Source organism: Cryptomeria japonica, chromosome 9 (genome assembly GCF_030272615.1).
Source record: "Cryptomeria japonica chromosome 9, Sugi_1.0, whole genome shotgun sequence".
Lineage (NCBI taxonomy): Eukaryota > Viridiplantae > Streptophyta > Pinopsida > Cupressales > Cupressaceae > Cryptomeria > Cryptomeria japonica.
In genome coordinates this window covers 572,514,563-572,586,651 of record NC_081413.1, presented here as the reverse complement: position 1 = coordinate 572,586,651, position 72,089 = coordinate 572,514,563, and the positions used below count along the sequence as shown (strand labels likewise).

The 72,089-nt window shown below is 35.9% G+C and overlaps 2 protein-coding genes and 1 pseudogene across 2 annotated transcripts; all 3 read right to left on the bottom strand.

Annotated features, from left to right (window-relative positions):
- Window positions 1-13,400: 13,400 nt before the first annotated feature.
- Window positions 13,401-47,267, bottom strand: LOC131062881 (plasma membrane ATPase 3). The gene is made up of 21 exons (XM_057996619.2): window positions 46,666-47,267; window positions 46,473-46,592; window positions 46,078-46,176; window positions 45,074-45,211; window positions 44,765-44,899; window positions 44,437-44,616; window positions 43,879-44,085; window positions 43,561-43,680; window positions 43,357-43,476; window positions 43,126-43,248; window positions 42,923-43,027; window positions 42,676-42,820; window positions 42,377-42,541; window positions 41,981-42,219; window positions 41,825-41,857; window positions 16,256-16,337; window positions 16,011-16,171; window positions 15,582-15,767; window positions 15,289-15,471; window positions 14,174-14,352; window positions 13,401-14,005 (listed from the first exon to the last, which is right to left on the bottom strand). Exons 1-21 carry the CDS (start codon window positions 46,717-46,719, stop codon window positions 13,909-13,911), a joined length of 2,871 nt encoding a protein of 956 aa, XP_057852602.2. The 5' UTR covers window positions 46,720-47,267; the 3' UTR covers window positions 13,401-13,908.
- Window positions 47,268-63,382: 16,115 nt separating this feature from the next.
- On the bottom strand, window positions 63,383-64,938 carry LOC131858517 (uncharacterized). The gene is made up of 4 exons (XM_059211771.1): window positions 64,740-64,938; window positions 64,484-64,612; window positions 64,177-64,377; window positions 63,383-63,750 (listed from the first exon to the last, which is right to left on the bottom strand). Exons 1-4 carry the CDS (start codon window positions 64,936-64,938, stop codon window positions 63,383-63,385), a joined length of 897 nt encoding a protein of 298 aa, XP_059067754.1.
- A 5,820-nt stretch (window positions 64,939-70,758) lies between these two features.
- LOC131062853 (cytochrome f-like) lies at window positions 70,759-71,740 on the bottom strand (annotated as a pseudogene).
- Window positions 71,741-72,089: the final 349 nt, after the last annotated feature.

The window sequence follows — 72,089 nt, the reverse complement described above, 5'->3', positions numbered from 1 at the left end:
ACCCCCAAAAGGTTTTTTGCTGCTGCAAACAAAATGTAAAAATGTTTTTCTTATTTGGTGTGCAAAAGGTGTAAGTTTGATGCAAAAAAAAGTCTCCAACAAAATAATGGTTACCAAAGTATGCATGATATAGTGTTTAAAAAAAATAACTCAAAAAATAAGCAAATCAACACCCAAACTTTGTAAGGGCTCTAGTACCATGTTAGATTTCCAAGATCGATTGACCAAATACCAACACCAATAAAGCCATGAATGTTAAAAAATCTCATGTTCTACCTAAAATGTTAATGAAAACATATAATATATAATATAATAGATAACAAAATAAGCATGACTATCATATAAAATGAGGGTGTCTAAAAGTACAATGAGATCCTTGCATATATAGGCAAGGCAGAGAGGTAGGAAGGTAGGTCTAAACAATTGACTACCCCTCCAAATGTGCAACACATCTAAACTCAAGTGACGAGTGTTTAAGCAAGTCTTAAGTGTACATGAACTAGGTGTCTCAAGAGGTGACTAATTGTGCCTTGGCCACATTAAGTGGGAAAAAAAGAAAAAGGTTTCTAAGTGGAGACTTAACTAGTGTGAATAGGAATCTCCTAGGTAGGCTAAAAACTAGATAGATAGATAGTGTCACTATTTACACAAACAATAGTCATCTTCCTTGTTTTAGATTATCTTTTGTTGTCTTAGGTGTTCCAATTTTCTTATGTGAAAAATTAGGATTTCCACAATTAGATGTATGAAAACCACTAATTTTTACTTGGGTTGACCATTGCATTCAAAAGAGGGAGAATCCAATAGATTCGGTCAAAACTTAGCAAAGATTAAGACTGCATATTAATTGGATTGATTTAGGGGGTCTCCCTTTTTGTGAATTGAAATGTTGAATTAAGTTAAAATGCTGAAAAATGAAGGTAAAACTGAGAAAATAGCAAGCTATAGATGCGATATTTTCGCACGCACCTAAATTTGAGCAAAATATGTAGATTTGGATCTGATCCTCGAAAAAGCTCCAAAAATGTCGAGACTGGTGTGCCCATTGCACCTGTTTCCTGCACACAGAAAAGCACTCTTCAGGAAAAATGTGTTGGGATTAGGGGCTTGCCTTACCTGTCAAACCCTGCTTTTGGAATTAACTATGAAATTAAGATAAAGATAATTGAAATTGTTGTAATGGAAGGTTCTCTTTTTGAGGGAGATGTTGAAAATCAAGTGATATACCTCCTTGTGAAGTTTTGTTTGTCTCCACATGGAATTAGGGCTTGATGAAGTCTTCAACAAAATAGGATGGATGATGTCTACTTCAATGCTTGAATCTTGACTTTATAAATGCTTCAAAGCTTGAAGGAAGATTGATTAATTCTCAATTCCTCTTGAATTCTTGAATGCTTGATCTCATGTGTGTTTGATTTTGTGTGTGTGTATCAAAATGAGAGGGGAAAACCTCCTTCTATACTCGCCCATCGGATAAATTGCTAATTTCTCGACATGAGTCAATACGAAGAGGGAAATCCCACTCAATTTTGAAATAGGACCAAGGGGTCAAATGGGGCCCAATTTAGGGGGGGCCAGGGCATGGCGCCTTGGTCCTACCCCTTTTTAGGGCTAGGATAAGGTACCAAAAGCATGGGAAAAGTAAAAAATAATGCAATTATTAAGGAGTATGAGCATAATCATGTCCCAATTAGGCCAAGGGGCACAAACGCTAAGGTGGCGACCCAATGTGGTCAAAATTGTCCAAGTGCGCAATTTTAGGGCGCTAGAGTCTCAAACTAAAGTATAGAGAATTGAGTATTCTATCTTTTTTCTAAATTTTTTTGTTTCAAAATAATATTTGTTAAAAACTCTTTTTAAATTATTTTATAATTTAATTTTTTTTTTTTGTTATCCACTACTAGTGCAATGATTTAGAATATCATATTTGTTGCTATGTTGTCATGATTAATTGGTCCTCTATCATAGTAGATGTAAATCCCTTTGATCTAACATATGGAATATTGTGTCCGATTACTAATGGATTTCTAGGAATCTATTTAAAAAGCATGATTTTTTTATTGAAATAAAAAATATTACAAGGAATAGCTAAAAAAAAATCCACAACATACACAAGAGTTAAGACAAAAAAGTGACAATCCCTTAGTCAATCCAAAATTACCACCAAAACCCAAGTTTACAAGCATACATAATTATTGTAAAAGTTGTTTAGAAATAGTAGATCATTTCACAACGACCCACTTAATAATAGGACGACTACACAAATCATGAATGAAAGATTGCATTCACACAAAATCTTATAGAGTAGTGACTTGAACAGAAGCGGAGCAACGAGAGCAAAATGTTGTAGCAAGTATTTATCTAAATGAATGAGAAGATTTAACCATGTCATCCAATCACAAGTCCAAATTCTTTCATGTATGCATGAACTGAAATAGTTGGAGTTGCTATAAGAGCAAATCATGAACCAATCAACAAAACAAAAAAGACAACTTTGGATCGTTTAGGGAAACACAAAATACCTATGGGAGAGATTCATGGGGAGAATGGTGGCAACATGTCCTTCCACAGGTTCTTAGAGATTACAGTAAGGTCTTCAAAGTTTTGGAGCTGAAACAGAGATTATGTCCAGTGTGATTGCAAGCTCAAAATTGTGGTCTATGGAGTGGTAGTGGACCATATGGAGACTCAATTTGAAGCTCATAACTCAAGCATATAGGGAAGACTTTGTACTTGGACTTAACTAGTGATTAGCTAACATGGTTGAAGTTGCTCACTCCTTCATATATGTAATTGGTACAACAATTTTCTCTTGTTGCTCTAGTTTTCTTCAAGTCACTACACTATAGGATTTTATGTGAATGCAATCTTCCATTCATGATCTGTGTAGTCATCCTGTTATTAAGTGGGTTGTTGTGAAATGATCTACTATTTCTAAATAGATTTTACAATAAAATTGTACACTTGTAAACTTGGGTTTTGATGGTAATTTTGGGTTGACTTATATCATTCTAAAATTATAAGCTTTTAAAGGAAACAACAACTTACATTTAAGTCATCTAGGCAATAAGGAGTTGCATCTTGTTTGCATTAATTATATAATTTTGACTTTATTTCCCAAGCAAGAATGCACTAGTCCTAAATAATAACTAATCAAATTCTAAAACAAGGAATATTTTACATATGTAAATTATATTATCAAAAAATTATGAATTATATTACAAGAAATAAAGAATTATTATAAAAAGGTATCAAAAATTATTTATTGAAAAACATTTGTTTATTGTAAATTTATAGTTTGTTTAAATATATTTAACAAAATAACAAAGATAAGCATGAAAATGTATCAGTTGTACCAGTAATAGGATTATTTCATGTCATTGAGGTTTAGCCTATCTTCATTGTGTGTTTTATCATTTTTATTCTAAACTATTTGAAGGAAAATCCCTCCCAAGCCTTCTAGAATTTAAAGAGTAGAGGAGTTTATTCCTATCGACAATCAAACATAAAGCAAGAACCAAAAAAAGTCATATAATAAAATTCAAACCTTTCTTATATGTCCAATCACCATCTTCAATTGAGCTAAGATGAAATAATAAAACAATTTTCTCGCCAAAGCCTTTTGTTGCACACAAAAGTGTGGATGTGATCAACATAATTGAAGTGAAATTTTGATTTGGTTGCTCCTTAGTTGGATAACGCGACTTTGTATTTGGGAGTCTTATGAAAATTGTTCATATGATGTGTTATTTATAGTTCGAGAGGAGGGTTGATCAAGGGTTAAAGATTGATTTATGATGTCAATGAATAAGGTTGGTTGAGAGAATTGGATCCATAAGAGGCCTTTAAATGGCACCTTGGGATTAGTGCACAAAAGGAGCTCCATGATCCAATGGATTTGGGTGGTGGAGATCTTAAGTAAAAGATGGATGGTGAGGATAAAAAAGGACCATTTGGGAAGTCCAAAAAAAATTGTAGACAAGTGGGGTTAGTATTTTCTAGATGGAATGAGATATTTTTTCAAAGAATTTGGAAGCACGAGGCCATATACATCCATGACATATGTAAATTTAATCGTGGCTTACTTGATTAAGAATGTACAAGTGGATATATTAGTTAACTAATTAATTTTAGTCAACTAATGGCTTGAGGTGGAAATGAGAGAATTAAATAAATGTTTTATACTTATTGTTTAGAAGATAAGGATATGAAGGGTGAATGTGTTAGGATAATGGTATCTCAACCTTGCAATTACATAAGGTTACTATTTATAGTAATTTTTTCATTTAAGCACGGATTGGTTTGAAATTTTCTCCAAAGATATGGATTAGCTAAATAAGCATGCCAATAAATTTTTGTTGCAAGATCATGTTTGGATTTGAAGATATTAAAGTTTTCGTTTTTGAAAGTTGTGAATGAAAGCTTCAAAGTTAATTTTGAAAGCCTCAGAGGCTTTGAATAGGCTTAAACGTGGTTGTAACTAGCACAATGGGTTATATCTTGATAGAACACTTCATCAGCTTTCTAACGCTTCAAACAGTTTATCAATTGAACACCCAAATCAAAAGTCATGGCCTCTAGACTTGTTGGGTCTCCTAAAATGGGAAATATAAAAACATGTTGGACACATAAATCAACTATAAAAGGGAGTTACACATGTTGGTGTGTGTTTTGACACATCATAGAGCATCTTGGATTGGAGATAAGTTGGGCACAACTTTTTGGATGGTTTTAGCTCATGGTTTTGTAATACCATTTGACGATTTAATGTATTGTATATCTTATATATTAGGTGTCTGAGATGGAGGTTGTGTGTAATAGAGTCTTATAGGTGGAGTTACTTATGGAGTTCTAGTTGGTGATACTCCTGTGAGAGGCTTGCTCTGCAAGTATATATATTATACTTTGTTGTTGAATTTTGAATAATATATTGGGCGGCTTTTGGAATGTGGGGTTTTTCTCCCATAAGGGTTTTCCCCACGTAAATAATTATGTTAAGTTATGAATGCTATTTGTGTTATTTCTATATAATTTATGTAACTATTGTAAAGACCCGAAAAGGTTTTGCATTACCCTCTTCTCAAGATTAATGTAGGAAATTGTTTTGTGGCCTTAACTTCCTTGTAGAATGTAATTAAATAAACATTGAATTTATTTAATTAAGGAAAAACTATAGGGGAAAATGTTTAGATGATAAATTAATTAAATAAATAGCTGAAATTTATTTGACTAATTTTATGAATTGGGTGGTGTTAGGAGGCAGATGATTATAGATGTCTACAATACCTATTATTATCAATTGGCCAAAATACCTTATGATTTAATTATAAGGATCACTTGATGTTAACCTAAATTGTATCTCAGAGGTTAAGTTTTTAATGTGTGTTTGTTATAATCATAAGAAACAATTTGGAGCACTAACATAACCACTGGATGAATGCAAACTTAATACTATATGTACAAAAGGAATTATTCAAAACAAACTTCAAATGCAAGTTTAATAGTAATTACTATGTTGCCATGGGACATTGCATTAATATAAAAATATTTGAAATTCTAAATAATAAACTACTTGATCAAGAAATAAGTGTCTACTTGCCTACCTTTAATAACATATTATAGATAGATCAATGTATTAACCATTGTTAAAATAGTGGAGATCTTATCGACTAGCTATATTTGTAGTTGATTGGGATTTTATTTGCTAACCTTTATAACAACAATAAAAAACTAATCCTCCTTTTCAAGGACCCTTACTTGAGTTATATTGATTAATTTTGTAGCAACACATGATGAGACTTGAATTTAAGAGTTCGTAAAGGATAATAAATATGTTGGTAACAAGATTATTCTATCTATGTCTAGTATCATATCACTTTCGTGATGCCTATCATGTTGTAACTACATCCCTCCATGTATATATATGTCTTTAATTTCTTAATCCTCATATGAAATGATAATGAATTATTTATTCTAAAAATATTCCCCTTACTAGAACATCCAAAAATAAAATTAAAATTAAAACCTTCCCCAAAAAAATCGTTTTTCCCTAATTTTTCACACCTTCAAATCGATTCATGTTCTTAAATAAAGAATCACTTAAATCCAACCATGGCAATATACCTTTCCCGCTAAAACTACAAATGATTTGTATCATTTATTTATAGTGTAGTGCATATGTTATTATTACATGTTAGCATATGTTTTGATCCACAACTATTACTCAATCATTGTAGTAAATACTCCTATTTTCCATATTCAACTCATATAGCACTTATAAATATAAGTAATATCATTAATATCGTTGTAATTTTATGCATGTCAACAATGAAGCTAATATCAGTTTGATTAAAATATAAAACCATCATAGTTTAAATTATTCAATCTTTTCAATAGCATATTCATTAGATACAGATCCATTTTGTGTACTAAAATCAATAGTAGTATAGTAACATAGATTTTTCTTTAATCATTTATATTGTTTTCTATGTTATTCTTAACTATCTAATTCTTTATTATTGTTATAGTTTCTCACGATATATTAAACTATTTGACATTAATCTATTTTATAATTTTTTCATTGATTAGATTTTACAAATCCATTGATTTTATAATTATTATATTTGTAATGTGTTTGTTCTCTAATAAGGTAATATGTATTTATTCATTTTTATTACCCTTTGGACTTTAAATTCTATGATTTTAGCCCTCTCTTATCTTTCAATTGACTTTGAGTTTTGTATACTCCCTTCCCCCTCCTTCCCCCTACATGCCCCTCCTTTTTAGTGTGTCTTGGTCTACAGCATACCATTTCTCCTTCTCCTTATGCACTCTTTCGTCCTAATGATGGATCACGGAGTGTGATTCAAAACGTTGATGCAAAAACTCTCTCACAATCAAAACCCAAAACAACAAATTATCAAGATAATGGATTGTGGAAATCTAATGTCATTGATAATGAAGAATTTTATAACCTTTTGATAGGTTAAAAACTTGACATTTTAGAATCTCTAAAATGAAATTTAGATCATGTGAACTAACTCTCACCTAAGTAGATAATAATAAAAAGCAAAAATCTTGTGTGCCTGAAAATACTAGTTGTGATTATGAGACTCATGACAATGTCCATGGCCACATTGTCGGAGTCGTGGAGAGGGTTATGGTCTAGTTTCTAATGGATTTAGTGTGATTTTCTATACCAACATGGCTAAGATGGGCATCCTCTCTCCTCACCCTCCTTTGCTTTTCAAAGTTCAACCCATGTCATCTACTCAAACCCTCAAGTGGTGGTTTGTTGATAGGAAGTGTTGGATAATGAAAAATGTATGTTCATCAAGGATTGATTAGAAGGTTTAACAAGTTGTGGCCTTACCATTTGGATTTGCATTGGTGGGTAATTGTGTCATGGAGGCCTCTTGATGAGGGCTCTATCAAGCTATTTCCTTGTCCTAGGTATTTTTTTATTGCGAACTTTCAATATTTTGAAAACAAAGAGGCAATGTCGAAGGGCGGGCCTTGGATGTAGCATAAACATTCACCCTATCTTAAGTTGTGGTTTCCCTCTTTCAACCCTCACAAAAAATTGTTAAATAGTATGCATGTTTGGGTCAAAATTCCTAATCCCTTTCCAATTATGGGAAGACTCGTGATTTGAGGGTATTGGGTAAACTATTAGCCAATTTCAAAGTGTAGATTATATTAAAACTACCAACATTAGCCACTATACCTTTGTTTGTCTTCTAATGACATTGACACCTTCAAGGCTCTTCTTACGGATATTGTCCTTATGGTGGAGGATAGGTTATGGACATATTTGATGGATTATGAGGGTATCTCATTTCATTGGACATGATTGCTTCACTACTAGACCTCTTACCTCTAATTGTTCTCATACTCATTGTAGGAATGCTAAAAAAGAATGTGGTAGCGAAACATCCTACCTAAACATTTGATATTTTTTTATGAGGATGTTGAGCCTTCTACTCCATTAGTGGTGGATCTTGATGAGACCCATGTGGTTCCCTTGATGGTGGACCCCCTTGGGGCTGGTGCATTTGTTTTATCCTCAATTCAAGAGCACTCTTCTAATCAAGTTCAGTCAATTTATCCTCTCGATAAATTGTGGGGAAGGGCCTTGATCATTCTCTACATAGAAATTTAATGCAAATCTATACATCTTCAATCAAACTTTCTTCCTCATAAAGAAAGATGACTGAAGTGGCAAAATCAATAGAGGAGTCCCCTTTTCTTTCTCCCTGACCTAATGACTTTGACAATAGTGTATCTTGGATGATCGTCCAAAGAGCGAAGACAGGTTTTCTTAAATGAATTTTGAATTTGCAACCTCAAGTTAAGGGTGTGCAAATTGCTAGGATGGGGTTAGGTGCCATGTAGGATGTGGACCTTTGGTTATATTATTATGACAATGTGTCTGGACTTGCATTATGTCGTATATGCATTGACTTTGTCATTGTTGGCTACTATTGTAGCATTTTGATCTTTTTTTCTATGTTTTAAAATGGCCCAGGATCATTGTTTCTATTTTTAATTAATCAAAAACATTGTTTATAATCTAATCATGATCTTGTGCAAAACCTAAATTATTTTATTCAATATAGATTTGATTAGTATAACTCAAACAAGATAATCATAAACCTAAAAATATATTAATAATTCATTGATCTCACTATCTACGAGTATTTGATTTTAGATGTCATTATTTGATTTGAAATCGTATCTACCTTATACATAATTATTATCTTTGTTGTTAGTATACTTTTGAGGTTCCTTTAGACATCTTATGATTTTTATTTTTAGATAGCTAAGCATATCCTTCGATACATCAAATGTGTGTTTTAGTTCATAATTGATTTTCAATCAAGCAATGTTCTTTTAGGATTTTGTGATATTGATTATTAAAGGTATCTTGATGGTCGAAAGGGCACATTTGATTACAATTCTCTTCGGTTTGGGCCTCTTTGTTGGAAGATGAAGAAGAAAGCTTCTACCTCATTACCTAGTACTTAAGCTAAATGACATAGTGCAAAGGGGGTTCAACATGTAATCTAATGTAGCTTCAAAATTTCTTTATTGAATTGGTTTTGTAATGTTAACTATTTTTCCTCAAGTTATTTAAGTATTAGCAATAGATTTAATAGATTAAATATTAGGGAGTTCATCCCATAGTGAGATGGTAAAGATGTGGCATTGTTGATGTTGCCACCAAGGTTTAAACCCTCATTGGGCCATTGTGATTGTAGGCTTGTGCCTTTTCTAATCTAGTATGCTTGCGGGTTTAAACATTAATGTTGATATTGTTTGCATTCATGTCAATTGAGTTATCAAGTATTCATGTGTGTGGTTCATTCCCTCGCTCTGATGGTGTGATCACAGACTCTATGCCCCTACTGGTCTACTATGCTCACAAGTTTGGAAGGTTCTATGCATTCATGCCGAGGATGAGGCTCCCCGATTGTGGCCTCACCTTGTGTAGACCAAGCTAAAAAATTTGCTTTCACAAATAAAAAAATAGATTGAATATTAGAATTAAGATAATTTACAAGATGTAATGTTGTTATTCAAATAGATATGAATAACCGATGTAAATATACATGTGATAATTTAGTAAGAATTCCATAGTACATAATTAAAATATTAAATTGAGTAACTCATCCATATAATTTAATCAAATTAACATCAAAATCATATATACAATATTCCTAATACCTTTCAACATCAATGGTTGTAAATGCTTATTTGAAGCATAATTCTTGGAAAGCCACTCACCCTAAGAAGATTTTAGCGATATTACTCTTGCTATGACACATTATGGATGACTTGTGTAAAGGCAATCTATGCCTAATCATGCAAAGCCCTAGCTAGGACAATCTCAAGTGTACTTTGTATATTGAGTTGGACACATTTTGTATGCCCCTTTTCCATTGTCCATAGCCCCACAAACCACCTTCTTCCTCAAATGATCTTCATATCCTTTCCAAATCTTACATAAATGATTGATATAAGCCTAAATGATGGTTTTCAAACCATCACACCCTTTCACATAAAGGCTATATTATTATTTACTTTTCAATCTCCTTTTAATTATTTCATAACTTTCCTTTCTATAATGATAGTTTGAGTTCTATATAGATGACTCATGATCTAATTCACCATTAATTGGAAAATAGATTTTCATGTGTTGAAAAATTATTTTAGGATGGTTACATGGATTTTTGGCATGTTTTGTATTTTGAACAACTTGCTAACATATTCTCAAAGGATTCTCATAAGGATATTTTCTTCATGATTCATGAAAAAATTTGACTTTAAGAGCTCTCTCGAGGAAACTAAGGTAATATCAATTAATCAATGACCAACCTCAAAGGGGGGTGTAAAAGTGCATAATTTTGTCTTGAGTCTTCTCCCGTTGGAGACTTAACTATATATATGTGACACCCAACCAATAAAACATCTAAAGTCTCTTGTTCCTATGTACGTTAATTGCTTATAGTGGTTTATTTCGATGCTTTATTTATATTGTATCTATTATTTCTATATTACTCTTGGTAATTTCCAAACTTGAAGCTCAAATTTCAAATTTTAAATATATTTTGGAAAGATTAGGCCCCAAAAGAGCCTGGACAAGTTCAAATTCACCCAAAGAACCTAGACAATGTCCTATTTCCAAATCCCAAAAGCTTTAAACTAAATCCACTAAAGTGTCATAATGGAGAATGCCAACTACCCCTATCATCTTTTTTAACTAGCTTCATAACAAAGGTGTTAAAATCTCCTTTCAAATAAAATAGATATCATTATTTATATTCTTAATCACTAAAAATTTTAGTGGCTAATATTCACCAATTGGCTATTTTTTGAAAATTGGAAATCAAAATTTGGCTATAAATTCAGCTTTTAAGGTGACTCAAATCGCCACATTTTTGCAAATTTTTATTTTAGTTTCATTTAAATTGCCAAACAATTTATTTTATTAATTATTTTAACTCAAAGATTCGCCACAATATTCGATACATGATTGGATCAAATTCACCAACATTATATAATTTATTGTAGGAATATAAATTAGTTCGCCAATAATATATCATAATTATTAGTTACTTTAGTGTTATGTAAACAATCTTTAGTAGCTACCATTGATTTAAAATATAATGTAGTAACCTTCATTGTATTCCATGAGGTAAATTGTACCTACAAGTTGTAATGCTTGTGGGAGTTAAAATTTATTTTGAATTGTTGACCTTGATGAAAATCAATGGTCTAAAAGCAATTTTTGACCTCACGAGTGTTACAAATTGTTTGTACATTTTATCTAACAAAATACAAAGAGGGCTATTAGATTATTTTAAATTAATGGTATAGAAACTAAATATAATAGAGTCTACCCTTTAAATTCATTAATGATTTCCACCATCAGGGCTCTACTTTTCTATAAAAACTATTTTTTTAAATGAAAGGATTTGGAATAGTAATTAATACCTACTTTTATTATTTGCCAATATTTTTTACCAAAAAAAATTGATATATGAAAATTCACCAATAAAATTAATATTTTTCATTTAAAAACAAAAAGATTGGCCAATAAAAATTATTATTTTATTTTTAAAAAATTAAATATTCGCCAAGATTTTATACAATTTTTTGAGAGGGGGTTTCTTAAAGTTTTCACTATTCCTAATCCTTTATGAACATTATCATCATCTACTTAACTCCTATCAAATACTATCATGTTGAGGAAGCTACTGCTATGGAGATAAAAGCACACCTAGAGAAACTATGAGGATTCCTCCTTGTATCCATCCCTCCCAAATAACTAAATCCATTGCAACTGACTGTTTCTCCAAACTATGTTCGGTTTCAAACTATAATTTTAGTTTCTTGGCTTTAAGAGATTTATTTTATTTTGAAACCAATTGGCCAAAGGGAATTTTCACGGAGTCTCATATTACCCAATCTCCAAAATCACTTGTATCTAACAAGAATTCACCTATTTAAGTAATCTAGAGACTTAAGTATAGTTCTCTTAGTGTAGTGGTCTACCCCTTCTTATTTGATGTTGCTTCCTCAATGTCCCCACTCAATCTGCTTCGTATACAAAGGATCCTTTGACACCAATGATGGATCTTCAATGTATTGTTTTTCTCTACGTTCACTTAACCTCCCCCTCTTGTGTCAATCAACTTTCTTGAGCCGAATTCAATTGTGTTTTGCATTTAACACTAATCTTTGTTGCTTTTTCCATCCTTCCAGTAAATTATATGTTCTTAAATTTCCCCAGCTTCGAATATATAACATTATTTACTGCAATGTTCCCTGTATGGGAAACTAGAATTCTATAGGTCAAGTACGGTCTAGAGTAGTTAGCTTAAGCAAAGCGGATTTTGGCTATACCTTAGTTTACCCAGACAAACTTCAAACAGAAATGGTTCCAAGGCCTGTTTAGTGAGGCAGCTGCAAATTTAATATCCTACATTTTGGTGAAGTGGGTGGTAGCCAAGTGCTAATCTTTGCTTAGGGTGGAGGCCAAACTTAACATCATTCATGAGGCAGATATCAGTCTTTGTTTAAGGTAGGAGCATAGAGGTGCACTACTAATGTAGTTCCTGATATTGTAGATGTAGCTTATAGATGAAACTCAAAACCCCAAAAATAGTAGTTCATCAATATTCTTTAGAATTATTAAGATCAAAATCCAAGGAGAAGATCAATCTCTTTCTCAACTTCAACTAATCAATCAAAAAGATTATTGATCTGCTTAAATCCATTGGCTCAATTTTACAAGGGAAATGCACGCTGTAATTTAGTATAACAGAAAATAATGCCTGAATAAACAAGTCACAGATATACCTAGAAATAGTAACAGCCATGAACTTCAGAAGTTATAGACACAAAGCATTACATTAGCAAATGGTGTTGATGGACAAGTAGGAACATGAATGAGATAAATGATATCAAATATTTCTAGTCAACTCGAAGGGCAATTTAAGATTCCAGAAGAAAGTGGTAAATACATCAAGTCAAGAGTCTCAATACATAATAGACTTTTGATAACATTCCTCCAGATTTTAAACCAAACCAGCTCTGTTTTAAGAAGCTGATGAGAGTCCATCTACGTATCCCTAATAAAGGAAATAAAATGAAGTAAATCATTTGTTATATAAAATGCAATATTAATGATCCCCTTTAAATTCCTTCCTTTTGAGTATTTAAATCAAGGAATAATATAAAAGAAATGTACACCAGACAGAGACGTACCTGAAGAAGCATAAGTGTATCAAATGTTTTCGAATGAACGGATGTCACAAGTAATATTACTCTCAAATTGAACTGCACAAACTCTCATGTGCAGCAAAGTTGAAATAAAAATAGGATAAAAATTTAGGTGAGGTGGGATATTTCCCTTTGAATAAGAAGATCAATAAATTTTGGGACCAAGGCCAAAGTTACAGAGAGAGGACTATTGAAAACATCACAAGTTCACAACAATACCTGAGCTGTGAACGAGGACATACATAACACCTTAGACCAAAATTTTCAAGGTAAATCGAGATAAAGAACTTGAATTTCCTTGAACCAACTTTGTTTCAATAAAACAGCTATAACCACACTAAAAACCAACAATACTAGAAGTCTGATTTTCTACATCTACAAAACCTATCTGAATTTTGAAAGTCTGACAGTTCAGTCAAATGGTGCTATTCAATGTCTCTAGAAATGGTAAAACCTTAGGGTCTTTTGCCAACGGTTAAATTAACAGCCTTTCAACTCTTAACAAGAAACATCACTAACTAGTGTATAACACCAATATTTTAATCACATTACAATAAGTGTTGAAAGATAGAATTGTGTCTGAATCGCCATAGCAAGCTGATAGTAAGAAGATACATCAATTCAAACAGTATATGCCTGCTGAATTGTATCTATATCCAAGCCCTTAAGCCTCACAACGGATTCTACATGTCCTTTCAAAGTATGTAGCTCTCTCAGCCTGCAAGAGATTATGCAAATAAGTGAAGCAGGATTCAATCCATTCTTGAAAACAAATGCTATCTAAAAAAGTAAATTTTAAAATACTGAAAAACCTAGCAGATTCTAAATCATCAAACATGAACTCTGGTGAAAATATTTGGAACACAATAAAGAAGTTGAGAGAAACCTTGCAATCTCGGCACGTCTTTTAGCCTCCTCAGCCATTTGATTAAGATCAGTAAAGTTGCTTCTCTCACTGAACATTTTTGTATCTGGAGGATGCAAACCATGCAATGTCCTCTGAGCATGTGCCCATTTAAGCTCTCGTGCCTCTTTACCAAAGTCCTTTTGCCTCGTAAATGCAGTCTGAAATAAACAAGAGACTGGTATATTAACTCACTTTGCTTCCATGAAAATATTTTTATCCTACTCTTGATATCAACAGAAAACTAAGTTACCGGTTCCGGTTCGGGTTCGGGCACCGGTTCGGGTTCGAAGAACCCGGTACGTCGGTACAGCAAAATTTTGAAAAGGGGTTTGGGTTCGTTTGGGTTCGTTAGTACAAAAACATGTAAATTATATATATATGCAACCTATAAGCATGAATTAAGATTAGCATGTCACATAGCATCATATAAACAACAAAACCAACATAAACTTGTAATCATAGCATCATGATCATACCATAACAGCATCATATACATCAAGTTTAATATCAAAATGATAAAATATTCAAGTATCATTGTTTCAACTTTCAACAATTTAAAGTTTGATCATTAAATGGATTCTCTAATGGGGGCAGCGCCCCCACCGCCAACACCAAATCACAACCTTCAAACCCACACGGAACTCCATGGCGTGCATCAATTTTTTGCTTTTTTAAGACGTCTAATTTTCTGATTTTTTAGGTTATAACTTTCACTTTTTACAAGGCGGAATTGAAAAAAAAATTAAATTTGCATTGTTTTTTGACTTTATGGGCCGCCCAGCCGCCCAGGTTCGACTGGGTCCGCCCAGGTTCGACTGGGTCCGCCCAGGTTCGACTGGGTTCGACCCACTCTGGGTTTTTCGAACCCAGGTCGAACCGGACCCGTACCACAGACCCGGTCGAACCCGGACCCGTGCCAGGGGGGCCCAGAGGCGAACCCGGTAACCTAGACAGAAAATTATCCATCTAACAGATATTCACATCAAATCCAACATTTTTTCAGACTAGCATTTCTCTTATTTATCATATAATATTTCCAACCAGATGCATCAAATCAAGAGCAATTTTGAGTAATCATGGATTTGATGGCATACCCTTTGTTCAATAACAAGATCCCAGGCCTTCCCACTCAATGCGTATCGTATAAAGAATTTTATGATATCAAGGGGAAAGTAAAAGATTATATTGTAAAGCCACACAACACCAGCCCAACCCCAGCCCATGCCTTTTATTGCAGCAAATCCCCAGTTTGCATAAACTGCAATTATGGTTGCAATCTGTAAAAACCATTGCATGACAAAAATATTAGATTACCAGATTACCTACAACTGGGCAACAATCCTTCAGTCTGAGTAAATCACAAAAAATAAATGATTAGAAGGAATACCAATTGAGCAACACAAAATGCAAATACAAGCAAGAGACCAGGCCGCTCTACAAAAGACCAGCTTCGAGAACGAGTCACAAATATAAGCGCCTGACTGATTGTACTAACTTGCAGGTAAACTGCTGCACTCAGTTTTTTTGTGTCTTCTTGATCTTTTTTATGAAGACTTTCAACACCAAATGTTCGCTGCAAAATGACAAAAATTTAATGCTCTCAGCTTTTAGGTAACAGTGTCATCACTAATGATCTCAGTGAATAAGAGGGAAAAATAAAAAATCCTTCATTGAAATCTCAAAAATTTTATCAAGATATTAGTATGCAAGTAAATTTGTCATGGAAAACCATTAGTATTAGCTATGAAACAAATTTTTGAAAGTACATGTTACCAACCCTCTTAAGAAAACCCAATAATAAAAGTAACTCCTATACCGGAAAGAAATCTGTCTTGTAAGCAGCCCAGAAAAATATTACGGTCATCAATGCAAGGTAACTGCCAATGATAACCCCAGTTGCAAAAATCTCTGAAAGCTTCCAGCTGTCTGGTAGAGGTGATGGTTTAACCCTATCTTTGGAAATAGTCATTATAGTACCTGCAAATTAGCTTAATTCATTACCCATTTAAAAACAAAAAAACACACTGTATATGTACAAGAAGATTCGGCCCAAATACTTACCATCATTCAATATAGCAATTACAAGTACCATAAATGGCGGGAAGTCAAACCTCCAGATTAAAGCCAAAAGCATAAAGCCCAACTGCACACACATTCATCGAGGTAACAAAAACATCAGTGCATGTATTAAGACTTAAGTATCTCCAAAGTCAACCTTATCATATGACCATCACCATTATGTATTAACAGAAAAACACAAGCTGAAACAAAAATTATAGTATCAGACAGATTTTTTATAATTACCAAAATGCCAAGACCATGCAATTTTTCTACAACTGAAATAGTATGGTGGCATGTAACAAAAGTATGCATAACATCTTAGTTATTTAACTAGTACTAAAACTGCCTGTTATACAAGCATAAAACAAAAACTACGGTTAATCGGGCTTTATCTGATTTTCACAATTCTGAAAATACAAATACAAATAATTTGTTGATGACAAACAGATCAGTTCTTTTTTAGACTTCCTAAGTATTGCCCAAAATATTATTTTAGCCAGTTGTAGACCTGACCAAATGGAACCAATTAACCTGGTCCTGATGTACCTTTGACAGAAAATATTATCCTCTTCCCCCCACTTAAATTACAGCGATGAATGTTCTGTGCCCACTTTAGTTGAAAAGGCTAAACACTCCTACTCATTGCCCTTAGCCAAGTAATTTTTTACCATTGAACATGGCAAAAGAAATTGTCCCTCCAGGTATCTTCTCTTTGAAAACAAGCGTCTTTTGGGAAACAAGCTTCCCTAGCCTTTCCTTCCCTGAAGAATTCTACTTTTGTTCGTTAGTTTCATACAATGAGCATGAGATACCTAGTAGTAGCCTTCTCTTGCTAGTATGTTCTGCTTTTGTTTGTCAAATGCCCACGATAAGCAAAAGGTATCTATTCAACAGGTCTAACAAAAGTAATTTATGAGAGCCAGTTTTCACTACAAACTGTAAATATGGGATTTAAATAAACTCAAACCAAGGCTTATAATGTAAAAATCCACCTGCTAATAAGTTGCTGTCTAGAGGATAAAAAATCAAAATGGAAGTAATTATCTCCATTTTGAGCAATTGACTTTGGAGGAAAAAGGAACGATATTCTATCTTTGAGGAAACCAAACAACAGAAGATTAACTATTGGAAAGAAAAAGAAAACAAAACTCTAGTATTAGCATATTACTGTATTAGTGATCCATCCCTAATGACATGCCAGCCAGCAAAATGGATGCAATCCAAGAAGTCTGTTTTTTGGACCCATACATCTAACATGATGGCTTCATGCATAAACATGTGATACCGATAACATTGTGAAATTTTCCATGAAACTGAGTTTATGTTCTTTGTCATTAACATTTCAAAATTTTAAACCTAGAATAGGCTTACAACTTGAACGTATACCCAATAATAAAAGGAACTCAAACAACCAAATATCTTCATTGTAAATGAAACTAAATATTTATCAATCATTAAGTATATAATTGATTAGCAATTTGCAATTATTGAAGGGACCAAGTTGATCTCATATAAGGATTCCCTCAAAATCATCTATTCGTTGCTATCATTTATAAGCTCCATTTCCACAAAATCTCAATGCATCAGACAAGAAACCCAACAAGGAAAAGTTTTAGAAAAAGAACGGAAAAAAGGAGAAAAGCTTTTAATAATCCATCATTGATTGTAAATTGCATTCCATTACACAACTCATATGCTACACTATTTGATCAGGAGGAGAGCAGAAAATAGATGGAAGATTTGCATTAGGAAAATGGAAAAATAAATAAGGGTAACCCCAATACTGATAATTGAGAACCTATGTTCCATGGTGTTTCAGGGATGGGGATAACGGTCATTCATCATGTTGATTTATTTTTTAAAATATTAGAAAATTTGTTTTACTCTCAGGGTTGGAGGGATGTCTTGGAATTCCAGAGTCATCCAGGGGATGGCCAAATGTCCCAGCAGTGTTCCAGGGTTTTTCAATGGTGTCCAAGGTTGTTTCAGAAAATTTGTGCAAACTGGGGACAGCCAAGGGACATCCCCTGCCATCCCAAAGTCCCAGAAACAGCTGCAACTGCAAGTACCAGGGGGACATGTCCCCATCACGATGTAACATAGTTGTGTACAGAATGATATAACCAAAAGTTCGAATTGTAACTAGCAAATTCCTAATTGAAAAAACTATAGCTGCTGACCCACTACAAAAGAATTGTGGATACAGATAGAGAAAAACTGGAAAGAAATGTAGAAATAAGATTCCTAGCAAAAGGCTTCATCCTAGCAATGCTTGAGAATTCAAAGGATAGAGATACAGCTTCAATAGAAGGCATTGATTTATGAAGAGCTAGGAATTATATTGAGAGTCCATCAATGCAAAATTTGATTTAGGTAAGAAAATAATGACAAACTCACTCAGAGTTCGGTATTTAGATTACCATCAGAATTGTGGGAATCACTCAATTTTTGCAAAGTTGCCTAATTGGAACATATACTGAACAATTCTAGGTACGAAATGTCTAATAATTGGGTCCTAGTTTGAATCCCCTAAGGAATCACCCAGGGTTTGAATTTCACCAGTTGAATCTGGGCAACTCCAACAACAATGTGGTAATTCCAGAGTAAATCGCAAGTGTTTTGAACTGCAAAAACAATTTTCTAAGGGTTTTTGCTCAACTTATTTGCCCCATAATGTTGTAAATCCAAGAGCATTGCACAAAACATTGACGCTGTCATGCCCCCCCTGCAGCAAACACACATTGGCAATAACCTGAATGAAATTAACAGAAGGATAGAAGGACATCAGGTGTAGCATCCTAAAATTGCACCCCTTGCAATTTTGACCACATTTCGGGCCCTCACCTTGCCAGTCTCATCCCCATGCTTGACCGGGACCCGTTTATGCCTCCCCTATGCAACTAAACTTCATTTTTTTATCTCACAACCTGCATAACCCCTTGTCCCTGGCCTAAATTAGGGCAGGACTCCTCCCTAATCAGGACCTATTCTAGCCCCTAGGCCCTATCTCAAATATGAGCAGAAATTACTTCCCCATGTCGGCATATGTCGGAAAATTAAACAATTGACGACAGGCAAGTATATAAGGAAATTTACTCTCTCATTTGAGCATATATAGCATGACAAAGTGGAGAAGACACAAAGACTACATTCAAGCATTCAAGCATTCCTCAAGGCTGCATATTCTTCATCTATCCATTGGAGCAACATTACATCATTCATTTGCAAGCATGTGTGTGTTAGGGTTTTGTCAAGTTCATGCCATTTCATACAACATATGTGATTACATCTAAGAAGCAAAGCATCATCATCATCTATTGCAGATCTGAAGGTATACCTTTACATCATTTATTTCAAGCATTTGCAGTATTTCTTTCAAGGTTGATTCCAAACCAGGGTTTGACTTAGGCAAACCCCTATTCCCAACCCCTTTTCTTCTTCTTTCGATGTGCAAGAAGCGGGTGGGCAGCTGTACTTCTAGAATTAAGCTTTATTTGCAGAGACGAAAAAACCCTTTTCGATGCACGGAAAGTTTGAATGACCAATAGGAGGGCGACCTAGTCCGGACACACGGTCCCTGCAACTTTTGGTAGATTTCGCAGAGCAACTCCGAATCATCTCAAACTTCTCAGATCCAGGTGCACGACGAAATCCCGAATCTATAGCTCACTGTTTCCACTTACTTTGTCTTCAATTTTAGCACTTTACTTATTCAACTTACCAAAGAAGGTCAAACGCATTCCAAACACAATCAATCTACTTAGTATTCAGTCCTTGTGTCATTTAGGATTGGATCTAGTGAATGCATCCCCTCTTTTGAATGTAAAGTCCTCCAAGTGAAAATCAGCTTAGTGATTTCCCCCTTCCATGTGGTGAATTTGCTAAGCCCGAATTTTCCACTTTACACGAGGGCATTTGATTCAGCAGCTAAAACACAACCGTGTAAAGGATGGGACCACGGATTAATCACTAAGCATTAAGAAAGAAGAAAACATATGTTTCTGATTTAGTTTCTCAAACAATTTGTTAAGATAACAAATTAGTTAAGCGCAGCGATTGAGAACAAAGAGAGGACACCACCTTTCAAGGGAAATGTTTAAACCAAATGTAACAACTAATAAATCTAATTATTTTGTTGTAAGGCCCCAAATTTAATAACAAATCTTTCGAGCCCTTTTATTTAATTAGATTAGACAAGTTTTGGTTGGTTGTGTCGGCCCGTTTGTAACCCTTTGGGAAGTTTCCCGGAGCCCATACATATGGCCATGTTAGTCATTGTTGTAGGTATGCGAATTTTTGGTATCTTTTCTTTATTGTGCGAATTCCTGTTGGAGTTATGTTATCCGCCATTTTGGAGGTGAAAGACCCTCCCTATTTGGTATTTGCAGTTTCGGTGAGGTTCACCTCTCACCCTATTCTATCATTGTACTCATTCCAGATCTGGCAAATCTTGAATTTTATCATTGTTTACTTTCTCTGTGTCCCTGTTAATCTGGTTTACATGCATAAGGACTCCTAATATTCAGAATCCATTACTCCGGAAGGTCACCACCCAACCGCTGAAGTTCACCGTACCTCTGCATCTTCACAGTCACACACCGTACTACCACCCCTCCCCTTCTCACCACCGTACAACCTTCTTTGGCCCCACCGTACACCTCCCTCACCACCGTACGGCCTCTTGTGGCCACACCACCACCGTATGACCCTTTTGGGCTCCACCATACGGCCGCTTGACATCACCGTACGACCCTTTTGGGGTCCACCATACGACCGCTTGACATCACCGTACGGCTATTATACCATACGCCTCCCCTCACTCCACTGTATGGCATTTACACCGTACACCGTGCTCTCCATCCCCTACCGTACGATCTTCCTCTCCTACCGTACGTCCACCCAGTCACCACACAGGTGCCCCCTTCCACCATACGGTTGATCTGCACCGTACAAGCCCGGAACATTACGGTGGTATCAGAGCTTGTGATCTTGCCAGCCTGTCGTGTCGTGGATGCAAGTGTACACCAGGAGGAGGTACCTTTCAGCCGATCGAATGGGGGAACCACAGGATCCTACAAGAGAAGTCATGGCACTATTAAGGGAGCTAACCAAAAGCCACGCTCAGCTCAATGACACCCTAACCAGAGGAGAGTAGCGACAACAAATCATGGGGGAAACCTTACGACAATTGGCCTTGGGAAAAACGAATGGAGAACAGAATGGACAGGGCGATGATTCGGTCACGGGAAGGTCAAACGTCCAACGCTCACAGTCACGGCCGCCGATGCCGACTTTTCCTCAAAAATCAGAAGCACCACGGGGGGAGCAAGAACCCACCTTCCAGGAGATGCAAGCACAACTGAGTCAAGATTGGAGGGATGCAAATCTCAAGGGGGACATATCCTTCAAGGATTATGTGGAGCTCCGGATGAAATACTCGAGCGGCAGAAGTCGGGGCCATTATGGACACTATAATAATGACATCAAGAGGAAGGTCGGTAAGATCAACCTGTCATCCTTTGATGGGGCCGAAGCGACCTCGGCACGTGCCTGGGTTCAAAAAGCAGATACTTCCAACTTGACCCGATGCCTGAAGATGAAGCTATCAAGTTTGCAGCACTCCACCTGGAAGGGGTTGCGCATGAATGGTGGCATCATGGAATGATCACTCTTGGCCATGACTAGATAACTTCCTATGTCGAATTCACAAAGAAGCTCATAGATCGATTTGACGGGAAGGATCCAGAACTCAATTTCAAGGAGTTGGCGCAACTAAAGCAGTCGGGATCTCTAGACAGTTACATCACAGAATTCCAGAGACTATCTGTGTTGGTGACTGACATCTCAGAGCGAAGATTGGTGGTCTTGTTCATAGACGGATTGATGGAACCACTGAAAGGTTGGGTGAAAGGGTTCAACCCAAGCACCCTCATGGAAGCAATCAAAAAGGCTCGTAACATGGCAACATCTTCCTTTTCCAGAAGTTTTGCACATACCAAACCACCTTTCGTTCCGAGGGAAAAGGATAATAAACCCTATCCGAAGGGGTCATCGCTAGATGAAGCCACAAGACAAGAACTCAGAAGGAAGAAGTTGTGTTTCACCTACAAAGAACCATGGGAACCAGGACACCGATGTTTGGGCAAAGGAAAGATTCACTATATTGAAGTGATGTCCGATGGAGAAGAGGAGCATGAAGAAAGCGAAACCCCAAGGGAAGAATCGGCCGAAGAAACCAACCTGGCGAAGAGAATCTCCACATTGGTACGGAGGGGGGAGTCATTGCCACAATGGCGGGTACCCCAAGGTGCAGTGTATTTTGAGTACGTGGTACACTCCAAGGGCAACGAGTTCTTGTTATGCTCGTCAATGGAGTCTCGCTCAACTTCATAAACTCATCACTCGTCAATCATAGGGGCTTGTGTACGAAGGAACATGAAGGGTTCAATGTCAAGGTGGCAGGAGGCAATCTTCTATCATGCACTCACCTGGTTTTGCAACTGAGTATCACCATGGGAAATTACACGGTGATCGATGATTTCTTTGTTGTGAATCTGGATGACACGGATGTCATATTGGGCATTCAATGGATGGAGACCCTCGACCAGTACACACAAAGCTTCAAAAGGATGGAGTTCTCATTCAAGGTGGATGGCAAGAAGGTAGTTCTCAGAGGAATGTCGAATGGCGGCCCGAGGGAGATTTTCGCCAAAAGGATGGAAGCCATCTTCAGACATGATGAAGTAGTTTGGGCAACACATTGCTTGATCTCAACAAAACTTGTGAAAGGGCAACCGACGTACTATCAAGATGGGGAACTTCAGTCGGTTCTGGATGAGCATAGTTTGGTCTTCACTCATATTCCACCTGGTATACCCCCACATCGAGGGTTTGAGCACACCATTGAGTTGGAGGAGGGAGCAAAACCCGTTATCACCACACCCTATCGCCACCCGAAGAAGTTCAAAGATGAGAGAGAAAACGATTCAGGAACTCCTCGATAAGGGATGGATCCGGCCCAGTTCTAGCCCCTTTGCATCCTCGGTGGTACTGGTGAAGAAGAAGGACGAAACTCTCAAAATGTGTGTCGATTATCGTGCACTAAACAAGAAGACTATCAAAAATAGGTACCCCATTCCCAGGATCGATGAGCTATTGGACGAACTACATGGTGCAATCTATTTCTCCAAGATTGATCTCCGATCCAACTACCATCAAATCCGAATGAGGGAGTAAAATGTGGAAAAGACGGCCTTTCGTTGCCATTACGAACACTGAGTTCTTGGTCATGCCGTTTGGATTAACCAATGCTCCGGCCACTTTTCAGTCCTACATGAACCACATCTTCAACAAGCAACTGCGTAAGTTCCTATTGGTATTCTTCGATGACATACTCATCTACAGCAAGACCTGGAAGGAACATATGGGGCATTTGGATGAAGTATTGGGGATTATGGAATCACAATCACTGTATGCCAAAAGGTCCAAATGTGAATTTGGAATGACCGAGGTCTTGTACTTGGGTCACGTCATCAGCGCCCAGGGGGTACAAGTCACCAGGAGAAGATTCAGGCCATTTTGGATTGGCCTCCACCCAAGACTCTCTCGGAGCTGCACGGATTTTTTTGGTTTGTGCAGTTATTATAGAAGGTTTGTGAAAGGATTTTCACAGCTTGGGGCACCACTGACAGATCTGACAAAGAAAGGATTCTTCCATTGGGATGCGCAAGCGCAACAGACCTTCGACAAATTAAAATAAGTTATGAGTACGTGTTCGGTTCTGGCACTACCAGACTTCACTCGCCCTTTCATCCTCGAGTGTGATGCCTCGGGTGAAGGCATTGGAGCGATGTTGATGCAAGACCGTCACCCCATTGCGTTCGAGAGCCGAAAGCTCTCGGGAGTTGAGCGGTTATATTCCATCTACGACAAGGAGATGCTCGCCATCATACACGCACTGACGAAGTTTCGGCAAACCTCGTCGAAGCAAAGTTTGTTGTGCGAACGGACCACAACAGCTTGCGATACTTCTTGGAGCAGAGGGATCTGAATGAACGACAACAGAAATGGGTGAGCAAAGTCCAAGCATTTGATTTCGACATCAAATATGTGAAGGGAAAGAATAACATGGTCGTTGATGCCCTGTCAAGAAGGCCTACCATATGTTCTTTATCTCAGATTTCGGCGGACTGGAAGGAATACCTATTGGTTGAATACTCTAAGAACACTTTTGCCTGCGAACTAACGGATAGTCAAGTGCAGGATGACCGATACAAGGTGGTTGACGACATCATTTATTACAAGGACAATTTATCTGGTACCCGAATCCAAAATGAAGAAAAAGGTTCTGAAGGAATTGCACGACTCTCCCTTGGTTGGACACCCGGGATACTTGAAAACCTACAAACAGATTCGTGAAAGGTTTTCCTAGAAGGGGCTTAAGGACGATGTCCTGCAGTATGTACGGGAATGCTCCACCTGTCAGCAGAACAAATCTGAGCATAACCTACCCGTTGGACTGCTACAACCACTGCCAATTCCCGACCAGAAATGGGATAGCATCTCGATGGATTTCATTACAGGACTCCCCAGAGTGCAAGGAAAGGATTGCATTTTTGTCATAGTTGACCGATTGACCAAGTATGCACTTTTTTTTTGCCATCCCCACAGGATATCGAGCAGTCCAAGTAGCCGAGTTGTTCTTCCGTGAGGTGTTCCGCCTACATGGTTTACCGCGAAACATAGTCAGTGACAAGGATAGCCGTTTTCTGAGTACCTTCTGGATGGAGTTATTTCAATTGGCCGGAACCGAGCTGTCGCCCAGCACGAGCTACCATCCACAGATAGACGGACAGACCGAGACTGTGAACAAATGGCTGGAGGGTTATCTCAAGAACTACGTCTCAGCACAACAGAAGGCTTGGGTTCGCTGGTTATATTTGGGTGAACACTGTTACAACACCACTTATCACATGTCGATAAGCATGCCACCTTTCAAAGCATTGTACGGTTATGAACCGTCTTCATTTGTTGACCTGGCATTGGGCGACAGCCCTGCACCGATGGCCAAAAATGGGCTTCAGGAGAGTTTAGACATCTTGACGTCTCTCAAAGACAACCTATAGAGGGCTCACAACCAGCAAAAGATGTATTCTGACCGACACCGGATTGAGCGGAATTTTGAGGTTGCTGATCTGGTTTACCTCCAACTTCAACCATACAGACAATCCTCCTTGAAGACAAGTGGTAAGGAGAAGCTGAAGCCGCGTTGCTATGGACCCTACAGGGTGGTTCGGAGAGTGGGTGAAGTTGCCTACGAATTGGAGCTTCCTAAGGGGAGTCGGATTCACAATGTTTTCAGGTATCATGTTTGGAGAAGGCCGTCGAGCAGCACGTCACAGTGTCCAAGGATCTGCCACCCATCGACGAAGAAGGGAAACTAATTCTGGAGCCGGCGGAGATCGTCGATGTCAGAGAAAAGAGGTTGAGAACATGCACAGTCAAAGAATTCCTTATACACTGGAAGAATCTACCCATCGAGGATGCCACCTGGGAAGGCGAGCAAATTCTTGAACATCCAAGTCTGCAATTGCTTGAGGGCAAGCAATTTTTGGCCCAGGAGGACTGTGATGTCCCCGATATAATTAAATAATAAATCTAATTATTTTGTTGTAAGGCCCCAAATTTAATAACAAATCTTTCTGGCCCTTTTATTTAATTAGATTAGACAAGTTTTGGTTGGTCGTGTTGGTCCGTTTGTAACCCTTCGGGAAGTTTCCCGGAGCCCATATATATGGCCGTGTTAGTTATTGTTGTAGGTATGTGAATTTTTGGCATCTTTTCTCTATTGTGCGAATTCCTGTTGGAGTTCTGTTATCCGCCATTTCGGAGGTGAAAGACCCTCCCTATTTGGTATTTGCAGTTTCGGCGAGGTTCACCTCTCACCCTATTCTATCATTGTACTCGTTCCGGATCTGACAAATCTTGAATTTTATTATTGTTTACTTTCTCTGCGTCTTTGTTAATTTGGTTTACATGCATAAGGAGGACTCCTAATATTCAGAATCCATTACTCTGGAAGGTCACCACCCAACTGCTGAAGTTCACCGTACCTCTGCATCTTCACAGTCACACACCATACTACCACCCCTCCCCTTCTCACCACCATACAGCCTTCTTTGGCCCCACCGTACACCTCCCTCACCACCGTACGGCCTCTTGTGGCCACACCACCACCATACGACCCTTTTGGGCTCCATCGTACGACCCTTTTGGGCTCCACCGTATGGCCGCTTGACATCACCGTACGGCTATTATACCGTACGCCTCCCCTCACTCCATCATACGGCATTTACACCGTACACCATGCTCTCCATCCCCTACCGTATGGTCTTCCTCTCCTACCGTACGTCCACCCAGTCATCGCACGGGTGCCCCCTTCCACCGTACGGTTGATCTGCACAGTACAGGTCCGGAACATTACACCTTCCATGTGGTGAATTTGCTAAGCCCGAATTTTCCACTTTACACGGGGGCATTTAATTCAGCAGATAACACAACCGTGTAAAGGATGGGACCACGGATTAATCACTAAGCATTAAGAAAGAAGAAAACATATGTTTCTGATTTAGTTTCCCAAACAATTTGTTAAGATAACAAATTAGTTAAGCGCAGCGATTGAGAACTAAGAGAGGAAACCACCTTTCAAGGGAAATGTTTAAACCAAATGTAACAACTCTTCAGTGCTAGAAAAAGGGTATGAGAAAAGAGATCAGGGGTAGAAGGAAGGCATCAAGAATTAAATAAAAAATACAGCATTAGGAACATCATCAATCCTCAATCATTGGAAGTTATTAAAAAACAGGAAGCAGATCAGATTCTCGAAACATCAGCAAATTTCCCTGAACTAAAAGTGCATGCAAATATAGTTATCTGATCTAAATATCTAAGCATTTAATATGTTTACAACAATCTATCACATAGGGTAAGGAAGGAAGAAATCTGCAATCAGGGAGAGAACAGCTTAGGGCACCCTCTTACAATGACCAGTAGGGAGAGGATGGCTATTAGGGCACCCTATGGCACTGTGAAAGGGATAGAACAGCTAAGGGCACCCTATTGCCATTTTCCTTCCAATCCCTACATTGAGGGACTGTTGATGAACCATAAGGATCTCCAGCCATGGATGTGTGGTGGAGGATTGCACAGAGGGAGAACAGCTGTCTGAGGGCACCCTACCATGCCTCCTTACTCCATGTCTTCCATGACTGAGATTTCCTTACAAATCAGACTTGCTGTGTAATGATGAATATACAATTTTCATGCTCTAACCTTAGATTTATTCATGAATGATGCTTGCAATATTATCTAACCCTAAGGTTTTATATATATGTGTGTGTGTACCTATATTGTTCATGCTCTAACCTTAGATTTATTCATGAATGATGCTTGCAATATTATCTAACCCTAAGGTTTTATATATGTGTGTGTGTACCTATATTGTTCATTTGGTGATTGCCGGATTAAAATCCAAGATTGCATTATTAAAGAGATATTTATTTGGTAAAATGAAACCCTAACCCTAATTTGTTGTAATTGTGATTTTAGGGCAAATTAGGAAGGGTAGATTACAGATGCAACGTTCGAATTCACCCTATACCTACCATTGTTGTTCAAGTAGCAATCTCCCAAAACCATATGCAAGGTGTGGAGGACCATCCCTACCTTGGTTTAAAATATTTCCATCATCCTTCTCTTGGATATGTCGCCAAAAAAGGCCATTTGCCTTTTCCTTGAAACAAAGCAAATTGACAAGTCCATAATTGCTACCACCATTTGTTAAAAGGCTGTGAATGCCACCTATTGCGTCTATATAGCCAATTCATGATGATCAATTTGCAACTGTCGTATACCTCCTTCAATACACTTATCATCTCATAATGTCGCTCGTCACTTTCACCATGCCAAATCAATATTGCAATCTTGGGACTCAGCGCCAGCCTTATATAACTCGTGCCACTCCGCTAATGACATGACCTCCACTACCACCTTTGCCACATTGTCCACCAAGTCATTGCCCTCCCAATATGCATGGGTTACAATGAAATCTTTAAGTCGTTCAATCTCCCTTTTCACAATTCGAAGCCAATTTCCTAAATTCCAAGTAGGTGTTTGGCACATTCAAATGGCATCAACAACAACTTGCAAATTCCCTTCTAAATGTATTTGATCATATTTTAATTTCTTCCTTGCAATCAGCCCCAAGAAGACCGCCTAGAATTCCGCTTCATTATTCGTTATCCACCCTATTCATTTCCCTGTAATTAGAAGAACCTCCTCACCTTCCGCATTTCTAATCACACAGCCTGCCCAGCCATTCTTGAGTTTCCCAAGCCGCCCCATCAAAATTGATCTTAATCCACCCTTCCTCTGGCAAATTCCACTTAACATCCTCCCTGACAGCCTTAGTCAGATTAACCTAGCTAGTGCGATAAACTATGGGGGTACAAAGACCAAACCATTTATTTGTCAAACACTCATCCCAAAGGGTGTAATGACTCTTCCTAAGAGATTGGTTACGTAATACATTCTTGGTTGTTTCTTCAATACTTGCTTCAATCTTGACCAACAGTCTATCATTAGTCATTTCCTTTGCCTGAAAGATTCTTCGATTCCTTTATTTCCAAACTTCCCAGATCATAATTGAGGGTGTGCAGATCCATATACTACCAAAAAATGCACTCTAAATAAACCAGGATAGTAGGTTTGCCACCAGAGGGCATTGCCAATCAAGCTTCTCCATTATCTTCTTCCAACAATATTCTGCTGTTCTGCATTTTAATAACAAATGATCTACCGATTCCTCTTCCTCCTTACATATACTACACCTATTTGATGCTGCAAAACCAAGCTTTCTTAATCTGTCTCCAATTAGTATCCGGTTTTTAAGTGCAGCCCATGCAGATGCTCCAGCTTTTGGAAGGCAATTTCTGTTCCACACCAAATGTGAGGGCCAATCTCTCTTTTGTTCCACCAGATATGTTGCTTGTTTTTTTGTATAAATGAATATATGTTTATTTATTCATAATATTTATTATTATACCAAATTCATATTGAATTAATGCGTGTGTGTGCATATGTGTTTTTTGTATGGATGTACCATAGACCCCTCTACAAATTTTGCATACTAGTGTGACATATCCACGTACCTATACTTTTACCCTATTCAAATTCAGCAAATTTTTAATATTGAATTAACGAACAATAAATTCAAAATATCTATCATGACATTCAAGTTTTGACAAGTTGATATCAAATTGGTCTATCGCATACCTACCAAGAGACGGGTACGCTACGCCATTTCAAAAACAGGTAGGAAGACGTGTACTTGGAGACAGCTATATATATTTCAGACAATGGATATCTTTAAAGAATGATAAATGCTAAAATACTTGCAATTAAAAAAAAAAAAAACTAACAATTTAAAGTATTGAAATAGATTAATTATATTAATATTTGATAATCATCAATCTGATAAGAAAATATATATTCAAAACTACAATCACCTAGAGATGACAAAGAATCTAGGAGGGGAGTCCCATTCTTTTTAAAAACATAGCATGGGGAATCTTGAAGATGACTATATTTTCAATCATTTGATAAAACTTCAATATATGTACACATCTTAAGCCTTATTATTGTTTTGCTTCATATTCTTATGTCTTAGGATTTAATGAGGAAATTTTCCACCCAAAAAAAACTTGTATGATTTTATTAAAAAAAACCCTCAAGTCTACAAGTGTATTTGTTTAGTTGTTTTAATTTTTTTAAACTACATACCAACACTTTTAGAAAATCCAACGTAATTTATATGATGTATTTGAACAGCTCTATTGGAAGTTTCTTCATTATCAAGGGATGCTTATAGGAGACGTATAGGATGTTTTTGTGAATAAGGTTTTGTACCTAGTAAAGGTCTTCTACCTAGCTAGTTCCTTGTAGTGGACTTATTCACATGACTTAAGTTTACTTAGGTCCTAGGTGGCATTCTAGAAGTTAGTTATAATGGGGCCATGTTCACCTCATTTACTTTTAGTTTCCTAGACATTTAATGTTTGTATCAAGGGTAGTTGTCATAACCCATCACACCATGTCTTTATAAGCAAGGCTTCTCATGGATATTCACATGTCCATTGTAATATTTAATCAATCTTGCATTGTTGAAGCAAGCTATTCTTGACACTTTCCCTTGTGGAAGTTATTTTGGTCTTGCAGAGATCTTGGGGATGTTGCGGAGTCACCTATATCCTCCAGCATAGCAAACACAAAGAAACTTCATTTCAAGTGCCCTAATGTTTGGAGACGATGCAATGACCCAGTCCAAGTATTGAATGAAACAGCAGATCTCAAGATTGAAATTGTCTTACGAAGTAAGAATTCACAATTTCATGGAAGATAGAAACAATTGCTTGTTAACAGCAGTCGGAATTTTGTAGATCGAAGGCAATAAGGCTCATTGTTTGATCAACCCTTTCCCCATTTGGCAATAGTGGTTTCCTCTAAAACAGGATGATAAGTTAGAAAAACAATAAAATATTAAAAGAGATAAACAGCATGAAGAGTCATGCAATTTGCAAGGAAGGGACACTGCCCATTCTAGCAGCCACATCTTGATGGAAGGTCACAACTCTCCACCCCAATGGACGGGTATAAGAAGAACAATGCCCAGCAACCAAGGAGGCATCGAAGAAAGACAGATCAGATTTGGATATTAATAATTAACTATACAGCAGTTCAAATATATATTGTGGTTTGGGTATGAGTTCCTTATACATAGCACGATGAATGTTATTTATATCTGCTCGTTGCTGATTAATATATGTTGTTGTTTATGATTGTTTACTATATGCATGTAATTTGTATAGAAACATGCCATAATATAGGGATCATCATATGTTCTGCTTGATTAGTATAATTAACCATGATAGGGGCAATGAGGGATTACAAGGAGGGGAAACAGCATTGGGGTCCTCTTCTAGGTATGCCACCTCATGGGAGTAGACCGGGGAGTCCCATGAGGCCAAGGGGGTACAAGGGGTACTGCCTTTGGGCTTAGAGGGGATGGACTTCTGGGGCACCCTATTGGGAATATACCTCAACCCTCTATCATGATGGATCAACATACTAAGGAGTCCAATCATAGGAAGTGGAATTGGCTGACATGATTAAGGGGAACAGTTATAGGACACCTCACTAGGTACACCTCATATGGATGGCATGGGCCACATGAGGCCAAGAGGGATGGTATATCCACTCTTGGGCCTAGGGTAGAGGATCTCTCGGGCACCCTATCAATTCACCTTATCCTAGCTTACCTATGGTTGAATTTCTCTAGTAAATTAGAGATATCTTATGATTAAGTTAATGTTCCTAACCCTAGTAGGATTTTAGGGCAAAAAGTAGGGCATTCATAATAGGGGACATTACAGACGTCTGCATACAGGTCTCTAAGATGGGGATGTGTTTCTAATACAGGAGACAAGTACCAAGGGTCAAGGTACAAGTCTCTTGGTAACTATGGTCTATCGTATTTCAAATTTGCTAAGTTACCAAACCACCCATTTTACCTATCAATTAGGGTATGGTATGTCCCAAAATCAAGTACTACCTAGAATACTTATGGAATCAAATAGGGTTCAAATTTTTGGAGGTAGAAATGTTTATAATAGTCTCTAGCAAATACTGATGAATCCATTGTTGACATACTGCTTCTAAACAAATTCTTACATGATTTGGGCACAATTTTCATAGTTTTTTCATTTTTTCCAATACGAGTGAGAACCCTAATCTATTGTATGTTGTGTTCATTTTGAAATTTTAATAATTACCCTTCAAACACAAGTGAATAACAAAGCTGCAAGCAAATATCAAACCGACTACAAACAACAAGGTTAAAGGAGGTTGACATTTGACATTTGTTTGTGACCTGTCTTTGACTGACACACCTTGCAACACGTCGCCACCGCTCTCCTTCCCTTTGCCCTCATCCAAGTAAGAAATTCCTTCCAAAAAAAAGTTACTTTCAATTTCACTTCTAACTTTCCTGTTTCATTAGTTCAAAGATTTTCTCTATAATTTTATAATTTATTTTAATTGTTTTGAGTTCTAATATTTTTAAATTATAATAATTTATTTTAATTTATTAATATAATTATAATAATATACATAATTAAATTTATAATCAATAAATATTGTCAATAGATTATAGTTTAATAGTTAATTATTAACAGTGTGTTGTTAATTCAAATTGTTATATATTATACATTATATATCATAGTTTGATTTATACTTATAATTTTAAGTTATTAAATTGTATAAGAAAAAAGTAGTATTATAAATGTTAATTATTTTTAGACTATTTTATATTTATTTCTTATTTAAATATTAATTTATTAAATTATATATGAATTGATTAATATTATAAATATTAAACTTAATATTATTATTTTTCATTTAATATTAGTTTTTAAATTTTAAATTTTAAAAATAGGATATTTATTATTCAATAATTGTTGTTTCAACGTTGTAGAGAATATAATGGCAGCCATAACTAGCTTCATTGGTCGACCACCTTCAAAACTAACCTAAATCTGAGGTGGTGGAACATTTGTTTGGATATGTAGTGTCTATAATGTGACATATACTAGCTCGTATGATCAAGTGAAAGCCCATTTATATGTCATTTCCAATATGGAAATCAAAGCATGTTTAAGAAAGGATAGTAAAGGTATGCCACCTCATCGAATAGCAAAGTACATTAGAGAACAAGAGGAATAGATGCAAGAGTTGCCCATAGCACAAACCATCATTTGAGAAGAGGAAGGGGATCACGGAGGCTCCTGCATTGCACATCAAACCACTGCAAAAGATCTATATGCAAATGGTTTGTCCTTCAATGTTTTGTCCATACCCGTATCCAAAATGCACGCAACCCCCATAAAAATTTACTTGGAGCAAAAGAAGATGACGAAACTAATTTATAGCAAAATGTTAGATAAGTTCCTAGTCAAGGATAGATAAGTTCCTGGTCAAGGACACATGGGAATGCGGAATAAGAAATCATGATTGAAATTTTGTAATATTGGAGAACCCTAGTAACTAAAGAAATAAAAAAGTGACAAGTGTAGGCATAAAATGCCTATTGATATATTTGATAATATTTGTTAACTTCCAATGTATTAATTATTTGTAGTAAGTGGGTTGTCATTCTCAAGTAGTTATGTGTCTGTTGGTTGATAGTTGTGTTCCTCTCGGCAACCATCGAGTCTTTTAAATATGTTTTGTACCACCAAGGAAGGTAGTATGGTATAGTCGGATCAATTGTAATCCTTGCTTGACCATCTCTGGTCTTCCTCTCTGTAATAATTTCATGTGCGAATAAAGATATATTTTACTGTTGTGTCTAATATGCATTGTCATTTGTTTTACTGGACCCTGTATTTAATTTATTAGATATAGCAATAAACATTTTGGCACCATTGCTGATTTGAACTTGGAGATCTGAGAGTACCCGAGAGTGGTGGCAGGCATGGTGGAGTAATGGATTGATAATTTGAACAGCAAGTAATAGTAACCAAAAGTGACAACAAGGAAGAAACAACGGAGGATCGATTGACGCAAGACTTGGTAAACCTATTGGAAGTTTCAGCCAACTAGTACGTGCAGAGGGAAGCTCAGGAGAGAGCGGTCCTTGAGAGCATGATACGCAATGAACTATCAGTAAACCACATGGTTTTTGATCTTCTCAGGAGAATTCCAAGGCTGTTAGCACAAAATTTGATTGAACTGCAAGACCAATGGGAGGAAAGGAACCGAGAGCAACGTTGGCAGCAAATATTGCAACGATACGAAGAAAGGACCCATAGGTAGGAGGAAGAGCAGGATACTGGCAAAAGTCGTACCCCCAGCAATTAATGCCCCTACGACCAAATAAGGACTGACATACCAGAGACACTAGAGAGGGGGGGGAGGGATTAGTAAGAAGATCTCTCCACCTGAGAGAGCAAAGTGAGAGGACATGACAATTACAAGGAATTGTCGAAGGTTCAAAGAGTCCAGCAAGAAGTAGGAGTTGGAGCGTCAACCAAAACTGTAGTCAAAAAAGAGAAAAATCGTGTACGTGGAATGAGTTGGAAGAGGTTGCCAGAAACGTGCGACTCCCAAATGATGAAGTAAGCAAAGATATTGCTGACCAGGCAAGTAACCAAACCGTACACTCTACTTCAAGTGAAGACTTTGAATCTACAAACAGTACCAGTAGCTCGTCCGTACAGTCAATACGTAACAAAGGGGAAGAAAGGAACCTCCAGACTAAAGTTGCCAAACATTTTGAAACAAACTTGCACCGTATCAAGAACATGTTCCTCACAGAGGAACCAAGAATAGGGGGCCTGAGTTGAAGACTCTGAGGAGAGAATATAGAAACAAAGGTGTCCAAGGTGTAAAAGACGCAGAAGGTGGATGTGTACATAGCTCGCACATGGCCGAGAGTGCAAGAGAGGCACAGGAACACAGATGAGAGTGTAACGATCCAATCTAGTCAAATATACATAGTGCCTTCTAAGTGAAAACAATGATGAACACCCGGGAGAAGCAAAAACTCCCTAAGTTCATAGGGGACGAATCGGAAGATCATGACCGCCATTGTAAGACTTGCATAACAATCTGGGAGGCGAATGGTCGAGACGACCATGATTATTGGTTGAAGGCATTTCCCACCACACTACGGGGAATTGCCATCGACTGGTATACAGACCTGGCAAATCAACACAAGGTGTCATGGAACGAACTGAAATAGGCATTTCAAGAAGAGTTTAAACTACTAAGAGATGACAATGAAATTGTTGTAGAAATTTACAACACTAGGTAAGGGAAAAACAAGAATGTACCAGCATACAATCATAGGCTCAAGGAACTACTGAACAAGATGGAAAACTAGCCAGCCGACGGGTTGAAGAAGAGGTGGTTCATCGAGGGATTGATCCCCTCGCTATGCAAAAAGATGAAAGTAGTGCCCCCATCCTTGTACACTAATGCTTACAATCAGGCAATGGACATCGAGAATGAAAACAAAACATCCTTCCAAGGGAAGAGGAAGACTGACAATGACGAGAGCATCAACGACAATAGTGATGAAGAATCCAAAACGGTTCGAGCCCTTCAACGGGATATGTTGAGAATGATGAAATAATTGAAGTCTGAAAAAGGAACCAATAAAGAAAGTAATGAACTATGGTGTACTGAGTGCAAAATTGAGGGGCACACGAAAGGTAATTGTCCTAAAGAGATGTTTTGTGAGATTTGTCGAGTGATGGGTCATTCAATCAAGGAGTGCCCATACAATTTGACAACAAGAAGTACAAAAGTATTCTTCACACATGGAGAGTCCACTGCATTGAAACCATAGAATGCATCGCCAGGCAATTATCAAAACCAATGAGGGCGAAATCAAATACAATACAACTCCAACGGATGTCATATCATATAGTGTAGACAATGTAGCGAATGGGGACAGTTTGTTAGAGACTGTCACAATAAGAAAGACAATGTACAATTATTGTGTAAATGGTGTGGACCTAGTAACCATGAAGAAACCAACTGCTCGAAGCAAAAGGGTATAAGTATGTTGGACGTGGAGGAACAAGATGAGGCAGTTTTGGCAATCACTAAAGCACGGGCGAAGAAGGCGGTGTACTTGGACCCTTGTACAAACAAGGAACGACTCCGAGAAGACAAAGCCAAAGTAAAACAAGTGCTGGCGAAGGTACGAGTAACCTCAAAATGGAACTGCAAGTACATCATTGTGGGAGTTAGAGAAGAACATAGTTTGGCCTATCAAGGTGACAAACCTTCAAACTATGCCGCAACTGAGAATGGCAATTACCAATACGGTTAGTGATGACACAATCATCCAAAAACAATGTAAGCCACAAGACGAGGAATTGATAGGGAAACCACCACGTGAAGGGAATGAGACTAGTGATCCAATGTTGCTGACGATGAGGATCGTCACGAAACCAACTATCGTCGAGATGGCAATAATGGGCCAAAAGTTGACAAACACCATCATTGACAAGGGCTTGGGAGTTAATGTGTTGCCGGAGGACACTTGGAAATGTCTGGGGAAGCCGACACTCTGGCCGCCAACCTTCCACTTAGTAGGTTTCCACTAACATGCCATCAAGTTGTTGGGAACATTGATGGCACAAAAAGTAATGATTGGGATGCAACAATTTTTCTTGGACTTCGTCGTCATCCTATTGCAGAAGAAGGCGTACAACACATTCCTCAGGAGGGGATGGTTGATTACTGCCAAGGCAAATCATATTTGGAAGCGGAACACGCTCTCGATCAAGAGTGATGAGAGGAAGTACGTCATTGACCTAAGGAACCAAGGGGTGAGTAAAGAACTGACATCATCCGACTTAGAATTCCGAGGGTGGAGATTTTGGGATGGAGGAAGGAAAGGCATGGAACTAAACGATGAAGGGGTGCTCAAGTTGGAAGATTGTTTTGAAGATGAGACGAGTTCCTTGAATGGACTATTTACAACTCTTGATGAAGAGAAACCAATAAAAGTGTGTAAATTTATGGATGATACATCTGATAGTACAAAGATGGGAAATGGAAGCAAAAAAAAGGAATTGAAGAAAATAAAAAAATTTAGAAGGCAAAATATGGAGTTGGCCAATGAGAAAATATTTAATAATGGAGGTATTAAACTGGTATGGGAGGGCAGGTGAGGCTATACGAAGAGCAGACAAGGAACAAAACACTCAATCATATGGATTTGTTGGGAGACTACACGTGGGTAAGGAGGTGCACCTACCGAAGGAGTTGTACGTAGCGAAGGGGATCTAACAAGTATCAAAAAAAAGAGAGGGAGTTCAACCCATACATGAAAAGTCATACACAAGCAAGGAGAAGACACCGTACAAAAGAAGGAAGTTGTTCAAAGTGGAAGTTGAGCCGTATGCAAGGGTTGTGAAGGAAGACATACGGCAAGCCATCAATATTGTATGGGCCAAGGAAGTTGTTCGTAGTACGACTGTACAGGTAGAAGCAACACTAGAGAGCGTTGGTGCGACCATACCCACACACGGCCTTCAATTATTGTTACCAACTGTATGAAGAGGACATCGGGCCATACGAGTAGAAGGAGGCCGTAAAGAGCTTGGGAGGCTATATGAGGTGAAGCCATACACCACATGCATCAAGTTCAACAGGCCATACAAGGAAGCACACGTGTCGTATGTGGAGGAGAAACAGGTACCACACAAGGAGGTGTCATACGGCCCACACGTGCTAGGAGGTACGCTACATGGACAAAAGAAAGGAAGAACATACACCTTAGTGAAGAATCTGTACATAGAAGTCGAGCCGTATGTAGAGGTTAGGCCATACACAGAGGAAGTCATACAACACAAAGGAAGAAGTGGTAGGCCATACGAGGTTGCAATAAAAGAGTCGTAGGTGAACACCATCAACCTATATGTGAACGCCAACACAACTGTACAGACACGAGCACGGGTGGAAGGTGGTTCATATGCCGAAGGGATCAAGCCATACGAAATTGTACGTGAGGAGCATCAAACCGTGCGAAGAGTGCATCCAAATTTGGTCGTACATAAGGACAAGCCTAGGTCGTATGGGTCTGCCATTGAACCGCATAAGCACATAGGTGTGCAGGTCGTACGTTGCGAATAGCAGACCGTATGTGTCGTGTTTCAGACCGTACGTAATTTGTATCATACCGTACGTGAGGTGAGGGGAGCCGTACGTGGTCAGAAGTAGGTAGTAGGAGTGAAATCTCTATTTTCTGGCTTCATCAGCATTGTTTTTGGCATCTTAAAAAATAAGAAAATTAATGTGTGCCATGTAGTTTTGTGTGGCTCTTAAGGTCTTAATTTGGTGTTGGCAGCTGCCCTGGGACCCCACGAGGGGCGCTGTTGAACCTCACATAGCTGAATAGGGTAAAAGATGATCCTGGTTTTTTGGTCCAACTGCTTGTCAAACCATATCAGTCTTTTTTGGTTCCAGGGTCCTAAACCAGGTTTTTATATAAAAAAAAAGGTAATTGAATTCCTTTTATATTTTTTATCTTCAGTCAATCTTGATTTCAAGTAATATTACAGTCAAATAATTTATAATGATCTTAGTAAAGACTACAAGATAAAATGGCACTGCATGGTCTGAAAGTAAAAATGGCAATTAGGAAATTATGAGTGAATTTGAGAACATCAAGATCTAAACCCAACATATCACAACAGTAAATATAGTGGCAGATCTAGCGACCAATTAAGGGAGTAGAAAAGTTGGGCAAGGGAGTTTAGATGGCATTAAAGCTACTATCAGAAAATTGAGACAAAGCAGAAATGTTTGCTCTCCATTAACAATTGTAAAACTTGAGATCGAAAATAGAAAACACTTATGTGGATAAAAGAATTTCTACATGTGCCCCCAATAGTGCCTTTTCATGTTTGTATCAAACATAAGAGAATAACAATCAGACAAATGAGTGTGATAAATGAATGATTAAAGCCACTAGTGCTTATTCCTGCTAACTTTATTGCAATTGAAATATGCTGGTATTGTACAGATATAAGATTTTATATGTTGTGTTTAATTTCAAACCAAAACCTTGTCATTTCTCAAATGAGTCATCATTAAAGCTTCATCATGTCATCCATTTGTTCTTGTCGTATCTCATATACATCTTTGCAGGGCAGACAAAAAGAGATTTCCAATGCATCTAGCAAAGATTGGACCTTGAACGATGGAGAAAGAGCAAAAATTCATCAAGGCAAGAAATAATGTTTCTCGATGAAGTGGAGCATGCCTAATTGGGGGTAGACAAGAAGTCTTAAGTGAAACTTGGAAGTGTACATGATGCAGTGCACCATTACGAAGTAGAATAGATTTTAAGTTGATAAAAACAGGCAGAGTAGTGCATTGAAGGTGAACAAAATTGCAGAGTGAGAATCTGCAACCACACACAGAGTCGCATGCCTAAGAAGAGAGGTACATGATTTTTCACAAAAACCTGCTTATCAATGCATTGGCACACAACATAAAGAGGGACACCACAAAGTTTGAAAACATAAATTGCAGATTACATATGAGGGTGTGCCCTGTAACAGAGAAGCTGATTTTTCAAATGCCAAAATATGCAAAGACTGTAAACGAGTGGCACACTGTTATTAAGAGTAACTACTTTTAGGTTGTCGAAAACATGCAGCCATTCATAAAGGCATGTGCCACATGGAAGAAAGACAAATTTTCCAAATTAAAAGAGTTGTAGGTGTTTATAGAGGGCACATGCTGTCAGTAAAGGAAAAAAGTTCTTCACTAAGTAGTAGTATTGTCATAGTTTTGAGGCATCATGCTCATAAGAGGAAGGGCATGTTTTTAAAGAAGAAAAAAGTTGCAACAACAGTAATGAAGTGTACTCATAATCTGAAAACAAATTTTCAAAGGACAAAAGTGATCTCCCTATTGCCTGGGATGTGTCATTGTGAAGGCCAACTAGGGTTGTTTAAAATCAAAATCCACATTAGGCACACTCTTTCTCTCAAGCCGGTAAAATTTCTCAGTAACTGCAGGACGCCTGGGGTTTTGGGGCAATTTTTCAGACATTATCAACATTTAAGAAACATCTCTTTGTATTCTTCAAAGCTGCCTAGGGTTTAGTTGCATCAAACCCAATATTCTTGTGATCATTCCTCGAACATGCCTAGGGTTTCTAGTCACCATTTCAGAAAGTCTTCAGTCTCAGATAACATCAGATTTTCAAATAGAGATGACAGAAGTTTGAACATGTTCACGAAATCTCTCATTTCAAACATCCAGAGCTGGATCAATTTTTCAAATAAAGTGTCAGTTTTTCACAATCTAAGAGAAAGCCTAGAGTTTGAAAGTGAATTTTCAGCCCTTGTCTTCATTCAACCAGTCAATTGTTACGTCCATCCAGAGCTGGATCAGATTTCATCACTGTTAGCAAGTTTTGATCAATAAAAATTAAAAAAACAAGATATCAGCATACATAACATCATCATACAGGCATGTTTAGAGAGCAATATTTTCATATACTCTATGGTTTCAGAGTATCCAAGGTTGCATATTTCAACTAGGGTTTGGTGTAGAGATCAGCACAAGTAAGGGAATTTTGAATTCAAGACATCAAAATTGGTTTTTAGATTTTTGAGACAGAACTAAAGAACTTCGTCAAAATCATTGCCAAGAGTGTTGGATGGCTATTTTAAACTCAAGCTATTTATAGTCCATGCTACTTTTAGCCTTATGATTTTGTAGAAGATAAGCATTTCTGGTAAGTGTATTTTTAACGACTATTTATAGATTGGTCATTTTTAGAGGATTTTATAAAAGATATTTTCTTTGTTGAAGTTATCCTTATCAAAAATCTATTTGAAAATTTCCTAATTTATGGTTTAGAATTTGTGAACAAAACTCTAGAATGAGTTTGCTTTGTGTGCAAGCAAATCATTCTCAGCTTAGAAGTCTTTGTTAGATTTTGGCACCTGAATTTTCAATAGGAATTTAGTGTTTACTTGCTGCTAAAATTGTTGCTTAAACATCTCATTAGGGATCTTGTGGATGTGTGGTGTGCTTGGATAGATATTATAACTTTGAAGAATTTGCACACTTTGTATTGCATGTTTCCACAAAGTTGGTGATTGTGGCTTTATACACAATTCCTTAATTCTTTTTACCAAATTGTACTTCTTTTGTTCAAATCAATTCGATCCTTGTGTTGTTCTCACAGTTTTTTGTTTCTACTTTTAACCAGGAAAAGTGAGCATTCATTAGCTGCTATAGGCTGTTTGCTTAGGTAAAAACAAATAAAAATCTCTCATGTGAGGAGTGCCAAATCCCCTTGTACCCTTACCCAAGAACAAAAAGTAATTTCTTTAAGTTGTTTCCAAAGTATATTCAAAACCCCATGAGTTAAGTTGTACGTATTGTAAAAAGCTTTGTTACAGAGAGCTTCCCCTCCTAATTTGAAGAAAGGTTTTACCTTACATGCTGTTCCATTTTGTGTCACACTGAAATGTGCAAATTAAAATACTAATAGCTAGGAGTTGAATAAAGAAGATCCCCATATATGGAAAAGTAGATGCTTACATTTGATTGTTAAAATTCATTTCAGATTTTTGTTTTCCTACTTTGGTTAGCAAAGACCAACAAGTAGTTGGCATATGATGAATATCAGCCAACCATTTTAAATGACATAAACGAGGGATAGCATTACTCAGAAGCAAATGAAGGTGCCAAAGACATTATGTATTTTCATAGCTAAAGTAATGCAGAAGTACATGCATATTTATATACAACCAATATGACATGCAGACACACAAGAAAGCATCACGAGATTCATGGCATAGTAGTTTTGCAGTCTTATCCTCCTATCAGTTAAGTGACAAGAAAACACTCTAATATTAAAATATAATTCTGATCCATGTCATCAATTTTCTAAGTAGTCTGCTTGCTTACCACAATACGTATTGTGATCGACACTGCATATATCTGCATCACAAACATAATTTAAAATATTAGATAAATTAGCATAAAATATTCCCTAAAATATATTGAGATCAGATCAAGTCCTTATGGCTTTTCGTGCATGCACTATGATTTGCAGGTCCTTACAGTATAATTCTTCATTCTCTGAAAGATTGCACGACTTGTCAACACTGCACTGATGATAACACTGAGACCTGGCTCTGTAAGAACTATGTCAGAAGCACTTCTTGCTGCATCAGTTGCATCTGCAACAGCAATTCCTATATCTGCCCTTTTTAATGCAGGTGCATCATTAACACCATCCCCAGTCATTCCACATATATGCTTCCGGGCCTGCAATCGCTTCACAATTTCATACTTATGCTCTGCATCCATAATCAGAAGCCAGTGAATCAAGCCCATTATACTAATGGCTAATGAAAGTGTAAAGCATTCCAACTGTTCATGCCCGCCTAAGAAAGCAAAATAGAAAAAGGGAGTGTCTTCCCCTGGAAACTTGGAAGAATGTAAGATTTTCCTCACCTGGGAAAACACCAGCAAAGCCATCAGCCTTTTCTATTAAATCGTCAACTGGTAAAGCTGCAATTGATTGATCCTTAGCCTGCCCCAGCAATGATGATGATGGATACATGTTTGTACCCATACCCAGCCGCCGGCCTGTCTCTTTGCCAATAGCTAATTGATCACCTGGTATAAATTTACAAATAGTTAAAAAGTATTGGCTGCTGCTCACACAACATAGGATGGATGTAAGCCATTACTTTCTTGATAAGATGAGCAAAAGGCAGGAAGAAACAAACATCATCATAGCTTCACCATACCTGTAATCATTTTCACATTCACACCAAGATTAAGAGCCCTTCGAATAGTTTCAGCACTGTCATGACGGGGAGGATCAAAAAGAGGCATCAGTCCAATAAACTGCCAGGGCCCTCCAGGACTATCCTTCTTGCCCTCTGGAACTTCCTGCCAATGGATACAATAATCCAGATAGAGATTTCATTGTGGAGGAATTCAGAACAATGAATCGAGCAAAACGAACATAAAATAAAGGACCATATTACAAACCTGATAGGCAACTGCAAGAGATCGAAGTCCACGTTCAGCAAACTTGTCAATAACTGTATGAACACGGCGCTCAATATCTGACTTATTATGTGCAAGGTTGAGAATCTGGAAAAAGTTATCAGACCATGACACATTTAATGAGAAGTAAATGTAAGTGCTCATCTTGTTGGTACATCAACATCATCTGAAACGTAAAACCATACCTGCTCTGGTGCACCTTTACTGACACGATGCATTTTTCCATCAGCATCAATATAAGTAAGAGCAGTCCTCTTGTCAGTCGGATTAAAGGGAAGGAAATGAACTTCTTGAATGCCTGCCCGAGCCTTATGTTGCACGATATCAATATACAGAATAGCAGCAATGAGTATATGATATAATCAACACAACTGTAATGATCAACAAATATCATAGCATAAAATAAACCCTTTTACCTCCTTGGGGTCGGCAAGCATCCCAACAATTGCAGCATCAATGGCATCTTGGTTTTCTGTTCTGGATGCTCTTGCAGCCATCAAGACAACTGTATCCTTGTCAACTCCTTTGGCAAACACCTGTGTGAAAAAAATTAATAATATAAACTTGCTAAGGAAATGATAGATTTACTACAGAGATAGCAATTAACAGCCTAATCTAACCTCAATAAGGTTTTTATCCACAGTAAGCTTGTTCAGAGTTAATGTTCCAGTCTTGTCACTGCAGAGCACATCCATTCCAGCCATTTCTTCAATAGCTGTCATCCGTTTTGTAATTGCACCCTGGATCACCATATACTGGATCAGAGTTGTGTTCTCAAAATAGAAATTGTGTAATCTTTCTTACAGTTCTCTATCCAAGAAAGAACCGTCAGAGAGAACTATATTCAAACTTAAACCAATGATAATTTCCACAGCCATCTGTCCGAGAAAGCACTGCACAGTTTGCACTTAGCCCCAAGCATCACTATTTTAACTAACCTGTTGAGATAGCCGATGAGATCCAATAGCCATTGTCACAGAAAGAACTGTGGGCATTGCTATTGGAATCCCACCAATTAGGAGTACCAGAAGATTGTCAATTCCAGGACGATATTTGCGATCTTGAATAGGGTACATGACAATAATCTCAACTATCATGCCAATGGCAATTGAGCAGATGCAAAAATTCCCAATTGCTGTCAGAACCTGTAACCCATTTCAAGTAAAATAATTACATTAACATGAGAAAGATAGCTCAAATAGTTTACCAACTAAATCATCCACCATGACCTTCAAATACCTATGACAATAATCAAGTCACAAACTGTTACAATTACAAAAGCATAGGAATGCAAAAATGACAGAAAACAGAGGCATACATGAGAAACATAGCTTAAACATTTACCAACACAATCATCCACCATAACCCTGGAATCCTAGAACAATAATCAAGTTACAAACTACTACTGTTACAACAGCACTTGAGGCATAAATTACAGGCAAATGACAGAAAACAGAGGCATACATTAACAAATAAATGCTACTCAAAATACAAACCTTTTGGAAATGACCGACTTGGTTTGTAGAGTCCACGAGATGGGCTGCTTTTCCAAAAAAGGTATGAACTCCTGTGGCGATGACAACAGCTTCAATTTCGCCTTGCTTGCAAGTGGATCCAGAATAAACTCCATCACCAGGACCCTTGGTTACGGGCAAAGACTCGCCAGTAAGGGCAGACTGCAAATTGTTCAGTCTGAAAAAGTTTAAAATAACTTGCCAAAATATCGAGCAGTTTTATTTTTATTCCCACAAACTACAGAATACACTATAAATCTTCCGGCATATGCATTCAGTGAAAGGAGAAAAGAACGCATTTGCCCCAAACCTGGTCAATTTTTAACGGGTCTCCCTCCAGAAGACGAGCATCTGCAGGAACAATGTCTCCAAGTTTAATGCTAATTATGTCACCAGGAACAAGTATGGCTGCATCCTCTTCACGCCACTGTCCATCTCTGAGGACCTGTTAAATACAAGGTGCAATAGTTACATGATTATGCAGATAACTGATACAAATGTACATGCAACTATAAAACTAGAATAAAACAATCATTCAGCTGCATGCTTGACTGAAGAATCAACAGGAGAACTAGACAATATCAGGACTTTTGTTCTCAGCAGAGGAGGGTGAATATACTTTGGCCTTAGGAGCCAACCGAGCCATCAGTGCTGCAGCAGCATTGCCTGCATTGTTTTCTTCAATGAAACTTATTGTGGAGTTAACAACAAGCAATGTTATTATACCTACAAAATCCTGCCAGTCAGGAGGCTTGCCCTGCAAAAACATGCAATGAAGATGAAAAACCAAACTGCAGAAACTTAAAAGTCTCATTGATGCGGAATACAAGAGGCATTTAAAAAAGGAAGCATGCGATAGTAATGTACAAATAATCAGCTCCTTTACGTGTGTATAGACAAGGTGGCTAGTACAGATGCTTAATAAAAGAAGCAAAATGATTACAATTAACTTACAGAAGAGACTATTCACTCCTAAAAAAAGTATGTTTAGTTGATCGAAGAGCAGAAGTTAATACCCCAGCAAGTTCTTGATGAGTTCATAACATTGACCCTTAAGCCTCTCAGGAAAAAGCATGTCTCAAAACAAACACCCCTATAAAACTACCGACAATAAGTTCGCTGTTTTAATTTGACAAATATATTAACTGATAACTGCATTTGAGAAAAACATGATGGGTGCTATACAAATTAACCGGATATTTATTTAGAACAAAAACCTTAAAAAAGATGCTTGTGCCGATCACGATTACAAAGATATAATGCTAGATCAAATAGCAGATCTTATAACAACAAGGACAGAAGACACAAGAGGCCACTAAATTCGAAAAGTAGAAACCAAGAATCTCAAGTACTCTGCCCTAAAAAAGCACCAAAATGATGACACAACCACATACAGTGATGAATTTGTTTAAAGAAAACACATGGGGTGACTAAAAACCCCATGCTGAAACCATGAAGCGCCGAAACAATCACATAACCCTACACAGTAACACCTATTTTTACTTTGAAATGAAGAGAACTATTTTTCTTTGAAATGAAGAAGACTGTTTTTATTTTGAAATGAGGAGGCCAGCTATTTTTAGCTAGAAATAGAGAGAACAGAACCAAGAGACAATCACTTACTCCTCCATTTGCCAAGGCAATAGCCATGATGGCCGCTGCTTCCATGACCCATGATAAAGGGTTCCACATAAACCCCAAGAACTTTAGGAATTTGCTTTCCTGTGCATCCATACAAACAAAGTAGCTGGTTAATCATACAAATCCAGCAGCCGGTTAAGTTAATCATTTGAAATATTTACATAAAAAGATTCCACGTAAACCCAAACAACTTCAGAGACACCCACCCATTACAATGAAATCCAATCTGTAAAGACCCAGATAGCCCAAAGAAGTCCTTCAATCTTAAACCTCAAAAAAAGCATACTAAATTCAGTCTAGTGCACAGAGCCGAAGCACCCAGAGACAGCTTCAGTCCCGAATACAAAGGAATGTTAGGATTCGACAACTTTAAATACCTTTTTCTCTTCTAGCTTGTTGTAGCCAAATATAGTAAGCCTCTCCTGAGCAGCTTCGCTGCTCAAACCCTCCTTGCTGCATCTTAGATTCTCGAATACTTCCTCGATGGGAATGTTTTCCTGCATTCATACAAACTCGATGTAACCAAAAGAAGCCCAAAGACCTCAACTGCAAAAGCAAATCCATGCTTACCAAATCTACAGCTTCTTTGTTGATGGCCTCCAAAGTGCCTGCCTTGTCCCCCATTGCTACTTCTGTGTTTTACCACCACACAAGCTCAATCATCCCACACCTTTTTTCTCGGATCTACTACTTTGGACTGAAGTAACATGGAATTTGGTGAATTATGAACAACAGCACCTCCAAGTAATACTATTATTATTAGAAAAAAGCTTACAGGTGTCCTAACTCATTTTTTATGGCTGGGCAACTTTTTGTTTTTAACCAGAGGCAAAATACTCGATTGGTTGCTTTAGAGACTGGACATACATTACTATCAGCGAACAGAAAGAAGATGAGAAAGGATACTGCAAAGTAATAAAACCATGAATTTTGTACGGCAAAGGAGAAAAGATTTTTTCTTCAATCTTGTCAGCTTCACTGGGCCCCGCTTCCTATCTCACACCGAACACCCCAACCTATCTGTTACTGGTAACCATTTCCTACTTCCTAGTCAGTTGCATCCCCCCATTTGGGCATTTTTGTTTGGGAAGTATATGATGCTCTGAATTTTTATAATCATGGGTATCTGATGCAGGGTATTCAGAGAAAAAGAATTGTGATCAAACAATCTGTAGTGCGTTTTTTGTGTGATTTTTTTTCATCATGTTTCAGTGATTTTATATGATATGATCTGATATTCAATAGAATAAATGGAAGTGATTTTTTTGGTTGTAACGTGGATATCTAGTTCACCAACTTTATGGTATATTATTGTTTTAAGTAAATATGTATGTTTAATATAGATATTTTAAATAATATAGATATTTTAAATATATTTATTTAAGAGACATGAAAATGTTTGTTTATTATATTTTAGTTATTTTTATATAATATGATCTGTTATTAAATAGAATAATAAAATAAAATTTAGAGTTGTAATGTGAAATCTAGTTCACCAACTTTATAATATACTATTGTTTTAAGTAAATATGTGTGTTTAATATAGATATTTCAAATATATTTATTTTAAAGAAGGAGATATTTATATGTGGAAATGTTTGTAGTGTATTTGTTATTTAGGATGGATAAACAGTCATCTTTTCACATTGTTGATGTTTAAAATATGTATTATATTAATTAAAATATAGAATTATTGTTTTATTCACTTTTTCACATTTTAGATGTTTACAATATATATTTTAATGATTAAAATATAGAATATTTTATTTTTCATTAAAATAATTGTTTATTTTACTTTAGAGTTGTTCTTGAATAAGATTTTTATTATGAAAGTCTCAAAAAAAGTAAACTATAAGAACTCTTTATTTCATTTTTTCACATTATAGGTGTTTAAAATGTGTATTTAAATGATTAAAATATAGAATAATTTTTTTATTCAAATAAAGAATAATTTTATTTTACTTTAGAGTTGTCCTTAAATAAGAATTTTATGATGGAAATTTCCAAGGAGAAAATTATAAGAATTCTTTCTAATGAGATATGCATGTTATAATTATTAGTCAATCCACACCAAGAACAAATATCTTTCTATTGGTTGAAGACAACAATAAGATTACTTTTACTTGTTTTTTAATTTTATTAAGAAGTAAATTATAGGAATTCTTTCTAATGGGATATATAAGTCATAATTATAAGTCAACCTCACATCAATAATAATTATGTTTATATTACTTTCTTATGTCTATTAAAAAACTAAATATGGGATATTAAGATTTTAGAAATATATTTTTTAATTAAATTGTGTATTTCTTTGAATTGTTATTATGTTAAAGAATTAATATGATAATTCATACTTTGGTCTCTTAATTTTGATTACTAGATTGAATTTATTAAAGAGAAATAAATTAAGATTGAAGGCATGTGGCATCTAATGTGGATCCTTCCACATGTTCCGAGGGAGGTTTTATAGTTTCTTATTTAAATTTTAATTATTTGAAATTTAGTTTTATCTAACTAAACTTAAATTTTATCAGCTTGCATAGCACCAAGGGATGTTAAATAGCTAGGAATTTTCTAGTAGATACAGGCCCTCTCTCGCATGCATAATTTGTTGCTTAAATTTTTTCGTTAATTTGTATATTTTACCTTCAAAAGGACAAATTAATAATGATTTTTTTTTTAAAGTGTTACTAAATGGTATATTTTTCCATCAAATTTAGCTAATTACCTAATCCAAATTTTATTCCATATTCACGCATCTAAAAGGATTGATTCTATTTATTGAGCATCTCAAGTCAAATCCACAAATTGCATAAATAACTTAATTTAGTTCTATAAATAATAGAAATCACTTTAAAAAATTATTTAAAATCTAAAATTAGGCATGTTTCCTTCATTTCCTACTAGTCATTTTGAAACAACCAAATCATTAAATATTTAAAAGTATAGCCTAAAGTGTTGTATAAAAAACATCATTATGAGGATCTATTGAACTATAGAGAATCTTCGTTACAATTACATGAAGTAGACATTAACATTTTAGGAGAAGTACATGAGTAGCTAGTGTCTTTGACCTCTTGTTCTCTAGTAAACTCCTAAATAGTGTCTTTGACCTCTTGTTCTCTAGTAAACTCCTAAATAGTGACTATAAACAATGAGATGAACATGTTCTTGACATCTATATTGACAAATTTCAAGTATGTGTATAGGGTTTAGTTCCACACTTGGCAAGGTTAGTTTTGCAATTGCAAAAGTAAACTAATTGCAAAACTAACCTAAAACATAAAATAATACTTTCTTAGTCACGAGGTATTTGTCTAATTGGTCATGATTTTCTAGCATATTAGTGGTTTATTTAGTTTGGCATTACAAGATTGATATCAAGCATGTTTGTTTAAATTTTATGTATTTATTTTAATACTATTATTAGCTCAACTCTTTATCTTAGATGAAATTATTATTTATGATGATTAACTAATTTACCATAGAATATTTAAATTTGAGTTATGTTATTATCCCTTACATAAATCGATGAACTCAACATAACCTACACCTCCTATTGTTTTATCCTTCACTGTTAGGGTTTTAGATCTAATTTTTTATTGCATACCTTTCATGTCATATTTGATTAGGGTTTTAGTCCACCCCTATTTGTATGCATTGCTTTATCTCTCTAAGAGTTTGGTTTTTATAGTGTAGTATATATTTCATCACTACATTATTATATCCTTGTTTGATTCTTAAGGTTCTATTAATGATTTTATGTTTACAATTTGAGTTATTATTAATAACCCTTGGATCTCTTTCATGCCATTTCTTCTTGTAGAAATTAGGACCCTCGTTATTTGATCCCTACCCATCAATCCACCCATTGATTGTGTCTTGCTACCAAACCATTTATCACATATTCTCATAAACCTTTGTCTTTATTCTCTATCCATGCATGCCTCACTGATTTTGATATATTCTAACAAAATCCATGCATGCCTCACTAATTTTGATATGATTTGATATTATATAGATTGATATGAAATCATGTTTTTAGAGTTGTATATGGATATCTAGTTCACCAACTTTATCTTTGTATTATTGTTTTAAGTAAATTATGTATATTACAATTATTAATATAGCTATTTTAAACATGTCTATCTCAAAGTTGTTGATATATCTATGTGTGGAGATGCTTCTATTACAATTGTTATTTGGTACAAATAAACACATTGTCTCTCCACATTGTAGGTGTTTAAAATATGTATTCTAATGATCAAAACTTAGAACTGTTTTTTAATTCACTTAAAGAAGTATTTTATTGTACTCTAGAGTTATTCTTCAATAAGATTTTTATTGTGGAAGCCTTGAGGAAGTAAACTCTATGGATTCTTTCTAATGAGACATACATATCATAATTATTAGTCAATCCCACATCAATAGTATTTTTATGCTGAGAGGTATCTACAGTGACATCAAAATGTTCGTAAACAAAAATTCAATTTTGAAACAATTTGACATGCAAATGATGGGTAAATGCATGAAATATGTCATCTTTTGGTTTTTGTGGAGGTGTTATTTTATTACTCCAAATAAAATAGAACCCTCGCCACTTGTATCCAACTATATGAAACCGTTACATTCAAATGATAGTGGAAGAGTGCCAAAATATATAAAAAAGGGAACAATCAACTCTATTATTATCCATATTTTTAAACTCTTATATACTACTAATATTGTTGTAATTGTCAAATTCCCTTCTATTATAAGATATCTCTCGGCATAATTTACCTATATTTTTAAAATATAGATATACTAGTTATTAGATGTAGTGACACCAATAACAATTACTAATGTTTATTTTTAATTAAGTAGTAAACTATGGAATTTATTTCTAATGAGATATGCATATTGTAGTTGTTAGTCAATCCCACATCAATAATATTTTAATTTTATTTTTAATTTTGTATTACTTTCTTTTGTCCACCAATAAAACACTAGATCTAGGTTATTAAAATGGTAGAATTTTATTTCTCAATTAAAATGTGTATTTCTTGGAACTATTATTACATAAGAGAAATGATTTGGTAATTTTTACTTGAGTCTCTCAATTTTGATTAGTATTCTTGAAATTTATTAAAAGTAATGAAAAAAATTGAAGGCGTGTGGCATCTAAAGTTGTATGCTCCTGTCCTTCCACGTGTTTCAAGGAAGGTTTAGTAGCTTCTTGTTTAAATTTGAATTGTTTAGAGTTTAGTTGTCTTTCTTTTTCTCTCAACCCTATAATACAATTTTTGTAATCATTTGTCTACTGAACTAATCTACTCAAATTCTAACACTATACACCTTGCATAGTGTTAGGGAATGTTAAATAGATAGAAAGTTTTGAGTGGCTGGGGCCCTCTCTCCACGTAAATAATTTTTTGCTTAAGCTCCAAAATGACATTTTAATAATGGAAGCCTTTTGAAGTATTACTAAGCAAATGGTGAATTATTGCATCAAAGTTAGTAAATAACATAATCCTAGATCTACAAGGACTAATTCTACACTTGATTCTATTTATTTAGCATCCCAAGTCAAATCTATAATTTGCAGAACTACCTCAATTCAATTTTATAAATCATGAAAATGACTTCCAAATTTTTAATTTTAAAATCTAAAATCCAACATGTTTCCTTCCTTTCTTACTAATCATTATGAACCAACTAAAGCATGAAACATTTCAAACCATAACCTAAGGTCTTGTATAAAAATCATCATGAGGATCGATTGAGAAATAAAGATGATATTTTTCACAATTACATCACTACAAGTATCATCAACCTCTTGTTTCATAATTTTTAGTTAGTGATAAAGGCTTGATCAAAGGATAATAAATCCTTCCCTACAAAATTCCTAAACAATGACAAGTTACATACAATGAGATGAACATGTTCTTGACATCTATATTGACAAAGTTCAAATCCATGAACCAAGTTCAAGTTTGTGTATAGGGTTCGGTTCTATACTTGTTAAGGTTGTTTTTCTAGTCACAAAAGTAAATCAAAATATAAAATAGTAACTTTCTTAGTCATGAGGTATTTGTCTGATAGTTAATGATTTTCTAACAAATTGGTGAATTATTTGGTAACATTTGGCATAATGAGATTGATATCAAGCCTATTTATTTAAACTTTGTATATATATTTCAATGTTATTATTAGACCTAACTATTTTATCTTAGGTGAGATTAATATTTATTGCACATGATTAATTAATTTTAAACATAGAATATTTATATGTGAGGTGTGTTGGTTTCCCCTGCATAAGTTGGTAAACTCAACTTAACTTACACCCACCTATGGTTTTATCCATCATCATTAGGGTTATGGATAATTTTTTATTACATGTCTTTCATTTTATATTTGTTTAGGGTTTGGGTCCACCCTTATTTGTATGTATTGCTTTATCTCTCTAAGGATTTGCATTTTATAGTATGATATATATTTTATCTCTACTTTATCATATCCTTGTTTGATCCTCGAGGTTTCATTAATGATTTTATGTTTAAAATTTAAGTTCTTATTAACTTTTTTTTGTTTAAATCAACCCTTACATCTCTTTCATATTGTTCCTTCCTTCTTTTAATATTTAGGACCTTAATTATTTGACATTTATTTGATCCCTAGATCCATTAACCCACCCTTTGATTATGTCTTGATATGAAACCATATATCAAAGATTCTCAAATACCATCATCTTTTATCCTCTATCCATGCATGCCTCACTCATTTTGATGTGTTCTAACAATTTAATCCATGCATGTCTAATGCTTTTTTTTATGTGTTCTTATACCTTTTGCCATATAATCCATTCATCCTTAACACTTTCATGTTCATATATCCCATAGACAAGGAAGTTTTTTTTATGGATATTTTGTTTCATCATGTTTATGAGCTTTCCTCCTTCCTAGAATTAGTTATTGTTCAACATTCTATCTTAGATATACTCACTTCATCTAGTTATGCACTTCATTTTGATCATATTTTTATGATGACTTGTGATAGTGAGATTGGGTAAAAGCAAGATAATGAGTCCAATTTTAGTAGTTGTGTCGGGCTTAGGAAAAATCTTGATAAGAATTGGTACACATTTTATTAAAAAAAAGTGCCCATTTAGGAGGATGAACCTAAACCTAAACTCATACCCATTTCAAACGAGTACCCATTATGATTCATCTTATTCCTAAATAGGTAACCTTTACAAATATAACTCATTTTAGAATGCGTACATATTTTAGAAAGCTATTAATTTTTTCCTTGCCCATGAGTTTATTTTTGCTTTAGTTCACATAGTTAACAAAATTGGTGAGGGCACTTCAAAATGGGAACTTGCATCAAAAATATTTCATCAAACCCCTTTTTTCATGTCCTCCCTTCACGACAAGCAATTTGTTTTGTTACATTTCCAAGTAGGTGGCCTTCCTTGTCATAATTGTTTGTCTTCTTTTTTTTTCTTTTTTTTTTAATTCTAGGCTTTAGGGTTATTTTATAAACCAAAAAAAAAAACATATATCTTTTCCAATGTTTTTCAATTGCTCATGTTTCCCTCCCTCTCTTGGAGAGACTGCAAGGATTTCATGTGATCCATGATCCTATTAACTCTCAACTTTTTAGCATATCAAAGCTAATGAAGAAATTCCAAGTAATTTTTTTATGCCATAAAATCTACTTACCTAGATGAGTAAATCTATTGAAAGAACCCCTCAAATGACAATGACATTGTCTGACAATGCTTGACGACCAAGGAAAGAATCTACCTATTATTTGCATCACTAAATGAAATAAGGTGAAGCCTAAACCTAAGGATTTTTACCTTATTCTCCTATTTAATATAAGATGGTTCACAATAGTGGGTCTGACTTCGAAGAAAGCAACATAATAATTCTTCAATTTGTTTCTAACATTCTTGGTCTTAGTTATGACATAGTTGTCAAGGTATCACCCAATTGGATGTTAATTTCATTCCCATTATCTGTATCATTAGAGTCTGCCATGTCACTCAACATTATTTCTTGAGTGAAACAATTTTATGGGATATTTATGGCATCAATCTTCCATCATTATTTTCAATCTGCTTACCCAAGTATTCTATTACAAGAATGACTAGCTATGTGTGCTTATAAATTAGTGACGTGTTATGATCTAGGCCCACTATAACACATGGGATGAATTAAATAATGAGGTAAGTTTTCCATATCACGTAGATCACTTTCCCCAAAGATGAATGAAGAATTCTCATAACCCTTATTTTACATTATTGTTCTATATGTTTTGTATTTAAATTAATTAGAAAAATAAATGATTTATTTTCTTTTGGTTGATAATGTTATTATTTTATTTAAAAATATAATTTTAATCAAATATTTTTATTCTTTGGCCTATTATTGGGTCTTCCTAGGTGGATCTAGGAAATCTTGTTGATGTGAGAGACCTTCGGGAATGCCCTAAATAGGGGTGGGTAAAGTTGAATTTCGATGGTGCATCGAAAGGGAATTCAAGTCCCTCGAGAGCTACTATGTTGTAAGGGATTAGGAAAGAAACCTAATCATATTGGGTGCAAAATATTTATATGAAAGGACCAATAATGAGGTAGAAGTGCAAGAAGCTCTAAATGTGCCCTACATGGCAAAGAAACTATCAGTGTCTTGTATTCATTTGGAAGGGGACTCACTCGTTGTTTTCAATGCAATCATCAGAGGAGAAACGTTAGCATGGCACCTGAATAAATATATTAAAAAATTAAAGCCCTCTTAGCCACCTTTGAGGATTTTAAAATTTCACATGTGAAGGGGGGGAATGTGATAGTGGACACCCTTTCAAATTATGCCCTTTCATTATTATAAGATTAATTGGGGGATTTGTTTGAAGATTTTCGATACATGGCTATTGGGGATTTAGTGGTCCCATACGTCGTCAAAGGATAGCGCATTAACTGATGTGATAGAGGTGATGCATAGAGATTGTGAGCGACAGTAATTAAAACCATAAAAGGGTTGCATTTTTTTGTTCATTTCGTGTTTGAAGTGAGGTAAAAATAGTTGTAGAACAAGGAAGCGATGGAGGCAAATTTTTCTTTCATAACATTGAAGAAACAACTATGTTTCTTGGGTTGAATATCTAAAAAGTTCCTGAAGGGGATATTTATAATCGATGAGCCATTGTTTTGGCAAATCATCGACCTTCTTTTAGGAGAAAAATTTATGCGGTCTGAACATAGATATCGCTGCAATATTGACATTGATTTCGCCTTCATGGCATGGTCATTGGAATTGGGGTCTAGAGAAGAGATATTATGGGTGACAAAGGAATGTGTTCTTCCAAAGTGGTGCTATGAAATTGTGCCAATATTGGTTGTGGTGGAGCTGGGGGTTGGTATGCAAGCCCAGTCTGAAGATTGGCATAGAGTGGGAAAAGAGGAACCACCCTTGCATCCCTTTTTGGTTTGGAGCACTTCAAGCAACTAGTAGAAGCATCAGGCGGAGGCACTGATAGGGTGGGACTCTTTGAAGGACTTTCTTCATGCTTGGGAGAAGGAGAAGGTGAATCAGTTAACAACAACTGAGAAGAAGACTAATAGGAAAAGCGAAATTCAAGCTAGAGGACTATTAATACAACGACCCTAAGGGGAAGCCAAGGAAGTCATGAACAAGAAACGGGCATCTACTCAAGGTTTTTGTGTGCTTTTTGTGTTTTAAATGTAATTTTTGTTATATTGGGGTGGTGGGCTTAGGAGGTTTATGGGCAAGGCCCATTTTGGTTAAAATTGTAAAGGCGGGACGTTGGTTTCAAGTGGTTTCTAGGTATGTAGCCTTTTTTCTTTGACTAGTGCTTTTTTTTGGTGGTTTATGTAATAACCCAGTCTACTCAACCCCCAAAAAATTGACTATATGTATATATTTTTTATTTACTCTTAATTATGTTTGATTCAATCGCATACTCAGGTACATCTATCCAAACAAGATAAGCATCCATCCAACCGGGATGGGCATCTAACCATACGGGTTAGGCATCTATCCATACGAGACTAGGCATCTAACCATACATGTTAGGCATCTGACCATACGGGTTAGGCATCTATCCATACAGGACAGGAGGTTTCATCTATCCAATTCAAGATAGGCATCTACCCAAACGAGGTAGGCATCTATTCATAAGAATAGGATATGCTCTAGCCAGAGACTTTAGGCTCATCGGGACCATCTAGGTCCTGAGCCACTCTCTAAAGACTACACTCCCCTACTAGGAGTGCACCGAGGTTGCCGTCCTTAGGAGTATAAAAATAATTACATAAACAAGCTTGAGTTCCACCTCAGAATTCGGCCTAAAGCCTCAAGAAGTCAAGTGAATCCATACGAGATTCCTTCTGAGTATGCATTGAATTAATTTTAACCTTTCAATTATTATTTGCACCATTTGATTAAAAAACCAAGGAGCTTAAAGAACCAACTACTCACCCATAACCAAATCCTAATTTCCATCCCTGAACGCCTGAGTACAAGGGACAACTCTGTCCCTAGACTACCTACATACCCGTTTCAACACGAGATCAAGGTGTATAGTATGTAGTTCTAGTTTCTAAACTATGGTTTAATGTAAACTATATGGTGGGTATCCAACCTTTTCTAGGGTCAATGTCCCAAACAGTTTCTCAGCGGTTGCTACCCACTATGGTAGCTCTATAGCAAAAAGACTCAAGATGGGCTTTTTCTTGTGGCCTAAAACAACTAAGTCCTATTTCATATTAAATACGTCACCCTTAATCCGTTATCATCCGTTGAAATCATCAAGACAAAATAAATTTTCAAGATCTTCACACACATCCAAACCCTAATGGGGTTATCTAAATTTTAAATGATCGGATGTAAATTCATTTAAAAATTAATCTTTTTAGATTATCGATCCAAGGGGGATTACTCGCCCCTTGGATTTTAACTTCCATATGACCCTCATTACTCCCCGATGATTTATAGGGATGATGCCACATACGTCGTTGTTGCAACTTTATTAGGCGTTAAGTGCATTAATTCAACACGACGACATTACCCAAAGGCACCATAGATATTGAACGTTGCTAGTTTTTGGTTTCAACTCCATTTATTTAGTTATCTAGCTAGGAATGAACCATAAGTTCATGAAAGCTTGAATACACATTACATTTATCAATTACGAAACTATTACATGAAAAAAAACAAATTATTGCTTGAAATTGAAACTAAAATATAATTAAAAGGAACATTTGACAAGAACAAAAAAATAAACAAATCAACTACTTTGGGGTAACGTTCTCATGAAAAAAAACTATGATAAAAGAAAAAATAAAAATTCTATTCTTGAACTAAATACACAAAAGTTCAAATTTCTTGAAAGCTAGGATTCTCGTAGGAAATAACTTACAAAATGACTTGAATTACTAACTATTACACATTAAATAAGAACTCAATACATCAAAGATACAGAATTGCTTACAAGAAGGCTAACAACCAATTTAGTGCTTACTTACTCGAAGGGGGAATGATCTTGATAACCACATTACTCATGTTTGAAAAAAAAAGGGTTAGGAGAGAGACAGATTTCATGCTAATTAACCAATATGAATATGTCTCTCAAATAATCCCAATCAATCCACTTTTAATTAACCAATATGAATATGGTTCCTAAATAATTCCAATAAACCAATATACAAAAAGTTCCTAAATAACTCCAATTAACCAATATACCAAAATTTCCTAAATAATTCCAATTAATCAATATTCAAAAAAGTTCCTAAATAATTCCAATTAACCAATAAACAAAAAGCTCCTAAATAATTCTAATTAACCAACATACAAAAAGTTCCTAAATAATTCCAATTTACCAACAAAAGTTCCTAAATAATTGTAATCTTTTTTTTTTCTAGTTGTTCTTGAACCAATGTCAAATCTTTGGCAAATTATAAAGAGATAACTAACTAACCCTTCCACTTGAAGCAATTTAACCCTTGCAATTTTTTTACAAATAATAACTTTATCGATCTCAAATTATTACATGGGGGGCTAAGGTTTTCTCCTAGATCTTCCTCAATTAAAATTGTTGTTTAATCTTCTAAGTGATCATGGAATAGGTTTCTCAAAATCCACATTAAGGCAAGAATCCAACAATAACAATTTTTAACTCAATCCATCTTCGAAGCTAAGTTTCATTAGACATTTACAACAAAAGATGAATACCTGATTTGAGGTTCACGAGCTAAGTCAAGTCTCATGGTAAAATGATTTCAGATTTGATAACTCTCTTTGGTTTCATATAAAGTTTATGCACTTCCCAGTTAATTTCAATGCTCTAGATTATAACATGTAGATTATATGAAGCTTTACTATGAGATTCACCCCTACATTTAAATGTAACTTCTCCCTTTACTATTCTTATGCTTCCTTAAAGTCAGAAGATAAATTTGACTATTATTAGGTTTGGCTATACTAAATCCCTTGTTTATTCTGCATCGTGGAATCCAATAAAGAACAATCCAATATCCAACCTACTACTACTACTAAGAGATTTATATTAAAAATGAGAAGGACTATTATTTCTAGCTTCTAGCAACTTGCATGATAATCATAAATATGTACCTGGTATGATGACAATAATGTGTAACTTGCATGGAAGCAATAATTAACTTACACGATGTAACTTGCATGATAACAATAATAATGTAACTCATAGGAAGATTAAAAATATTCATTGTCTTAAATGAGGATTAGTTAAATTAAATTTGAATCATTTGCTTGAAATAAACAATTGACTAAGGTGGTTGTGATTTCTTAGAGAGGGGGTCCCTTTATACAATCTTAATCAATATAGCTTAATAATTTAAAATAGGATAAAAATGCCAACCAAATAACCCAATTAAATCTAAAACTATTTAGACAAGTCTAAACTATACATATAGTTACAAGTCCATCTATGGATTTAATTCCCTTGATTTAGCAAGATTGAAGAGCCCCAATCCTTCGACAAAAATAACTCTCCAAATTTATCCCCTTTAATGGTAAAAAAATAATTACAAATTTTTATATTAATAAAATTTTATTCATGAACTAGCCAACTCAATTTGCAATTAGATTTTATTTATAAATCACCCCATACAAATCAAGTTTTTGTATTACAAAACAAAATTTTATATTAATAATTCTTATTTTCACTAATAAATATGAAGTAGGATTAATGCATTTTTTTTTAAGGATAAGAGCTATCATTGGGGATAGCACCCTTGTATTGCTAAAAAGGCTCTTACAAAAACTTCTTTAGCAGAAAAACTACCCCTATCATATCTTACACTGCTCTCTGCAGCGACTACCACTACTCCTACCATTTCCTTTCACTGCTAACTACAGCGCATACATAAACAGAGATATATATTGTTACTACTGCCCCCCATTGAAGGTTTGCATGATGACCCCCGCATACTCTCCAATGCTGAGCACATTTGTTGTGGCTTCAGCCAAGAACCACCAGGTTTCAGTGTTAGTTACTCTGCGGAAGGGAGCCATATTCTCGTTCTGTACTGCACACCAAAACACCTCCCACGCGTTTTCCCCAAATGTTCTCATCATTTCCTTCAGCTCCTCCCTCTCAATGTGTCCGTGTTCTGCCCGACTTGTCTCACTGATGTCTGATTCTAGACTCCCATCTTCCTCACTCCCCTCTTCTTCTTCTTCGGAGTCTAATGGCAGAAAGTAGCTTGGCTGAAAATATGTCTTGAGTAAGCTAAACCATTCTCCCTCCGGCAGACTTAAGATGGAGTCCGCAATATGGTTGCCATTGACTGGTTTGACAAAGCCATCCAGAGCCTCCACCGCTTTTTGATGTCAACCAAGGGCATAAGGACAGCTTCATAGATCATGCTATCACACCAGTGGCGATTGAAGTTTAATGTGATCCCCACAAGCCCTTTGATTACGTCGTAGACATACTCCTCTATGACAAACAAACTACGAATCTGTGCGTCCAACGTTTCTTCATAGTCCATACAACCGATACTCCCAAAATAGGTCATGGCTCATTCACAGTCTCGACCTACCGATACTACCCGCAATTCATACAACCGATACTACCCGCTTTGAGAGTTCCCTGCACCTTACATACTATGTATCCCACATGTATAGAGGCCAATAAATAGAGTTTACTATGCTCTAGAAGTTTCGACCTGCCAAATTTGGCCTCGGCAAAAAAATCTGCAGGAATCTATCCTTCTGTCATTTCAGCTCTTCCTCTGCAGGTCGGACCATCGTCACTGCAACTTTCAAGTATTTGAGCTGCCTAAGAACTCCACCACTTGTCCTGCATCTGCTTCCCTATTTTCAAGGACCATCATCCCACTCCCTCGCTTTTCCTTATCCATAGGTCCTTCCTACACAGGTCCGTAACTTTTGGACTGAGGGCCATGGGATTGACTGTCACTTCTGCAACCTGTGAATTGACCCCTAGATTTGCCAATAGGTCGGCTACTTTGTTTCCCTCCCTATGTATATGTGTTATTTCATATGGTTTTATTGCTTGAAGTAAGGAACGAATGCATGACAACCACTTTGATAATTCCCAATTAAGCAACTTGTCATTGGTCACCCCGTTTATGATTATCTGAGAGTCTCCTTCAACCTAAACATTGGTCAGACCTTTCTCCTTGCAGAGTAACAACCCGGCCTCTAGAGCTCTTATTTCTGCCTCACTGTATGTGGAGTGGCCAATATAGCCATACGTGCCAGACACCATAATCCCCTCCTTGTTTCAAATGACTGCTCCAAATCCAGCCTACCCTGGATTGTCTCTACAAGCCCCATCAAAATTGAGCTTTACCCAATTGTTATGAGGCTTCTCCCATCTGACCTCTTTCCTGTTGATTCTATTTTTGGGATAATGGAATAGAGCATTTTTGAAGGACCAATTCCTTTCCATTTCCATATCCCAATCATTGAATTTGAATTTACTGACATTTCGTGACCTACCACAGATGACTTCTTCTATGCTCACTTCAATGTCATTTATGACTAGTTCCACTGTTTTTTTCCGATTCTTTGAATATCCTCTTGTTTCTTTCTTTCGAGATAGCCCAAACAATCATTGTTGGGCTGGTCAACCATAAGACTCCTCATTTAGACTGAGTGGATTGTGGCCATGCGACAAGGAAGTCTTTTAGAGTCATACTTCTAGTTGTATGGAAGCTCACCATTCCTAGGAACCAATCCCAATAGCTACGAGCGAATCTGCAATTAAAGAGCAGATGGTCCCCTATTTCTTCCCCACTGTTGCAAAGTATACACCAACTTGGCCCTTGTATGCCTATAGTTTTCAGTCTATCTCCAGTGAGTATTCTTCCATTCAATATGATCCATAAGAATGCCCCTGCATTGGGCAACACCCATTTGTTCCAGCATAGCTTGTTGGGCCAATTCGGATTCTAAGCTCTGTGCCTTTGGACTTCTTAGCCCAGCTTCACACTGTACTCCCCTGATTTTGCTGCACACTAGAATACTTTGTCTTCTTCCTCTAATACCAATATGGATCTGTTGTTAAGGAATTCTTCCAATTTCTTACACATCTGTGTATTGCCAATGGTTATCTTTCTCCAAGTCCTCATGCCATGGGACTCAATATTCCCAAAATAGCTAGCTACCTGTGGGCCTATCACAGTTTCGATGATGTTGACCCAATTTTGATCTTCAAAACAGTCTACTAGCAGCAGCTCCCCTTCCCATGAGTCCCGCCAGAATTTGGCTTTACCTCCATTCCCAATTCTCCACGAAATGTGATTCATTATTATGCTCCTAGTATTCCATAGGAAATTCTAGGTGGGAGATCCCTTCTCTGTGTCTGCTATTGTGAAGATCCGATCAGGATCAACGGAGTCTAGGTACTTCTTTTGAAATATCCTGCACCACAATTTGTTGGGGTTTTTGTACATTATCCAAGACAATTTCGCTCCTAATGCCAGGCTTTGCAGACTCATTTTCCTCAGCCCTGCTCCCCCGTCCTCTTTCCACATACACATTGTGTCCCAATTTATCAGTGGTATCCTCTTATGCTCCTTGGCCCCGTCCCACACAAACTTTTTTAGTAATCCATCTAATTTTGCTCCCACCGAATTGGGCACTTGATAACATTGCGTACTGTAGATTGGAACAACTGAGAGTACAGACTTTATCATTAGTATCTGTCCGACCTGAGTGAGCCATTTGTTCTTCCATTGTTCTGATTTGATCTTACAAGAATTAAGTACATCCTCCCAAATCTGGGTTTGTCTACCTCCCATGTTAATTTTGATCCCAAGATATTTGATGGGGGGAACAACGGTTTCAAATCCAAGCAAATGTGAGATGCAATTATGTAGTAATCTTTCAGTATTGAAAAAGAAAATCTGTGATTTACTTACATTAATTACCTATCCTGACAGCTTCGTGTACTCATCTAGTGCATCTTTAATGCCTTTGGCTTCTTTGATTGTTGCTTCACCAAACAGTATAGTGTCATCAGCAAATTGTGAGTGTGTTATAGGTTTGATTGATCTATGAGCACATATACCATTCCACTGCCTGTCTGACTGCTTGGATTTAATTAGATTACTGAGAACTTTTTCCATGAGTACAAAGAGGGTCGGGGATAATGGGTCCCCTTGCCTTAATCCGTTAGTGGCTTTGAAGAAGCCGCAGATCGCCCCATTTACAAGCAAGGAGAAACTGACCGTGGAAATGCCGAATCTGACACAATTGATCCACTCCTTTGGAAAACCGTAGTAGCTGAGGACCTTCACCAAAAATTGCCATACCACCTTATCATATGCCTTTGCCACGTCCAACTTAATAATCATGCCTTTTGTCTTCTCTTTATGAATGGTATGCATGACCTCTGACACTAAAATAATGCTTTCCGCTAATTCTCTTCCTGCTGTGAACCCATTCTGATTTTCTAAGATGAGATGGGGTAAGATCTTCTTCAATCTATTGGCCATTGCTTTCGAGATGATTTTGTAAATGGTGTTGCATAACAATATAGGTCTTAGATCATGTATTGAGGTACATTCTTGTTTTTTAGGAATTAGAGTAATGACCGTGTTATTTATTTCTCTTACAAATTTCCCTTTCTGTCTAAATTCGTCTACAACTCCCCATATGTCGTGACCCAAAAAATCCCAACACTTCTAGTAAAATTCTGTTGTCATACCGTCCGGACCTGGAGCCTTGTGGGGATGAAGCTCAAAGGTGGCCCTTTTAATTTCCTCTAAGGACTATGGTTTGTAGAGCATTTTAGCTTCCTCCATAGTTACCAACTTTTGTACAAGCTCAGATAGCCTGTCATCTACCGCGTCTTCTGCCTGACAGTCATTTCCCAGTAATTTAACAAAGTATTCAATTGTCGCTTGCTCTAATTCCGCCTCTATGCTTCTCAATATCCCTTCATCATCCAAGATTGCAATGATTTTATTCTTATTCCCTCTGCCTTTTGAGGTTGCATGAAAGAACTTTGTATTACGATTCCCCTCTGCGATCCATAGTGCCCTCGGTTTATCTCGCCAGTGGATCTCTTCTCTATTTAATATTTTTGCATACTGCTCCTTAAGGAGCTTTTCTTTCAGATAATCATCCCTGTCCATCCCTATGAACATGACTCGTTTGTTAATTTCTTCTAGTTCTTCTTCTATTCGGAGTTTCTCAGAGAATATATTCTTGAATGAGGACTTGTTCCAGTGCTTCATATTGTTTTTGATATATTGAATTCTCTTTGTAAAACAAAAGCTGGGGGAGCCCAAAAAGGTGTCGCTTTCCAACCACCATGTTTTAAGTAGTTCAATGAATTTAGGGTCCCTCCACCACATACTCTGAAACTTGAAATAGTTTATGTTCTTAGGAGCCTCATGATTAACAGACAAAGTGATCGGGAGGTGGTCCTATCCAGCTTGGGGGATGATACTAGTTTCAATTGAGTAGCTATCATTAAACCACAATTCCCCCACAAAAAAATGATCCAATCTTTCAGAGATTTTTGAAAAGTTAAGTCTTCTATTAGTCCAGGTGAACTTACCATTCTTCGGAATAACATCCACCACTTGACACTTTGAAGTGAATTCCCTGACATCTTCCATTACTCTTGTGCTCTTTCGTAATCCTCCTTCCTTGTCATCAATGTCCAAAATTGCATTGAAGTCCCCAGCCAGGACTGCCTTTTCCTTCTCTAATGATATCAGTTGCTCGTGTATTTCTGTCCAAATTCTCAACTTATCCTCTGTTTTGGTCGGCCCATATACATTAAACAGGGGGAAACTAAAAACTCCTGGTTTGTACACAATGTTGCATGCCATCCAAAATTCGTTGGACTCTAAAGGATGCACTTCGAACACTTTTGAATTCCATAAGATTCCCAGGCCTCCAGCAGATCCTTGGGCATCCTAAAACAATCCTTCCCATTTGTTGCAATATCTGATGAATTCCGCCACCTTTTGCCCATTCAACTTGGTTTCCTGTAGTAAAACCAGTTCAGATTCTAGCTTGGCCAAAGACCTTTTGACCAAGCGTCTTTTGTCAGGGGTTGTTAAGCCCCTGACATTCCATGATGTGATTCTCATTTCTGTCCAAGGGAGGGGCTACCTCCCTTGGGGTTCTTCATGTATTCCAGGACGCTCACAATACCTTTTTCTGATGCTTTCACTTCTCTAATTTGCTTATTGCTTTTCCTGCCTTTAAATCCTTTCGCTCTACCCAAAAGATTATTTCCTGATTGGCTAATGCATCTAGGATCAAGGTTATCCAAAATGTCATCTTCTTCCTCTCCGTTTGAATTACTCATTTCCGCATCGCTTGTGCATTCCTCAATATTGTTACTGCCTGAGTTCCTGTTGTAGGCGACTTTTCCTGGTTTGGAATATTCATCCCTTCACCCTTATCGATTTCTTTCTGATACAGTTCAAAAGACTTATTTGTGTGAGGTGAAGGTATGTTTGGCACATTTGTTCTTTGCTTTTGCTCATTCATTTTCCTTAACAATATTGCTTTTTCTTTGTCTTCTATCCTTTGTTTCGTATTAAATGCCCTGCGCACAAACATTTTGCACCTTTTTGCTTGATGAGTCATGCTTCCACATCTTTGGCAGATAGAAAGCTCCCTTTCAATTTCGATGCCTTGTTTCCAGACTTCATTGGCTTTCCTAAGATTAATGTGGAGAGGGATTTGTTCAACCACTGGTATTTTCATCCTGGCGTATATGTACGAATTGCTCTCAATAATTTCTTCACCAATCTCGAGAAGGGTGCGAAGCGTTCGCCCTATTTTCTCTAGGCACTGATCCCCCCAATACTCGATTGGGAGATTAAATAGTCTGATCCAAACCGGGGTTTCATAAACTGCGAGTCTGGTAGGATTAAAGTTGGGCGTCCAAGGTTGTATGTAAAGTGGTAGGTTATCAAAAAACCAATTTTTTGTATCTAAAATCTGATCCCTTTTTTCTTTCTCAGCAAAGATGGCCACGAAAAAACCCTTCGGCATAAATTTCATCACCACTTGATCACCCTAGTTCTCTTTTATCCATGAGTTAATGTTGTGCCTAGGTTTCTTCGGGCCAATGAATCTGGCTATGACTGCGAGATCCTCCCACATACAATTGTCTTCGATAAATTCCTCAGTTAAATCTATTTCTACCAATCTTGGTGGGCTGCTTCCTTCTATAGGGCTCTGTCTTGGAATGATGACTTTTCCCTCTGTGATTCTATCATTCCTTTTGAATGTCTATCCACCCTATAATCATTCCTCATCTTCCCCCACTGCTATGCCTTGCTCGTTGTTTTGTGGATGTTTCGAGAGATTGCCTTCCACCGAACGACCATCGAAGGCTTCCTTCTGCACTTCACCTTCTGGCCTCTGCCTTTCGCACTCTACCTGTCACTCCATAATTGGGGTAAGTAGGATTAATGCATTTATTAGTCTTTAAAACAATAATAATTAAATAAATAAAATTGAATTTATATATATAATGCAGTCTTTAATTATTTCTTCTTTTGAATAAAGAAAAAGTGGGGGAGTGGGGGCCCACAGGCCCTACCACCCGAACACAATAAAAATGCTCAAACACCATTGATTACCATTTTGATTTAAAACAAGGATTGAAGAGATGTTTATAAATTTATTATTATTACATATATATTTTCTATATATGATTATTTGTATATTTTTATCCGAGTTTTATTAAATTTTACAGAGAGACTAAATAGACTTAGAATGAAAATAAATAAATAACACAGATAAACAAATATATATTCACAGAGACATAAAACTTGTTTGTTGGTGTATTCTGGAAGATAAAATAACAAAAATAAACAAATATATATTCACGGAGACATAAAACTTGTTTGCTAGTGTATTCTGGAAGATAAAATTATTGGCAGGGAGAGATTATTTGTTTTCTAGAGATGGTTTTCTTTTCTTTTTTTTTTTTCTGTCTTTCTTTTTCTTTTTTTTTCCATAGGGAATAAATTTACAATACATTTGAGGTAGATATGAATCTGTAGCAAGTTTTCTCAAAGATTATTAAAATTTCTCAATGCATTCTTGGATTAAGTTTCCAAAATAAATTGCTTCACAGAGAAGAATTCCAAAGAAAAATTAACCTATATTTTCATGCATGTTTTGGGGAGAGAATAGTATCAAAGGAAATCAACCACAGAGAAAAGAAAGGGTTTCAGAGAGAAGTAATTTGGAATAAATAAATATTTTGTGTAGTGTTTTGAATTAAATAAGAAAAATACATAAACAATTTCCCAGAGGTAGATTTCAAGAGAGATGAAAATGAACATTCTCAGATTTCACAGAGAGATGAACTTGGATTTCCACATATTTCAAGAGAGATGAATGGTTCTACATCATATTGAAAATAACAACAACAAGGTTTAAATTAACAGAGAGAAGGGATTTCTCCACAACACACACACACACACATAAAAAAAGTTGTTCAATATATTTTTTTTTTGTTCTATGCACATTCTGAGGAAAAGGAGAAGAAAATTACTCATAGAGAAAATCAAATACAAAGATTTATCGCAAATCTTTTTCCTAATTTTTTTTTTAAAAATTGAGAAAAGCAAAAAGTAAAAAGAAATCTGACTTTCTTTCTTTTCTCTAAAACGGATTAAATAAATAAAAAGGAATCTGCATATGCATATTTGGAAGGAATTTCTATCAATGCAAAAAAAAAAAGTTTTTTCCTTTTGATTAATCTTTCTAAATAATTAAGAGATGGTTTTTTTTTAAGCAAAATTTTCATACAATAAAATTAAAAAAAATTAAAAAAAAAATCTAAGAGAGATAAAATATATTTCCTTTTGAAAATGCAAATTTCACACATGCAAGTAAGGGAATGCAAAGAAGGGAACCTGGATTGATGAAGTTTTTTTATGTTGAATCCTCTCTAGCCTTCTTAGATCCTTCCTTGTAGCTTGGTGAGAATTCTTCAAGAGCAAACTTAATAATTCTACAAATGAAATGTGACTACAAACAAAATCATATTACTATTAACAAGAACTTCAAAAATTATTTCACACCAAACCCATGAACTCCCTTTTCAAAAGTTTGACATACAATATATAGAAAGAGTGCACCATATTTCACTTTCAAAAGAATTAATTGAAATGGAGATTCTTTTCTAAAATTGTTTTTCATGCAACATTGATTGTTGACATAGTGGGAGTTACATGCAAGAACATAAATTTGAAAAAAACTCTTCTAGAAACTTCCTAAATTCTCCAACGACATGTGCTAGAATAAATAATTTATAAATAAAGCTTATGACCTCATATGTGTCTTCACTTATTAATTCTTTTTTTATATTTAAAATTCCAACCATATTCAATTTATCTTGGCTATCTAACATTACTCATAGAATCAATAGTATAAAAAATAACAGTAGTTGTAATAATAATAATAATAATAATAATAATAATAAGTTAGGAAAAGAGGGTTATGACAGTTTAGATGTTGGCGATATTCTGTATGGTTGATGGCAAACTTCTGTAGGGTGGCATTGGTGTAGTTAGTTTCAAAATTTTACTTATGGATGATAAACTTGTATTATGTAAAGTTGGTATCTTTAATATTAATAAAATGGACCTATTTACCAATAAATAAATAAATCTTATTCTTCTTCCAGACAAAAAATTTCTCTATTATGTTGATCCTTTTCCCCAAAGATGATTGAAGAACTATCATAACCCATATTTTATGTTATTGTTTTATATTTTCATATTTAAATTAATTAGAAATATAAATGATTTTTTTTTTAATTGATATTGTTATTATTTTATTTTAAAATATAATTATAAATAAAGATTCTTATTATTCTTTGAGATGGAAATATATATACACATACACACATACATACATACATACACACATACACACATACATGTATATGTATGTATGTAATAAGTACACACACACATGTATACACACACACACACACACACACACACACGTGTGTGTGTGTGTGCATGTACATACATACAGACATATATGTATGTATGTATGCATATGTATATACATACACACATATATATGTATACGTATATGTATATGTGTATGTATGTATGTATGTATGTATGTATATGTTGTTGGTATTTTGGTATGGTTTTGTCATTGATGTCAACACCTGCTAAATTCGCCTACTTTGGAGATCCAGCGACATTCACCGGCAAATAGTAAACTGTGCAAACAGTTACCGGTATATGGTCAACCATCAGGATATAATGTTCACCGGTACCTGAAATGACATGGAAGACACTTGGTAATGTCGAAGACATCATGTGGACACTTTACTTTAAAGTAATAATCATTGGTATATTCTTATTTGCATATTTGCTTTTACCGGCAAATAGGTCCAGATTATCTAGGGTTACATCGACAGGTTTATCTTTTCCAGATCAACATGGCACGCTATGGAGATGATTTATTATTGTTGTAAATGCATTAAGCCAACATGTTCAATCGGTTATTGCATCGGATATTGTATTATTTGTGAAATATTTTTATTGTAATATCTTGTAGAGCCGACCTACTAAAATTGGTCTTAGGGTATGGTATAAATGTAAGATCTTATTTGTAAGATCAAATGTGGAATGCAAAAAAGATTTAAGGAAGGATATATGCGAGATCAAGAAGGGATATACACGAAGACATCATTTGAAGGTGAAGTTAGGTTTTTGTAGAAGCATATCAGCATTACACCGGTACTGAATCCAACATATGAAGATGCTATTTTGTGCAGTACATTCTCATTGGATTTAACCATCCAACTATAGTCAGTGTGACTCCCATTTGTGATTGAGCAGTAGGCTCTAGGTTGTTGGCCTTTCTGCATGTGCGGACCCCTCTTTGTACACTTACTATCTGCAGTAGTATCTCCTGATTATCGGTAAGGTTTCCCACTGTGGTTTTTCCCTTTATAGGGTTTCCACGTACAAATATTGGTGTCATGTGTTGTGGATGACTTTGTGCTTATGTTTCATGCATTAATTCTTACTGGTACAACAATTTTCTATTAACACTGTTTACCGACATACTTAACTGTCTTACCGGTATTAAGCATTAAGTTGGTTAGTAAGATTTTGGTTTGAATTTATTTAACAACTGATTCACCCCCCCGACCCCCCCCCACCCTCTCAGTTGTCTCCGGGACCTACATATGTATGTCTATATCTATATATGTGTGTGTGTGTACACACACACACACACACACATATACATATACATATACATTTGTATATATATGTATATACATATGTATATGTATGTATATATGTATATGCATGTACATCTACATGTACATACACACATACATATATGTATGTATGTATGCATGTGTATATGCATACACACATATATATGTATATGTATATGTATATGTATGTATGTATATCTATATCTGTGTGTGTGTGTGTGTGTGTGTGTGTGTGTGTGTGTGTGTGTGTGTGTGTGTGTGTGTGCATGTGTATGTATGTGTATATATATGTGTGTGTGTGTGCATACATACATATGTATGCATGTATGTATGTATGTATGTATGTATATATATGTATATGTATATACATGTACATGTAAATGTAAATGCATATGTATATGTATATGTATATATATGTATATGTATATGTATATGTATATATATGTACATGTATATGTATACGTATACCTATACATATACATATACATATGTATATGTATATGTATATGTATGTATGTATGTATGTATGCATTAATTAATTACTTTTTCAAGGAGTAGGATAAGTTATAAAATAAGCAAAAATAGTAAGCCAAGATTACCAAATTCTCTCCTTCCTTCTATTATGTTTTGATTTATTTATTTTGAATATGATAAATCAAGGTAAGAAAAGATAACATGTATATAATATCAAATATCACGCATAACTAGGGAACTAACTGTTTAACAAGTTTGTTCTTCAATAACTCATTATTAAAGATGCACCTATTCTTTATTTCTCCTCATCCTTCACAATCAATCAATGCATTCCAACAGAGGGAAGGGGCTAATGAAGGACTCCAAAAAAGTATGACTTTATAATTGCAATTTTTATTAACATAATTGCATGAATCATTTATAAGATGGAGATTAAAATCTTTTATGCGCTTGAAAATTCATTTCAACCAATTGAACTTTCTCAAATTGTTTCTTCTTAAGAACTAGAAATACCCGTGCTAAAATGACAGATGCTAAGAATAATAAAAGACCTTGAACATGTAAAGGATCTTGAAGTACTATTTCTGCATTTTCTTGACCAAATCCACCTACATTAGGGTTATTCACTAATAACTAATCCGCCTAGATGAATTCGCCTTCTGAAACAAGAAGTTTTGGTCCTAAAGGTACAAATTCAACCACTTGTCGATCATCTAATGGATTATCAATAGTTATTTGATATCCAGCCTTTTCTTTACATGCAATTTTACTTACTTTACTTGTCACTGAAGCGTTATAGACCATATTGTTTCTTTTGCTCCCATCAAGATAAATTTGTCCTCATCCTCTATTACCGCTCACATATATGGGATATTTCAAGAAGTGGGTTGCTTTATTAGTGCCGAGATTTGGTGTAAGGATGGGAAATACAATTTCACTGTATTTTTTACCAAGCACAAGACCTATTATTAGAATTTTTTTTGATTCGGACGATAGTTTTGAAAATAAAGATCACCTATTTTTTTCTTAATTTCGAGATAAATACAATCCAGAGGAGCTAATTGAAACCTTCATGTAAAATAAGAACAACTCCTACATTTGAAGTTCCTTTCTTACCATTAGCAAGAACTTGTTTTATTTTCTTATCATAGGGTATTTTAGCAACTACTTCAAAAATAATATTAGGAAGCATGGACTATGGAACTTCAATCTCCACAGGTTTTATAGCCAAATGACAATTGGCACATACAATACACCCAGTTGTTTCTCAAGGATTCTCAAAACCTTGATGTGCAAAAATGGGATATGCATTTGCAATAGATGTGCAAGTCATTATATCTATCATTATTAAGATTGAAATTGATTGAGTTGTCCACTTTTTCACCCAGTCATCATAAGTTTTTATGTTTTGCATAGTTTATTTTTTTGTTACAATTCTTTTATTTAAAATAAATCATAGTTACCTTCCTGCAATTCTACTACTATATCAAACCTAAAGCTAAAAAATTAGAAGTATCACCCTAAAAAAAAGTTAAAAAGAGGGGAGGTAAAATGGGGGAGAAACCATTTATTATCCATTCATCGAGTGATAAATTACTACAAGTGAAGGAGATATATGATTTAAATGACAAAAGATCCAATATTTGAAAATTGTGGCTAAGATGACTGGAAAAGTTGAAACAAGACCAGATATTATTTGTTCGTTATGGGCAAATCCATAATTTTTGAAGATTCAATTGATCATCAGTTCCTAACCATGCGGC

Excerpts from the sequence above, each read along its gene's own strand:
- LOC131062881 (XM_057996619.2), bottom strand. The coding sequence starts at position 46,719 with ATGGGGGACAAGGCAGGCACTTTGGAGGCCATCAACAAAGAAGCTGTA. Across the intron at positions 44,900-45,073 it reads GGTTGGCTCCTAAGGCCAAA|GTCCTCAGAGATGGACAGTG; the intron begins GTATATTCACCC and ends TGTATTTAACAG. Across the intron at positions 41,858-41,980 it reads AGAGAATGAAGAATTATACT|ATATATGCAGTGTCGATCAC; the intron begins GTAAGGACCTGC and ends TTTGTGATGCAG.
- LOC131858517 (XM_059211771.1), bottom strand. The coding sequence starts at position 64,938 with ATGAGTAATTCAAACGGAGAGGAAGAAGATGACATTTTGGATAACCTT. Across the intron at positions 64,613-64,739 it reads CATGAAGAACCCCAAGGGAG|GAAACCAAGTTGAATGGGCA; the intron begins GTAGCCCCTCCC and ends GTTTTACTACAG. Across the intron at positions 63,751-64,176 it reads GGATGTTATTCCGAAGAATG|GGATGGACAGGGATGATTAT; the intron begins GTAAGTTCACCT and ends TCATGTTCATAG.